The 72,089-nt window shown below is 39.3% G+C and overlaps 1 protein-coding gene and 1 long non-coding RNA gene across 4 annotated transcripts; one reads left to right on the plus strand and one right to left on the minus strand.

Moving 5' to 3' along the window:
* Positions 1-24,270: 24,270 nt before the first annotated feature.
* On the plus strand, positions 24,271-55,945 carry GYPC (glycophorin C (Gerbich blood group)). The gene is made up of 3 exons (XM_015868810.2): positions 24,271-24,506; positions 48,328-48,378; positions 50,719-55,945. The coding sequence occupies exons 1-3, from the start codon at positions 24,473-24,475 to the stop codon at positions 50,913-50,915; spliced, it is 282 nt and encodes a 93-aa protein (XP_015724296.1). The 5' UTR covers positions 24,271-24,472; the 3' UTR covers positions 50,916-55,945.
* On the minus strand, positions 29,104-38,443 carry LOC107316838. Of its 3 annotated transcripts, XR_004307924.1 has the most exons (6): positions 36,777-38,443; positions 36,574-36,687; positions 33,042-33,163; positions 32,423-32,490; positions 30,626-30,692; positions 29,104-29,625 (listed from the first exon to the last, which is right to left on the minus strand). It is a non-coding gene; the product is annotated as an uncharacterized LOC107316838 (long non-coding RNA). The 3 variants fall into 3 exon arrangements; XR_004307923.1 differs by having other exon boundaries at positions 36,574-38,443; XR_004307925.1 differs by lacking the exon at positions 32,423-32,490 and having other exon boundaries at positions 36,574-38,443.
* Positions 55,946-72,089: the final 16,144 nt, after the last annotated feature.

Genomic DNA, 72,089 nt, shown 5'->3' on the forward strand with positions numbered 1-72,089 from the left:
TAACTATTTGATCACAGAAGGGGTCTGGGTTTGAAGCAGTACATAGAAAACAAATTTGCTGCTACTGCTGCCCATGCTTTTTCATACAACAACAACATTCCTAAACACAGAGAGGAAACTGTCAGAAATACTGAATCTTCATACCCTGGGGATTTTGGCATATCGGTGCCAAAACCCAGGCAGGGCTTTACTATGAAAGCATTAAGGAAAGAGTTGTCATGGCAATATTTGGGGATGTATTTTGTAGGTATCACAAGGACCACAATATTGATTAATGAATGTTTTGTAAACAAGCTCACACATTGTCACCGTGGGTGGCATATTAATTATTAAGTAAACAAGAGAAAATAAATGTGTGTGAAGTATTGTTATTAAAAGCAGTAGGAACCATTTATCACAACGTCATATGAATTGAAACCGAACAGAAGTGACAATTCAATCCTTTGGTTAATACCATTCTTCTGGCAGAGGATCCACAGGAAGCATGATTGTTAATTGATTACCTTGCGCAATTAAAAATTTAGAAATAACACAGAAATAAACGACAGCAATATTTCATGTATTTCAGTTTAAGTGGCAATGAACTTCCATCAGTAATGGCTTTAGGTTCGAGGTAGTAAACAGGATACTGAGATTTGATTTTTTGGGGGTAGTATTTCCATAGAACAAAAAACTATTTAACTACAAATGTATCAATGCACAATGAAAGATGCTCTCACCATTGTCATCTCTCTTGATATTTATTATGGGATTTGGAGCACACACCTTATTGTTACCCTCAACTTTCATTAGAAATGAGAAAATTTGTTCTATTCATCATAACATCTATCTGTAAAATGTCAAACTGAAACATTTGGCAGCAAAGAAAAATAAGAAATATTTTAGGATTTAACTACAGTGAAATCGAGTCATGATTGCTGAACGTTTATGTCAGTATGCTTTTACATTCTGCTGTCATAATGCTATAAAAGTAGAAAAATCACAATGGAAATAGAGTAGTAATGTCCGTCTGCTTCCTCTAATAAAACAAGACTCAGAAAAATTAAGTGATTTATCAGACATCTCACAGACAGTTTGTGCAACGACTCACAAAACTGCCCTCCTTTTCAGATCAATATTAAACGGTTCTGATTCATGTAAATGAATAGAGCTTGTCAAAGAGGTTTGGGATCCAGAATCCAAAGGAATGTTCAGAACTGCTCAAACAGTGCTGCCAATAGCTGAAAACAAATACGTTGATGTCACTTTTGCTGTTCAATAATTTGATTTCATACAGTTCCACTATTACTGAAGTAACATTTCCTGATTATATCTACAAGTCTAAAAAAAAAAAAAAAAAAAAATCACTCAAAAGCAAACCATATAAAAACTTTAAGAACTGAATCTTGTTCTAATGTCTGCAAATACAAGTTACCTTAACATCTAAACAGCCTTCCATCAGCCTAAATGATTATTGATAAAGAAATCTTAATGAGCCAGCTAGCACACAATGACAAGCTGTCTACTTCATAATGTTTAAAATGGATCTATTTATTCTTGAGGCTCAGTGGGAGGATGGGATGTGTTTTGTGGAGGAAAAAAATGGATATGAAATCTTTGTATCTAATCTTATCTTAGATGCCCTGTAAAGCTGTAAGCAGTTTCGGGGTGCCTAGCTGCAGTCTATCATAGTCTTCCGAATAAATGTAAAATCTTCTCTTCAAAAGCATAGGAATGAACATTAGAGAAAATTTGATTCCATAAATCTCATTTAAGTCAGCAAATCAGGAAACAGGAACAATGCCGTGTGACTTTTCACAGCAATTCCCTATTGTGTGGTTCTTTTCACTGTTTTAAGATATAAACCGTACTATTCCTGACCTGTAGGGAAGTAAATCTCTTGCTCTCAGTCCCCGCTGGGAATTATTTCACAAGCTGTTATGCTCTTTTAAGATTCCCTTCTAATTCTTAAAGCATAGTAATTATGTTTTGCTCAATGTAATATTAATATATTTCTCCATTTCTAAGTAATTTTCTCTCATACCTTATTTGTTAACCTCACTAACAGAGTAACTAACCCTCTTGACCAGCAGACAAAACATCAGCAGGCAGATGAGAAGCTGTTACCTCCTATTAATGATTCCTCACACTGTATTACTTCTTTCTCCCTCACTTCAAATGCCTCTCATTCAAAATGCCAGCACAGTATAACTCGCTAAAGACTTCTCTTCTAGTATTTACTGGTTCCATTTACTGGCTTTTCTTCAGGATCTTTTCTTGCTTTTCCTCAGAGGAAAAAAAGTCCAAGTCATCCCTCTTCCTATTTGGGATTCTAGACTTTCCTCCTGTTCTAAATCCTTCCTTTATGAGTCACTCTTCCTGACAGTTTATCATAATTGCCTTGAATCAAAAAACCAGATGTATCAATTATTTGCTTGTCTCAGTTAACTTTTTCAGTTGAAGAAAGATTCAGTGTTATTTCTAACTGCAGAAAAGATAATGCATAGGATCATCAAAATAATTGATGTTTATTGTGTTTCTCCAAAATTCCTGAGGTGAATCCTTCAGAAGTATTTATGTGCAGAATTGTTTACCTGTGTTTTACTGGACTGCAGGCATAACACAGCAGATACAGTCTTGTGGCAAATTAGTCCTGCAGATGTACTTATAACCTTAGAAAAACAACAATATCCATGTTCTCAGTAGAGTTCTCCATGCAAATAAACAAGTGAAACTATATTAAGGCTCAGACAAGAGGGAGAAGATATTCTTTGAGTGAAAGGCAATTCTAAGCTATCACTGGTTTTTGTCTCAAAATAAATACATTTTGGACCTTCTGGCTGACTCTTCCTTTATCACTATCCAAGTCTGGCCAAATTCTTTGAAAACAAGCCCACTGCCAAGTAAGTTAAGTCTATCTAAGGGGCTCAAGGTGGTCATCGTTACACTTGTTACAAAAGGTCTGCCAAACTCGTACAGCCTCCTATGTCAATTTCATCCTGTAGCAAATTTAGCATCTTTTAAAATTAATCCAAAGAGAATGATTTATTAGCAGTTTGCCAAAATGAAGTGAAAAATACTCACTTCCTCCATCATTTTAATACTTGTACTTTATTGCTGGTGTAAATAGGTTTATAACCTTTCAGTATGAAGCAGAGACATCTGCTTTGCTCAACACTAAACATCTGGTTATTCCAACAAAGCATATAATTATATTTAATGGATGAGAAGTGTTTGATGGATTACATCCAAGTATCTGAATAAGACATTTATGCATAAGGACTATTTGCATGGATTATCTTGACAGGATAACAAGACACAGTAGAACATTATTTTGCTTGATAGTTATATTGATACTGACTGATGCTTTGCATTACAGAGGCTGCAGTTATTTATTTTGGTTGCGTCATGGTTTCAGCCAAGACAGTGTTAACAGCACACTGATGTTTGACAATTGCTGAGCGCCTGACCACAGCATATATACATCACATATGTGTATAATATATTCTATATATAATATAAATACGAACAAAAATGGTGTTACATATAACTTTTGATATATATAAATACCACAATTTTTCTCATTTCCTTTTCTGTGTTAGAATTTTTATCTCAACCCACGTGTCCTATTTTGCTTCCAGTTCTCTCCCTCATTCACTTGGGGGAGAGTGTGCAAACAGCTGTGTGGTGCTGAGCTGCCTGCCAGATTAAGCCACAGAAGGCTGCAATCACAAACTTTTTTTCCTTAGGCAGAATGTAAGATAAGATATAGAAATCTCCATAAGGTGTAAGAACTTTAATTTGCTGGACCAACAGTTCAGCCCACTAATACTAATATTGTTCCATATTGTACTTTGACAGTGGGTTATGTTTTCAAGCTAAGCATTAATGTTCAAAGAAAGAACTCCTCTACTTGTCCTCATAAACGACATTCATCAGCTAAAATACGGTTCTATCAGGGAGCTTCCCTTACATGGAAAAAATGGACATTTTTCACTCAATTGATGCAAGCAAGTAACTTTGCCAAAGATGATAAAACAACAGATAGTCTTAAATAGAGAACCACTGTTCTAGAAATAGTAATAATCAAATTCTTCCAAGATTATATTTTTCATTAAGAAGTAGGAATGCTCTAATTAAGTTGAAAGATGTTGTTAATAAAGGATGATCAGAATAGCAGAAAGGAAGAGTTGGATAACCTTGAGAGGGCTAGCAAAACTGGGATAAAACTTCACTGTCTAAACTACAAAGTACTATTTCTAGAGGCTGCTAAAAGGCCACAGGCTGTGATTCTGCCTGTTTTCTGTCATTCCCAGTTTCAGATCTCATGAGTGGTGGATGAGACTGAACTGCATCCAAACCTCAGACACAAACTGTTTTTATTGAGGACCAAAAAATATTGAAAGGCTTTCAACAGTGAGTGGATATGCACATGTTGCTGGAACTTTTGTGCATTTGCTTTTCTATACAGAACTAAAGCTTTCATATATATATATATATATATATAGTATATTATATATATATATATAGTGTGTGTGTGTGTGTGTGTATATAAATCTATATACACACACGAAAGCAAACACCAGCATGTCCATCTTCACCATCGTGAAACACTGGCCACCAACAACTATGAATATCAAAATACACTACGCATATTCCTATACATACACTTTAACACACATAAAGTAACCTTGACACTGGGAGAAAGCCCTATGGGCAAGTTCTTTTCCCTGGGATTTTATACTTCATAGAGTCTACAAGATCAGTCCTGAAAGCTTTATTTATGTCACTCAATGAGGAGTACAAATGTTCAGTGCTTGCCAGGAATGCTCTTTGCAAATAGCTCTTGATCCTTCACATTATGACTTTCTGAACTCTTTTGTGTTTCTCTTCATTTTCCTTTGAAGAGCAATTTACATCACAGGCAGCAGTGGGAAGCTGAGAATTCACAGATCCCACAGATTTGATGTTAGTTTGCTTGGGAGAAGGATGGAGCAAAAACTGCCTAAAAACTAAATAAGCACTTTCAGATGAATAAATATTAATAGCAAAACTTCGCACTTAACAGTGCAACTTCCATCTGGAGGTCTTGTCTGGCCTCATAAATATTAACAATTCAGTTCTGTCAAAAATCAGAACATTTCCACCAGGATTTCTTAAAAACGTGTCTTGGGGTTAGGACTGTTTCGTTGGTTTTTTTAATTGTTTTTAATTCCTTCTTCCATATCACAGCAAACATGTTCTCTTCTGGAACTCTCCCATGTCCCAAACAGGCTTCTATTTGAACTCCTCAATCATAGAATCATGAGTCAGAAAGGATCCTTAAAGGCCACCTGGTCCAACTCCCCCACAATGATCAGAGACACCCTGCAGCTTTATGAGGTTACTGAGAGCCTCATCCAGCCTGACCCTTAACATCGCCAAGAATGGGTCATGTACTACTTCTCTGGGCAACCTGTTCCAACCTGATTTTAGAGCTTCATTAGTCCTGCAGTGATCCTGTTTTCAATAAACTGTGATTCACTATACGTTCGCTTTTCCCCTATTGTACAAGCCTTACGGTAAAGCTGATCAGAAAGATTTCAAGGGAACAAGCATATTCACCGCACCAGAAATTTAATGGCATTCCCTAAATCAGGATTCAATATGTTTCACTTATTTAATAAGCGTTTCTCCTTGATAGCCATTTCCCTGCCTCCAACAATCCCATGTGTTACAAAAGAGCTCTGTACAGAAATAATGTTAATGTAAATATAAAGCAAACCCTTGTGGAAAGAGGACCAAGGAGGCAGCAGGTGAGATAACAAACGGCATCATAAGTATCAAGATTATATATTTTTTTTCCATAAGTTCCCCCATCAGGAGTGCTTCTGTTTAGAGTCTATACAGTGCAAGATGGTTGGATGGAGAGCCACAAACTCCCAGGTCCTTCCAAGAGCTCACTGCAGACAGAGCTGCTGCTCTGCTCAATGACAGAATGTGACATTTGGATTGTAAAGTTAGAAGTCTGGAGCTGCTAATTCACTAAGAAGCCAAACAAAATTTCTTTTCCCATCAGGACACTTCTTTGTTTGCTAATGAGGGTTGTTTGCTTATCTTACTCTCTCCTGCCATTTTTCTCCCTTCCTCAAGTGTTAATTCACCAAATAATCTCTCTCAGTATCCGCATGGCCAACAGAAAGAACAGCATAACTCTTTCAGTAGGAAATTATCTACAATCCAAATTGTTGTGGAAGAATTTCCATTCATGTAGCAATTGGACAGATCAATACAATGGGAAAAGCGTTACAACAGAGGTGTGATGACAGGACTGACACAATAGAAAGGTGCTGTAAGAAAAAGGAAGAAGATTGCTTACTTGTATCAGAACATTCCAGGCTTGCAGGGGAAAGTTTCACCAAGGAGAGACCTCCAGAATGAGATCCTTCCCTAGTGATAGTTAGCCCTTAAATGAGGCCCAAGAGAGGTGCAGCCAGGATTCACCCCTTTCAGTCACACAGCTGAATTGACTTCACCTGTGCTCCCAGGGCTGACTGGGTCCTTTCCCTAGATGCTCAACCAGGGTTCAAGGCCATGATTCAACAGTTCCCATAAAATCCATAAAACAAACTATGAGATGCAGCTGAATATGCTTATGCTTTCCACTGTGCAAAAGTTTAATAACAGTAAAGCATGGAAAAAATAGCTTATTTTACAGAAAAAAAAATTGAAGTTTCATGTACACAAGGAAAATTGTTTTCCCTTCTCCCACTATCCTTGTCTGTCAGTGATGAAACACATGTTCAGGTAAGGAGTTCATAAGATGTTTTGGCAGTTATCTTGGAAAAGCAAAGGGAAGTGAATAGTTTTTAAGAAAGTCAAACAAATCATTACTCATGCATTCAGACACAAATGCAAGATTCAACACCAATTTTTAAAAGCCACACGCAAAACAGCACTGAAGTGGTCTGATTCATCATGATTTTAGAACAGAGGGAAGAAATGTAATAGAAGTTCTTTTTAAAAATCCATCCTGCTTTACAAAAGAGAAAACACTAATGCTGTCTGCAAGGAATCCAAGCCTATTACACATCAGAAGCCAAAATCCTAGCTAATAGGGAGAAAGTGGGTGGACCCTTTCAGGTGCCTGGTTCTCAGTGTTTTGTGTTATGGTTTTGTCCAGAATAAATTGTTTCACAACTGAGCAGATGAAGTAAATTGCCTTTAAATTATATTATGAATGAATTGCAAATAACAAGACCTTCACAGCTTGAAGAAGGAATGTTATGTTCAGCTTTTTTATTCTGGTATTTAAAAACCCTGGAATAATGAGCATATAATGTAAATGTTGCAGCATATTTTCTTTACTCAGAAAAGTTTCAGATCACTGACTCCTAACAGAAAAGGAGCCAGCCCCTACCATAAGCATCAAGGATATAGGGTCATAGACAACAGGGCTCAACACTGCCTGAGACTGCCAACATTAATTCACACAAGAGAGTATTAAGAGCAAGGAAGTCACTGCCCACAGTCCAGCCATCAGCTGCTACACACTAACAACATTTGGTTCCTACCTGACCCATCTAACTACTTAGATGATATTGCACCCCGCTGACTATTCTGTGAGGTGGGCAGTCCTGCCTTGCAATTCTGCTTGGAAATATGAATTGCTTTAAAAACAAAAAAAAAAAAAGCCACACTTTCTTGATTGCTCAGAATTTGACCTCTGACAGTGATAACATGAGAAAAGCAGTAGTGCTACATGAAAGTAAGCATCCTACACCTTCTGAAAAAGGAATTCACTGCTTAAAATTTCACTGCTAAAATTACATCACAAAACCTACTGTATTTACTCCTTTCTGCTCCCAGGAAAACATACCCCTCGCTTTTCCCAGATGCCCTGCTGATTACGTAGGAATTCTCCACAAAATGTGAGTTGTTTTGTTGTTGTTGTTTTTTTTAACTTTGTCTTTTTGTAGAATAATAAAAACATAAAGCAACCGAACAATATTCATATACCACGACGTAGCTCTCAGCAGCCCCACTGGGATATTTAACTCGCATACCTCTCTGCACTTCCTTTTCCTCCACCCTGCAGGTTCCTCTAGCCATAACCATGAGCTTCTATTACAAAGAACTGATCTTCTGCCCTTTTGATGAGGAAGACTAACATAAATAAGCAGGGCTTATAATATCATAGTACAGCTTAGGTTGGAAGGGACCTTCAAGGCCACCCAGCTCCAACTCCCTGCTATGGGCTAGCTTTCCCCCCTCCCCCCCATCAGCTCAAGATGTCCAGCTCTCTGAACAACCCATTCCAGCTCCTCAACTCCCTTCTGAATAAAACAACACCAACATTTCATTTACATCTCTTCCTTTTAGTTTTAAGGCACTGCCATTTGTCCTACCACTATCAGACCACATAAAAAAAAACAAAAAAACAGCCCCCCTCCTGCTTGTGACCTCCACTCAAGAACTCATAGGCCACAACAGGATCTCCCTGCAGCCTTCTCTTATCCAAGCTAAACAAGCTCAGCTCCCTCACCTCTCTTTGCAGGAGGTGCTCCAGCTCTTTGATTACTGTAGCAGCCCTCCTCTGGCCCTGCTCCAACATCCCCACATCCTTCCTGCACTAGGGGCCACAGGCTTAGACACAGAATTCCAGATGGGACCTCATGAGGGCAGAGTAGACTTGGGAAACCCCTCCTTCTGGCTGGGGAGTATCAGCAGGTTTTCTGTTTACTTGTGAGAGAAAACACTCCCAAGGAAAGGAAAAAGTAAAAGAGAGGCATCCAAGATCAAGCCTTTGCTGGAATGCCTTTTCCTTCCTGTGTAAGGCAGTCCCCAGAGAGCAGGACTTGTGGGTTTGAGACATATGGCATCCTCTTCCTGTAGTGTGTTTACACAGAGCTTACTTAGTCACACAGGCATCTAAAATAATATACCTTCTCATAATCTTAATAAAGTGCAAACTCCCCCTTCCCTACCTAAGTGCTTAGACACATGCTGAAAGCTAACTGAAACTATCCCAGGTAAGACAGAAGTAAGTTCATCTTGCCCGGAGATGTGGATACTACAACCTTAGACACACTTAAGGTCAGGTTGGATGAGGCGCTAAGCACCTGATCGAGTTTTAAGTGTCCCTTTTTATTGTAGAGGAATTGGACCAGATGACCTTTAAGGGTCCATTCCAATTCAAACCATTCTATGATCTTCCTGCTTCTGGACTTTTTGTTCCTGGGAGATATCTTGTGCTGCAGTGCTGTATCAGGAGGATACACTCCTCCCAGGGCTCTTCTGATTGAAGAGAGGACAGCCTTTGTGAGAGCAGCTGAGAGCTTAAGCCATCTCTCTTTCCCTGCTGGTGACCAGAGCACTTGTTCTTAATGCTGCTTAAAGATATACATCTCTTGCACAAATCTGTCTTATCTTTTTCCCCATAAAGGAGACTGTCTGAGATGCACCTGGGAGCACTGGAGATGAATGCATGTTTATCTCAGCCTGCCACTGTCAGGATGCCTTAGTGTAGAGATAGGGAAAAGGATGCTAGACCTTTTGTTTCCACTTGTGAAGAAAAATCCAGGCCCTGGGAATTGCTGAGAGACTTTAAATGAGAAATAGGACATCTTGGGGTGGAGGGGAGTTAAAAAAAAAAAAAAAAAGTTCTTGCACAAAGGATAAGAACGCAAGAAAGAAATAGAGCTGGATGAAAAGAAAAGTGGCAAAACAGGTACAAAGGGCAATGGGGAGAGACAATGAAGCAGCTAAGTATGGAGAAAAGGGAAAGGAAGACAGCTGCTTTCGAGAGAGGAAGTACAGACCTGAATTATCTAGGCCATCATCTTATTTCTGAACAGAACAAAAAAAAAAATTACTCTTTCCAAACAGCAAACAAAACCATAACATCCCCTCAGGACATGTTCTTGTAGAAAACCATATGGGACTACAGGCTGCTGTTCCATAGGGGCAGAAATTGGGGTTACAAAGTGCTAAGAGTATTTCTGGCTGTCTGCCTAAGCTGGGTCCTTCCGCATGTGCTTCCTGGAAAACTGGAGTAAGTGGTGGCTGTTGAGCTTTCTGTCCAACCTCCAGCAACGCAAAGCTCCTCCCAGTGGGATTCAAGAGGATGAAGCCAATGCAAGTGTTAGCATCACCAGGACATCACCCTGACCTTGCGGTCCCCTCCTTCCCTTTCCCATCAAGATGATTCCAGCTGCTGTTACTATTGTTTTTGTTTTGTTTCCTCATATTTGAACTGTGATATAAATTAGGTCTGCCAGTTTAACTACAAAAGGGGAATTATAATATTACAGATTTTACATGCTACTTAATGAATCAAAAAGAACAGAAATAAAGAATATAAGAACATTTTCCTGCCTTAGAACCTAAGATAGTCAGGCCTCTTTCCCAGGGCCTTTTTTTGTTATCCTTCTACACTGAATGCATTGTGTTTTCCTTACAAATCTCTCACAACAAACACAGATGCCAGTGCTCCAACTGACAAATAAATTTGTGAAAATAAATCCTAATACAATCTATTTCACACTGCAGAAAGAGGCTTTCATTTTCAACAGTTTGGCAGAGTTGATGTTAGTTTCCATTTCTACCCTCCAAAGCCCTGAACAAACTAACACGAGTTACAGACTAGAAAGAAAAACACCCACTTCTAAATTAAAACTTCAAAATCCCCTACATAAGTAGTTAAAGAGAGTACAAGTTTCTTTCTTATCATTATTACTTAGTAGATGCATAAGGAATCTAATCTAATATGCCACCCAGCCTTGCAGTTTTGAAGTCCAAACTAAATTAATTAGCCAAGTAGATTAATTCCTTTGATACTTCCCAGTTTGAGAGGTTTTGTTTTAATTTTTGTTTTTAACTTTCAGACTGATATCTGGGAGAAATAATTCCTTTTAAGCAAATAAGTAAATGAAAAGTGCTGGAAAAAGTGCTTTTTCCTCTCTCGAGAAAAGATTTAAGCTTCCACATTGCCATTGTTCCTATTAGTGTCTTTTTCACTCTCTGTCAGTTCAGATGTTGAAGTAAAATATAAACTTTAGCTCAGTCCCAACTTTGGACAAGACAATAAAACAATTAGAACTGATGGAAAGGGCCTAACCCACTATTTCTTTCTTTCACAGATCATATTTACTATAACAACAACCATTCACTTGGTAGCCCCTGAGTTCACTCAGCAGCTTCATGATTTCTGCAGGAGTGTGTAAGAACCTATACACCATGGTTTATATAAAGCCTTGTTAATGATCAGACAACTTTCTACATTTTACTAGTGATATTCTTATTTTCCATGACATCACAAACATAAAACCACTTACTCAGCTGTTATAAACTTCCAGATATTCAGATGCTACCTACAGTCCTGCAGATTTGTATGCAAAATATTCTGTTTTAATACTGAACCACCAGTAACTACTTTCTCACAGAAGCTGATGAAATTGGACATCTATTCATCACATCAGCCTCCTTCCATCAGTTTGTCTCTGTCTCAGGGAATCCCTGTGTATCCCTTTCCTATCAGCATCAGAGATAGGAAAACAAGATCCAAAACATCCTCCAAGGTCTGAATGACCAGTGTTCCTCAGTGCTTGCCCACAAGTCTGCTAGACCAAGTTTCTCCTGCTTCTTTACTTTCCTGAAAAACTAACACACAGCATCACTCGCTTTTCATCGTTTATTCTTTTCCTGGGGCCTGGGAAAACACATCTTTCTATTAAAGAACACAGATAGCTTCCTAGTATTGTCCCATCAATGATGGATCCACTCCTTTCCTTCTTCCTGGATATATAAAAATGTTTGTCCAGCCGTGTCACACTGCCCATCTTGTTATTCATATGCTAAAGGTACATGCTGCCTGGGGGAAAACAAATCAAAACAAATCCCTGCCCAGATAAATTAATAAAACTTTGCAGAGTAAAGAACTGAAGTCCAGACTATTGAAAGACACTTAATCCAGTAAAATCCTTTTTTCATTGTAATGTGCCAATCTCTGTGGTTTTATTATGCCTGATATACTTGTGGGTCTATACTCAAGAATCCTATAACATTTCAAGACCACATTCAGACTCCCTGCTGCAGCATCTAATGTAGATTAAACCTCTTATTCTATCTATTGCCAAGAACCAATATGCAGCATAGGCACAAATGGCGAGGTCTACATCACAGATAATGAAATTCACAATACCCAATTTGTAAACTCTTTAGGGTTTGTATCCACATCTGAAGCAGATAGACTTCCTTTATGGAAGTGGTCAAAACTAGGAATTTCTTATTCACAGTTTCTCACTGCCTAACCATGTTAAAAAAGAATTAGATGAATTACAGCCTGGAAACATGTATTGCTTTCCCTTAGTCATAAAAGCGATCAGTGTATTCAGTATATCCATCAATTTAACACATTAAAATTTAGAAAAGTGGAACCTCAGCTCAAAGCTGACATCTCACACAATAAACATACAGAAGTCAAATCCATGCCCAGTTTATCGTCATGTTCTGTCCTATCTTTCTTTCCTGATTGGAATCAGTATAAAGCAGCTGTGAAAACACACGGGCCTTGGAAGCATCACCATTCCTCAGGAACTGGGGGGCTGTATTAAGGGCTCAAACTCCTTCCTTTTATGCTAAATATCAAAAGGTGTAAGACTGATGAACAGAGAGACTGTGGTTATTTGTATGTCTAGCTTTTCTTCTCAAAGCAACCTTTTGATTTCTTAAGTGGAAGTGATACATTACCAGGAAAGTGAAGGCATTTATTAGGCAAGCAGACATCTTTGAGAACGCATCACTTGAAAGAAGCCTGATTCACAGCTCTGAAGGCATTATTCAGGATCCTTTGAAGTGTGGAGCAATGGATGTGACTTACACAGATTTCAGCAGGATCTTTGATACTTCATCATGCATAAGCAAGTTATGAACAAGACCAGTAAAGGCAGGGAAAATGACCAGGGATTTAGTTTGCTGTATCTTTGGATTTCTGCATCTAAGCATATCAAGTATCCAGAAACCAATATTCATAAATACAGCAAGAGGATCTAGCAGAAGCAAGAAGCCTGTTGTCCATTTATCCATGTTTTTTTAGCCTCAATTCTAATTACAGTTAATATCAGCTGTTTGGAAAAGACAAGATTTGGTTGGGATACACAGGACCACACCCTCCATTTGGAGGAGTCAAATCTAAGCACATTAGTTGGAAAAATTAAAACACCACATAAATACAAATGGGACTCACTGACTAGGTTAAAAAAAAAAAAAAGCTGATGAAGAGAGATTCAGAAAGCATATAGCAACACACCAGGGGAAAGCAAGCAAAGCAGTCAAACCCCTAGTTAAGATAAACACCATTTATTTTAAGCTAAGTAGAGGTTTTACAAGAGCAGGAGAAGCAATGGATCTGGTGAGGCTCTGAACAAGCAATACCGTAATTATATCCTACTCAATATTTTGTTTCATGTAGATATGTCTAACTGTCATTATACAACACAAAGCCAAGTTTAAGCAACTAACAGACAGTGATAGACAAATGGATAGAAGAATAACCTGCTTATTATCTGAAAGTGAGGAAGCCTGCAAAAAACTCAAGAGAATAAACATTGAATTTAGGAATTTACATATTAATCTTGTGCTTGCATAAACAGTGTTAATTTGTGCAAGAGTTATGAAGAAGCTTACTATTGCATCAACAAACCTCACAGACAAGATGATGAATTTTTGCCATATTTAAAGACAGTGTTACACTGAACATTTTCAGTGATTGGGGGTGTTGTTACTTACTGCTTTTGTCTACAGATATGTCTGCACATACAAGAATTACATTATTTTCTCATTACTTGATATAGAACTAACACTCAAGAGTTTTAAAACCATGAGAAATATTTATCATAGGAAAAGGAGGAATCCATAACATTTAAGAAGGCAAATTATGATGCAAGAATTTGCCAAGACACTTTTTATTGGTACACTTAAATAAGCAAGGCCATAACTGTATATCAGGAACTATTACAGGACCGTCTACATGAAGGGAGAATAAAATATCTGTGCTGACCTTGACAAAGCAACATTTCTCTTGAGATGGTACCCACCACCAGCTGTCTTGTGAGGTAATGCAAAGATTCATCATCGATGAATCATTCATTAGTTTGGAAGTCACCTTTCTATCAAAACATTCACAATTAGAGTTCATCTGTATTGGTCTCCATCTTTTCATTGTTTAACAAGAAGTTATTTCCCTGCTGGTGAGATGCACAAAAACATCTGAGACCTTTGAAGACTAATGGCAAATCCACACCAGTGCAGCATTAGAAAGAAAAATTTTCCAAGAGGGCATCATTTAATTACTGCGCCTGAAGCCTCGTTCTATGGCACACAGTGCTACTATGACACAAACTCCTACCAGAATCTTCAGTAGGTTTGTACATCATATAATCCAAACTGCATGCATTTAGTAACAGGCTCCCTCAACTTTCAAAGCAGGTGTTTCATAAGTGTCACCCACACATTAGAAAACCTGAAGACTGATAAGAACTTCACACAAGATAAAAGGAGATAAAAATGTACCTATTGAGATAAACATTTCTGGCAATGTTGAAGCTTGAACTGACAATTACCAAGATAGACCAGAAAGTGTCAGCTACAAAAGGAAGGAAGGGAAATTTATATTTTACACTGCTTGTAGTATGACCAGAGAAGAGAGACTATAGTTCTCACTGTGAAAAGATATTCGAGACAAGACATTGGCTCAGCTCATGAGCATCTATAAGATTCAGCTCCCTGGAATCTGGAAAAGCTAGCTCTAGTACATTATTAAACATCACCTTTGTGATTTGGGTACTCAAACTTTGCTCAAAAGGAGTCACTAGTTTGAGACTCATCTGTGATCTCTTACACGTGGTTTAGAAAATGCCTACGCTGTGTGAGGACATGCAAAGATAGTTTACTTAGTAGAGATACATCCAGAAGCAATAGGGCTATGTAAGAACAGAACTTTACCTGGGATGCTTTCTGTTCTAGCAGAGCTCAGCACACCTGCCCTGCTTCCTGACATTGTGCACAGCACAGAGTACATTCAGAAGTAGCTTGGTTTATTTTGCTGCATTCCCACTGCGGACAGAATAGTCATCATCTTCACTTCTCCTTTTCTTGCTTATAAAACAGCGGAGAATACATCCCCCACTTCTTTTGCTCCTTACTTCACTGTGCAGTATTATCTAAGTTTCTATTGTTACTAGATCTACTACTACCAACACCTTTTATCTTTTACTTAACCAGGAGATTAACTCCTACTTCTGACTGTCCAATCCTACTTCTGACTTTGCACATCAAACCATCCTAGACTTCTTTGTTTACCATATATTTTGTCAGCATAACAGTCACTGTTAATGCCACAACCTTTCAAGAGCATTTGAGGAAAGTAACACCCAGGCAGTTAGTGTTGGTAAAATATATTTTGGCACATGGAGAAGATGCCACGTTCATCATCAGAAGGACACGCCGTGTTCTACAGAGGACACCAAACTCTTTAGAAACCATAAATGCAGGTGTGAGAGAGCTGGGGCATCACACAAACATCTGCAGCAGGTTATCAGAGAAAGCCTGTAGTGAATGACTCTACAGCAAGAAACTTTTATGACTTGGGCTCATTCTGAGAAAAGTAGTTGTGCTGAATTCATGGAATAAACTAGAAAACAATACACCTTCCCACTCAATCTCTCTGGGCAAAGAACCCTGGGTCAGGACCTCTTATTTCCAGCAGAGCTCTCTCATTTTACGTCAGCAGAGAATCTGGCCTTCTCTCTTAAGAGAGGGGAATGTGCATTGCATTATTACACTTAACAATAAATCTGGAGTTACCATGATCTTTCAAATTCACAGTACCAACCACAAATGCAACAGACTTATTCTGCTTTTAGGGTGGGAGAACAAAACTGGCTGCATCTCACTAACGTGGGCTCAGGAGTAACATAGTAAAAGGACTAATCTTCTAAACAAACAATGAGTATTGTACTAATACAGGAAATAAAAATCTCCATAGGGAAAGAGAAATGAGTTAACATCCTGCTCAATACTGTAATCTATCATTATCTCATGGTAGAAAGTGTACCAGACCTGATACACCATACTGTTGTCAGTGACATACATCCATTGCCTCCCTATGTGCTTCATGTATATGCTTGTGTATCACTCTGCAGTCAGCCAGCAGCTTTAAAATGGCACACTGATAGCACACCTGGTGACATTCCTCACCCCCTGTGCTCATGAAACACTTTCTAAGTATCAAGTCTACACACATACACATAATGGCAAAACCAAAGAGTCAGTTCACATTGACTACCAAACTAGCAACTATTTCTTGGGCAATTTTACAAGAGCAAACTCTGGAGTGAGCTAATATAGATGGTTTCATCAGCATGTAGCCTCTAGGAACAGAAGAGATACCACAATCATGTAAATCGGATACTGTGAGCTTTACAGGCTACAAATTTTCATCAGCTGATTCAGAGATTAATATCTCTGAGGCCACTCAGGCCACAGGATGATACCAGCTAATAACTTACTTTATTCAAATTCTTTTTCCCAGCAAGCTATATGGAATATTTAAATAGAAAAAGTACTTGTCCTCAGTACTTTGTTCCAAACCCTATTCTAAAATTGTGTCTTTTTCCCCCCCTCATTTACATAGTTATGAAGTAGATCTGCAATGTTAACTCTCAAAAAAACAAAAAAAAAAACAAAAAAAAACCAACAAAAAACAAACAAAAAAAAACCAAACAACTTTATTCCACCAGATTCAAAACCCACTATATTATCTCCCATGGAGATACTTGCAAGCAATAACCACACTGCCTCTTGACTTGCTTTTTGCTAAGCCAAGCAGATGCACTTCTGCAGCAAGGTCTTAGTCACATACGAATCATAAACCTACTACACTTCAATATATATCTATTCCTTGCTATCAAACCAGAAGGGAAAAGGTCTGCCACTAAACGTCTTGAATCTGCAGTTGGAGTTCACTCAGTTCACAAAACTCTTTGAGGCCATCCTTCAGGTCAGACAAGACTCAATTTAGCTACAAATAGGAGCTGTGGAGATTACTGGCCTTCACTCGTTGCATACAATAACATATGTAATGTACAGTTTGTTTCACACTGTGTGGAACATTGTTGCTACAGTCTACATTAGAGAGAGCCAAGACCACAAATGCCAGATTTTTGTTATAGTACTGTGAGGTACATTACAGCACATTGTTACCTTTTAAGTCATCATGTTACATCTGATGGTCCCATCTGGGGAAGCTTCCCCCATCAAGAACTGAACAGAGGATCAAATTTCTCATACTTTTCCCCCACAGCGATCAAAACACTTCAGTATTCCAACCTTTTCTGTAAGTGTATTATAAGTGTTCTTCTGTTCTTTTAAGAAATCTGAGTTAACTGTAAGCTCTCTGCCAGCAAACTATGAAATTTTGCCATATCAGCTCACTAACAGACTATGGAGAATTGCTACATTCAGTCTTCTGCAATTAGAGTAAGCAAACAGTATATACCACACACATGATATAAGCAGGAACTTGCTGCATTTGTATTTGCTAAGTACAAGAGGAACGGTCTCTGAGAGGAGCAAATAACAAATTATAAGCGTTCCTAGAAATACCACAACATTCTTTATATCTGAAACTCAGTAAAGAAGGCTGTTCTCACAGGATCAACCCATCCCCACCATGCCCATTAACCACAGCCCTCAGTGTCACATCTCCATGGTCACCTCATAAGATTTGTGCACGAGGCCCTTTACAGCTCATCGCCCTTCTTGTGACCTCAGGGCCTCAATGTCTTTCTTGTACGGAGGAGCACAACACTTCACACAATACTTAAAGCGTGGCCTATCCAAGGCCGAGCACAGAGACAATCAAAGCTTGGTAGGTTGCACAGAAAAACATCGGATGAGATGCAAGAAATTGCATTTAATCAATGTCCCTACTTACTCCTCAAAAAAAAAAAAGCACCTTAACTCTTCACAGCAGATCAGCACTGGGATCACGCGCATATGCACGTGAAAGGGAAAACAAAGCCCCATCGTTAACCAAGGAAACAGTGGAAACATTAAAGCATTCAGCAATAGCTGTTGTTGAAACACAGACCTTGCTCCACACCCCTGTGCAAAACAGTGCGAACGTTTACACTTAGTCTTCAAAAGCAATTTAAAAAGACGGTAACTAAGGCAGTATTTTAACCTCTTAAGGTTCGAACGATCCAAAGAAACCAGAGCAAAGATTCCTACATCTACTACGCATATTCACTCCAATATTAGCAGTAGGGAACCAAAGACCCAATTCAGAACGTCAATAAGCCATCTGCAGCTTTTTTCAAGCTCGAAGCACTTAGCAGGTACTAGAAAAAGACCCCAGGCTCTATCTAGTCCGACAGAACAGTACGCCAAGAACTTACCCGAACTCCGTGCAACTCCATCCATGCTGGCACTCAAATGAAAGAACATTCACTGCTCCTTACTCCACAGCTTGCACTTTGTAGTGGGAAACAAGTACCCTACATCAACAGCACCTGGGGCAAATAAGAGAAAGCGAGGCGCTCTCTCTTCTTATTGGACACAACTGATTGCCTCGCCGGGCCAGCTGTGACCGACCGTTATGTTACCTTAATCTCGTGCTAAGCAACACGTGCACACGATAAGCCTCAAAAACTGTGGTTTTTTGCAAGCTGGGTGCTTGTAAACTTCATGTTTGTGATCATGAGATATGCCCTGCCTGCAGACTATGGTAATCACTTGCAGCTTTGGGAATGATTTGTGAGAGCCTATGGATTTACAAACACTGCAACCAGTGATCAGTGGGGAACACTGCCTAATGGTGCTTGAGAGGAGCTAGATCTGCACTTTCTTCCTGAGCTACTGGTGTGATCCCACTAAAATCAATTGTAATTGCTGACTGCAGCTCCTAGTTATTTAATTAATCACTTAACAATGGAAGCAACTTGACTGAGTAAACATAAACATATTTGTATTTGCTTAAGCGAGTTGCAGAATGAAACACAAAGACGATATAAGCTTGAGGTTGTTTAAAAATAAATAAAAATGAAATCATGAGCCGTGAGAAAAATGAAGTTCCCCTGGGCTAGGAATTTTGTGGAGTTATTTTTAGCAAGGCGATAGGAGCAGTGCTAAGCGACAGGGTCTCAGGGTCTTCTCACACGTCCTCATGGTGCCGCAGTTTCACTCGGCATAACTATGTCTTTATCACATGCCAGCTTTGTGCCCAGATAGTCTATTGAAATGCTAAACTCTGTGCTGCAGTATCTCCGTTTTTATAATTAATCCAAGTCTATGGAAAGCAGTCTGATAATAAAACTAAGTCAGACTGTTACAACGCCAATATGATGTCGAAGATATCTAGTAGAGCTATTAAAAAAGTGTACTTGTAAAAATTCTAAGACAGCATTATTTTGTAGGATAAGTACCTCTGAATAAATTTAGCTGGCACAGAGACTCTGAGCTGCAGATTTACCAGTAGAGGGGAAGAGAAGAAAGAGCTTTTTGATCTTGCATTTATAGAAGAAAAAAAATCTTAATTTGGTGTCCTTTCCTCCAGAGAGGACAGAACAGGCAAACTAAAAATGAGAGCAAACACTTCACAGTTATTATACTCCAGGAAATGTCATCTTCCAATCTGACTATGCCTAACATGTTGCTGTAACACAGAAAGTGGACTTAAAGCCTGTACACTCATCCAACACCTTTGTTGCATGTAACCCATCAACAGTGTTGATCAAAGCAATTAGAAAAATCTCAGTGTTTGATGTGTCCTGCCCATGCCTAATCCATCCAGAATAGAAAGATTAAAGAAACTGAAACCCTTGCTAAAGTACAAGAGACTTTAGCCCATAGCTCATATTACACAAAGACAGCAAAGATGATGGACAACCAACTTCTGAGAGGATCTTGATGTGCACTTAACTAGCAGTGAGGGCATAACTGAGCACTTGGGTAATAAAACACATCGGCCTCCTGAGGTATCAAGACTCTTAACTTTCAATTTTCCAGACATTTTGGAGATCTGCAATTTTAGAGTCCCAGAAAGAAATACTTACTGAAATTATGCTACAGATAATATAGTTCCAATTATGTAAACAGGAAAGGCAGTTTGCAAACTGAAGGTTTAATTAAACTCCTAGCAGTGATGACTTCCACTGATTAATTCTGTGTAGTTTGAGAAAGCTTTCCATGTTGTTTGTTTTAAAATTGAGCATAATTAGCTTTATTATGTTTATCTTTAGTTCTTTTATTATGACAAATTCAAGCACCAAAGCCTTCTATCAGATTTCCTGAGCTCAGCAAGAGCTGATATTAGGAAGCACCTTCACCACATCCACCTAGGTTTGTGTTTCTGCTGTTTGGAACATACACTATCAAACAGCATGTCAGCATCCTATTGACTGGTCTGATTTCTGCTCCTTTTAAATCATATACAATATATGTTTCATTGATATCAGGTATTAGATTTAAAAGGAGCAGAGATCAGTTGCTTTAAGGCAATCTGTTTGATCTTTGGATATGACCATATTCTACATAGTGACAGTGTTTGTGATCCTTTGTCCATTGAGCTCCTGGCCTTACCCATTTTACCTCTATGATAAAATTAAGCTAACTACTGTTAAAGAAAAGCCAAGCATCGTGCAGCAGAGAAGGCAAAGAGTCTTCTTATATATCCACTTCACTGACTGTCCTACAAAGAACCATGGCTTGTTTTGAGGATTTGTATTGTATGGATATTGGAGGTTTTCCTGAGAAAATATTTATTTACATAAAAAAAAAAAAAAGTAAAAGACACCAGTATGCAGTGAGAAATAAGCAGAATATTTTTTCCTTCCAGAAAAGAGAGGAAGATAATTTGTAGAAAATGGTGCTTCAGAGGGTTCAGAGCCAAATGATTTCCTGGAGCAACTCTCGTATGAAGTTTCCTTTTGTCAGAACTCAGCCTAGCACCTGCCATGCTGTAGTTTTATTTCTCCTTAACCTGCAGAAAGTCTTCAGAGTTTGGGATCCATCCCAACCATACACAGTCAAGTATGTTTTATGACAGCCTGAAGTCTGTAGCTGGCAGAAGTGAAGAGAAAGCCAACACCATCATGGCATTGTAGACAGGTGGCCACAGCACACTGCCTGATGGTTTGCATTGCCATGTAATTTCAGCCATCAGTGCAAGCATGGGACACTTCCAGAACTCACAACTGGAGTAGAATCACTTCAGCTGCTGCTATGATCTCTCCTCAAAGATCCTGGTGGGGAATCCAAACACTTCCTCTGAGGCTGGAAAGCTGCGCTGAGTGGGCAGCATGGGATACAACTGAGAGCTCTGAAATCACCTTCTTTGAGTCTCACCATGTTTTGTCACAAAAATCCAGAAAATACAGGGATTTCTTATCTGATTTCTTAGTCAAGCTTCCTGGAAAGTTACATTTTTCCTTTGGCTTATTTATTCATTTTCCTTTCAGTGCAACCTAAACCTTTCCTTCCTGTTGGGAGCAACAGCTGCAGCCCATGACATGGACTTGCCAAGCCTGAACAACTGTATTTTACAACTCTATTTTACAACTGTAAAATATCATTTACCTTGGAGTAAGATAGTATCAAAGAGAACAACCACATGGGCCTGATTATGAATTCATTACATGGCTCTGCTTAAGAGGAGGAGAAGTTGCAGTTATCACCAGGTCTCTCTTCTGAGCTGCCACCTGAAAGAGCTGTCATATTTGAAAGTGTTACTGAGACAAAAAGGGATTTTTTGTTCCTTTGCTTAGAAAAACATTCTCAGCTTTCAAAGGTTGGAGATAGAAGAGTGTTCACCAGAGCAGGAAACAGATACTTCTGTAGGTTAATGGGGATATGATGGCCATAGAAGAACAGGTAATTGGCTGATGAAGGCCACACATCTGACACACTTCCCAGCATCCCTACATTGTCCTACAGATTTGGTAGACCCTGTGTAAGTGCCATAGCCTTTGAATTAAAAAATGCTTTCATCTGTCTCCATGCTACCTCCATGCTTTAGACTTTTAAGTGGGCTTTTTTGATGGAAGCAGCCTTTAAAGTTTAGGAGGGAGTTCAGATGATCTGGAAAACAATTATTTACCACATATTTTGTTCCAATCCAGTCTTTCTCTCTAGGTCCATTTGATTTCTTCTGTCCCCCAAGGGCAGATGATGGTAGGTCGGGGGAGGCAGAGACACTGGGTTGCTCCTTGTTTCCTGCCCTGCTCTCAGGCTCCTCCGGAAGTGTGCTGGGCTGTCGTGCTCACTTCCCTTTTCAGTCTCATGTATTTCCCATTAATGAGTGGGAAAGGTCAAGGAGGGTCTCTTTAACAGTTTTCTTGAGGGAAGAAACAGCTTTGGGAAATGGGTCCCAGGCTTCCTGATTTCCTGAGATTTCAAGTCTATCCAATAAGCAAAAAAAATAAATGACTCTTAAGAAAAGTGAAAAATTAAAGGTATTAAAGGAGATGTTACTGTGTGGGTTTGGTTCTACCAGAGTTTCAGTATGTAAGCTTCAGCAATTCTCTCCCAGTGATCTTGGTGGCAAAAGAGTAGCCTGAACAAGAACCAGGACAGATAAAGGAAACACTGCACAGATGTGTTGGGGTTAAGCAGCAGGAGATAATGAGGCTCAGTTTAAGGCAGCTCAGGTGTAGTGAAATTTTAAGTATCCCATCACAAAATGTCTAAGAAGTGCTTTGACCACTGTTAATAACATAATGAATGCAGGAGTGCTTTCCATCCTGCAGTTCAGCTACAATGGCTGAGAACTCCTTCCATCAAGAGTTTAGAAAATATTAAGGGATCTGGATAATTAAGGACTTAAATGTAGAAAATTTGCATAACAACATTTCTCACACTCCAGGACAGAAAGATGTAATTTTACCTGTGCAAATTGTGCTTCACATACAGAAGTAACAGGCCTTTCAATATTTCCATACTGAAGCTATCTGGTGTAAATCAGTTTTGTGAGTTGAAACCAGTGTCAGGAGTTTTTTGCCTCTTTGTTTTGTGCTTTGCTTTGTAGCATCCATCACTGAATGTTCCAGAGCTCTCTACAGTGAGCTTGGAAAGTGCTGACCCAAGTCGTTTATTGTATCTGTGCTCACAAACAAGCTGTTATTTGGCTTTGGCATGCAAATAAGTCACTGGTCTTTCCATCTTATAGCTGTAAAATAAATGCTATGAACCAAGTTCACAGCAATGATTTCTTGCAGGAGGTCACTGAGATGATTTCACAGAAATATCCTGCAACAATTTTACAAAACAGGATGAGTCTCAGCCTGAATTTCATGACTCTGTTTTTTTCCATTTCCATTCCAATGGGTACTGTGTTTTTGCTGTCACAGACAGGCAGTTAATTCATCCTGACTCACAGGGACTAGGAAAACAAAAACTTCACCCACTCTTCATACTGTCTAAGACAGATGTGTTATAAAGGACTTGTGTTTTGATAGGACCTAGAAGTCACAGCTCACGGTGTTCACTGTATATGGACACTTGCAGTAACTGGAGTATGCAGTAATGGTGAATGTGGATGCACCACAGCACAGAAATAGCTAATAGTAGCAATATAAACAAGGGAGCTGGTAGCCTAGTCCAGGCTGAAAAACTTGCTGCAAAGTAGGAGTAATGCAGACCAATGAACATATTCTATTTATAAAGAACACTTCCCTGTGGATTAAAATACAAATACCACGACTAGAAGGAAAAAAACATGTCATCTTTTTTCTGCAGATGACAAACTGAGGCAGAGATGAAGTGCTTTGCCCGAGATACCACAAGAATCTTGTGTTAGAGCCCAGGACTGGAGTTACCCATGTGTCAGCCTGTGTCTCAGCCACAGGTTATTTCTCACTCTGAATGCGCTTCAGATTCACGCTCTATGCAGATGCAATGTCTCTGACCCAGTAAATGCCATTCTCAGCTTTCACCCATTAAAAGGACAGGATCAGACTGTGAGTGTAAGGATGCTGCTGGGCAATAAAACTTGGAAGCTCTGATCTTGATCTCACCCAGCGATGACGGGCATTTTTGGAGGGGACTCACAGCGCAGTGAGTTTTGCACTTAAATAATGTCAGTAGGGGCTTGGGAGGTGAATCTAATAGGTGCGTCTGAATTTGGCTGAGAAAGTAAAGAGCATTTTCTTTCCACTGGTTGCTGGCTAGTAAAAGCAAAGGGATGGAATACATCCAACTTGCAAAACTTGAATACAGTTACTGCTATCTGCAAATGTGTGCCCCTCCCCGCTCATGTGAGCTACACAGGCAAAAGAGAATGACACATGTGCTGTTTCCTTTTCCAGTTGTAAAGGGGTCAGGAGCCAGGAAAGGAGAGCCTGAACAAGAGCTGCATTTTCCTGGGCTCTTCCAGCTGTTCTGCTCAATCCCGCCGTCGGTTCTGAGCAGGGAAGAGAGGCTGTCAACACAAATAAGGCATTTTTCAAAGGCGTAAATTATGAGTTACCAAAACAATACGACATCTCAACCACGTGAGTACCCTTATCCCCCCTCCTTGCAGTAAGAGTGGGTTTACCAGTCTGCCGCTTCAGGAAAGGATTGTCAAATGTGTTTCATGTGAAAGGGAAAACGAAAAGAAAAAGAATGTTTGAGACTCATCCTGAAGGAAAAAAGTTGCAATGAAACTGTTTTCCATTTTAATTCTTTGTGTGTGTGTGTACGTGCATGTGTGTGAAGAACTGAAACGGCTCTGCAGACTCCAACTCCTGAATAGGACCAAGCAAAGTCAGTAATGTTTCTGTCTAAACTGTGGTTTAAGAAAGTTTAAATGTTTTTCCCTCCCCACCCCACCTCCAGGAATGAAAATATAGAGCATTTCGAAAACTTCCTGATGCTTTTCTAAGCTATTAATGGTGCTGCCCAACTTCTGTTTAGAGTCCCAGGCTGTCTGCGTGTAACATGAGACGCAAAGCCACAAACGGACCATCTATATTTAAAGTCACAATGTATTTCTGCTCTGGAAATGTAGAAACGGGGGCTTAAGGACAAGCAAGTTCGCTTCTCAGAAAGGGAGGGTGCAAGAGGGCAAGTCCTCTGCTGGCATAACTCTGCATATTTTAGTGAACTTGGAAAGAGAATTTGGCCTGAACAGTCAAGTGAACACAGATGCTTAACGGCAGCATGCCTGCATTCCTTTTGGGTTAGCATAAAAAAAGAAAGCGGAAGAGAAGGGGATGGATTCTGGTCTGATAAACTGAGGAAAGTTTTCAGCGCTGCAACAGCAGGATGTGACCCTCTCCTTCATGATTTTGGTATAATCTTTCCTGTTTTAATTTGAGATAGTAATTTTGTAATATTTTTAATAAACAAATTGCCAATAGCAGAATTGTTTATCATTCTGTGGTATCAGTAATGAAGACAAAATGTACAGACAGGATTGCTGGGAGCTGCTGGAAATTTGGGCTGTGCTGTCAGAATATTTGGTCTATATGGAAGCTAATGGCAGCGGTGCTTCCTGAGCTTTCAATGGGACAGGCTGATCCAGCAGAAACAGCCCAGCGAGCAGTAGCTCTGGAATCCCAGGCAGCAATTTCTGTTTACCCTTTATTTCTTTTTTGCAAGTTCCAACAAACTCCAAAGATTAGATGATAGCTCTTATATGTTATTCTATATTACTCAGCAGTTTAGGCGATAATGACTTGTTTACTATTGTTTCTGTTAACGTTTGTTTTTCTGTAATAGACAGGAAAGAAACAGGCAGGCTAATTCAGGATCCTGAGTTTGGGTTTACAAAAGTGTGAATAAACTTCCACTGGTGCTCTTAATTACATGTGCAGGAGGGCAGCAGTGACTCAGTGAGGTTCATTTTGCTCCTTGTGCAGTATCACCAAGGGTCCAGACCAAAGTTTTCATGTCTAGTGACAGTCTTGGCCTGGTGACAAGCCAAGAACCAGTTCAAAACACCAAATAAGTGGTTTTCAATCCTGCTAGAATAAGAATTCAGCCTGATAAAAAAAGAAAAAAGAAAAAAGACTGTCTATTCTTTACTTGCCCTCATAATTTCTCATACTGATTCATACAGAATGTATCTTATTTCACATTGTGTCCCTCTGATTATTGTTTTTGGTGTTTTTTGTTTGTTTGTTTGTTTGTTTATCTGTTTATTTTTTAATTATATGGATCAAATGACAGAGAAAGAATAAAATTAAAGAGAAATCTGTAACATAATCTGGCACAGTAAAACCAGGGCGTTATTTGTATAGTGGATGAAGTTTTGGGGACCAGGGCTGGGGACAAAGGTCTTATTTGTTAGTAAAATTCCAGTAATATTTGTAAGTTATAAGACATCAAAAAGCTGATGTACTACCAGGGGCAGCACAGTATGGACAGCAGATGTGTTACAGAAAGGCAGCATATTTGGGAAAACGCATTTGCTTCAGAAGTATAATGAAAATCTTTTAAATGGGTGTAAAAACATATAAAGAATCACCAAAACCCTTTGACTAGACTCAATATATTAATTATTACTGACTATATTAATTATTCCTGGGTACTTGCAGGTGAGACCTTAGAGCAGCTGCCTACCGATTTAAATTAAGCAGGGTTAAGTTACCTAATTGCTTGTATTCTTTGCTTATCTCCTTGTGTTCACTTGCAGCTGATCAGGGATTTTTATTAATTCTATAAGAGCAGTACAATCCTATCAATCCATGTGGGAGCAGATTGCTGTTTCAGATTTAAACTGTTCACTTCTGCAAAGTCAGCAAATGTATTCTGCTTCTCAATGGGGGTACCATACCTTATAATGTCAGGGAGCCATGCTTAGCTCCAACATCCCATCACTCTCGGTGGGGTCTCTGTATACTCAATGGAGAGCTGAGTGAGCCAGTAGTTCAGTCTGCTGATACTAGGCAGTGTGTAAAATATTTACTCCATCATTCTTCTGTAACAGACATTTGCATGTGGCTAGAATCCAGGAATACCGAAGGAAAGAAGTCTTCTAACAAAGCCAAAAATGGAGCTGGGACCTCAAATTCATTGGCTTGGATTCAATATTGTGCTGTGAATGTATCTCCATTTTCTTTCTTCTTTTTCATGTCATTATTGTTGTTATTTTTATTAAGAAGACCTAACTTCACTAAAGAGATGCGAACTTCCCAACTTTCAAATACATAATTTCTAAGTATATCACCTTCTAGTGACATATTTGCTTCTTCCAAACACTGCTCAGATGCACAGGAAGTAAGTGCCTGACTTATTACAAAATTGGAAGAATTCCACAAGTTTGGCAATCTCTAACTGCAGCTTTTGCCCTCTTCCTGTTGGACTGCAGTGACTCCAGTTCTGAGGCAACGAGCAACTCACATGAAGTGCAGCACTCACGTAAACCAGCGTCACTGGGTCGAAAGTGCAGTCTGGAGAAGCAGTGAGCTATGCAAAGCCATTGCTGGGGTTCAAAGGTGTCCATCCCCACAGAGAAGGTGATCAGAGAAGGCAAGACTGAATATCAAAGGCTGTAAAGTGGTCCTTTGAATGTTCATGGAGCAACACCAGTACTTTCACCCGTGGCCTGTGGAATGGTCTCAAATGGTCTTTTAGTGTTTTATCCACACTATTCCTGCTCTGGAGGCAGATTTGATTTCATCAGCCTCAATCACTTGCCTGTGACAGTAACTAACAAACAAAAAATAGGGGCTACTGATGACAGAAACAAGTGGAAATCCGTGAGTATTTATAAGTGAGGAAACCTGTAGATTGTAGATCGTATTAACCTCCCATTTATAGCACAGAAGGCTCAAAATGTGTGCCATCAACAATTTATGTAAATTGAAAGCCTCTGCCTGTATATTTGTCTTCCACCACTGTGCATACGAATTGGAAAATTTGGCTTTATACTCCAGGGCTTCTCCTCAACAGCCTCAACACCAGAGATGGGGATGTGAAAGTCTGCTCAGAATGCACCTGAAATTTCAGTAATTAACAACAGAAATGCTGGTGAATTGTTAAACTGGGTGAGAGGACAGAATTTCTCTGGACAGTTTACATAATAGGTGTTAAAGATTCAGCTTTGGCTGTTTGTGTTTAAGCCCATTACTAACACAGAATTGTGCCATGTCTGCATCTCACTGCTGATACTGCTGCACCTTTCTTTCGAGGCTCTTGTGGAACATACACTGTACCCATCACTGTTCAAATGACTGAGTCCAATCAGCAAAGCCTTTTGTAAAACAGGCTTTGGGGACTGCATTCTCTAATGAAAGTCTGTTTGTGTGTCTGCTCTGCAGAGTGCCTGTCTCTATTGTTGAGGAGAGATTAGTATTCCTATAGCATAGAGAAATTCAAGCCAACAGAGAGATCTGATTGTGAGAGGTGCCGTGCAGACACCCTTTCCCTAAAAAGCTGGTAGCCTACATAGAGATTTTACAGGTAGTAGAAAAAATGACTGCTTTCCCTGGCTAGTCTTGGCTACGGAAAGTCACTTATAACATGTAGGAGACAGGAACAAGAACAGATTCCAACAGATCCCCTGAGCAACAACTCTTTGCTTCCTACTCTATAATTTTATAATACATGCTTGGGAAAAAGATGCAACATAGAAGTCATTTAGCAACTGGCACAATTATTTTGTGGCAACCTTATCCATGGCAGTGGGGGGTTGGAACCAGATGATCTTCAAGTTCCCTTCCAACCTAAGCTGTTCTATGAATCTATAGTTCTACAAAATACAGTGCTTGCCAGAAGGGGCATCTTCGTTGTTTTGTTGTGATGGGTTTTTCAGTTTGGTTCATTTTGTGGGGGAGGAACTTGGTCTTTTTCTTTTGCTTCACATCTGAGTTGTGATAGGAAATGCATGAAAAATTGGGGTCAACACAACACAGCAGCGACAAAGGTATCTGAACACCTTAGCTGAGCAGGTACTCAGCACACAGATCTTGCTTTAAACTTATTGATGAAAGACTTCAGTTCCTAAGACAAATGAATTTGACAGTTACCCCAGTAATGACTTCCTGAAAAATCCACCGGCTGCAGAGCATTCTGTAAAACTGCTCCGTGGAAGAATAAGTGTGGCATTTGGAGCAATCAGTCTGGGTTTGCCAGCAAGTTATGAGCACAAATAGAAGAAAGGACTGTTTTCTCTGCATAATTTATTTGTAACTCATAACTCAACTGTATCAAGCAACAACCGTGCAGCATGGTAACAGGCATGTAGCTCGTAATTTGTAGCTGAAATCAGATCCATGCTCCTCAGTTTCTCCAAGGGTCAGCATGATCTAATTCACACCAGACTCTTCTCTCTGTAATGTTAGCGAAGAAGTCAAATGCACTGTCTTTGCTCTGCAGATCTCTCATTGCAGACGTACCTTGCACATATAGTTTCACCAATGAGACATCTGGCTAAGTGATTTCCCTCTTAATTAATCTTCTCATCTACAGAGGAGACTGCTTTCTCATATCTGCTTCTCTTCTGACATATGTTTCACTGCAGGATTCTTCCTTATCAAGCAGAAAATTTTACTGAAAATCTCAATGGGTTAAACTTGCTCTGCTGCATTTGTTGTTCTGCTCCTTCCCTTTCCCTCTCTTTTTCCATCCTTGAAAAAAAATTCAGTTATTTCATGAGGGTCTACGTCTTCCTTCTTCAGATAAGCCCTGAAATGGAGTTAAGCTTTTTATCAGTAAGTTGCAGGGGGGCTTTTGAACACACCCTGTGACAGCTTCATGTTATCGTGAGTGATAAATTCCTATTTTCCTGGGGACTGCATGTTTAAAATGTCTACTTTGAGGAGGCAGTCCACATTACAAAGAGCATGTGTGAAAAGCTTATAGCTCAGCACAATCAAACATCAAGCCTTTACATATGTGCAGGTGTTTGGATTTGGAAAGAGACACTGTTTCAGCAACAGCAAACCTGCAAAGTGGATCTGAGTTCTTTGTACACCAACATATATATCATACACACAGCGTACGCATATACAGAGTATACATCTGTGTGCAGACTTAGACTTACTTATGTACAGACACCCCTTTTCAGTATTTATGCATCTTTTCACTAATCAGACTTACGGGTATAGAGAGGTTTATTTCCCTGACTGCATCTCTCCATTCACAGACCAACACCCACAAGCTTATCTTTTCCTTTTATAATGAAAGATACCTCCAAAAGCAGCAGAAAAATGACCAGATTTTTGAAGGCTTGGCAGAGGCATAAACTCAACAATGAGGAAGAAAACAAGATAGAGGTTTAGGCTATATAGAAAAAGTTGAAAAATATTTAAAAAAATCCTCTTTGTATGGTCCAGTAAAGCATCAGTAAAGCAGCCTTATTCAAGATAGACACCAGATTCAGTTGTCTCTCTGCTGACTGTTTATACAGACACAGCCTGTAAGCTCACAAAGGTGCTGACACTGAATCACTCCATAGATTGAATTTAGGCATCACAGCATTTGCTTAAATCTATCTTGGACACCATTGCAAGACTCATATCTCCATAAGCAAAAATCGAGAGGAAAGCAATGATAACTGCAATTAAAAAATAAGGAGGAAGTACATTTTCTATGAGAGTAAAACAGGAGAATCCAGATTAGGAAAGTCCAAATCTGAAAAGTTCTCAGATAACAAAACGTACAAATTTAAACCTCAAGCACTTACAGCTTCTCTTGAGGTGGCGTTCTTCTACCAGCTCCTTTGTGCTGAGAGAATTCAGCAGTTACAATTCCTGGAAAAAATTACAGAAAAAAAAACCCAATTCTTTTAGCATATTCATACTAAAATAGAAATAATTATTAACAGAAACATTAACTTCCTTTGGAAACAGAATATTTATTTAAAAATCAATTAAATTGCATTCTGTATTTCTGTGTCTACCTCAAACTGTTATTGGACAAATGAATTAATACTGGAATAGATAAAACAAGTTGTTACTTCAGATTAATTGATGCCTCTGTGTAGTAAACATTCATTCTCTCTATAAAACAACAACCAAAGAAAGCCTTGTTTGCTTTGAAAAAACATCCTGTTAACCTGAAAACAAGGTGCTTCTCATCTCTTAATTGGATGTTTCAATCACCTAATGAAGGATGGAAAAACAGATGCTGATGGCCAGCTTTAATTAAACCAGATAATTGATAGGTTAAGCAAATAGTTCAGAAATCACTTAACCACAGTTATTAAAGAACTTCATATATAAAAAGCAGAGAGAAAAGCTATTTCTAGTGGTTTCTGGAGAGTTAGTGTGAAAATGTCATCCAGCAAAATATCATTCAGGATATTTGGGCAGCTATTCAAAAATTCTCAACTTCAAAATGATACTATTTTTATATTTCATTTCTATGTTTTGAGATCTATGTGGATCTACATTGCTGAATTTAATTTTGAAGGTTTACTTAATGTAAACTAGACCCAGGAATTTACCAGTTTATTACAAAATCACATTTTCAGTTGAGACTATTATTTCCTGAAACTTTAAAAAAAATGACCTTTTATAAGCAGGATTTGTAGTCTAGCAGATTGTCTTTCTAATTATATGATAGTTCATTCCAGTGCCATGAGCACAGTCCTTCTGCTGAACAGTACAGGGAGCAGAAAATTAGATTCTTGATGCATCTTTATGCAAGGATGATCTCAGCGAGTGGACCAGTCTCTGATTGTTATCTTTCTCTCACAGTTGCCCCTTCATGTTGTCTAGTTCAAATATCCTCTACACCTCCTTCATGCTGGTCTCATGGCTACAGGTGAGGGCTCGTATCTCAGCAAAGGAGAGACACTCAGGTCCCAATTATTAAACATCATTTCCTTGATTCTTTCAAGGATGTTTCACAGGCCCAGCAACAGGAAGGAAAAAAGCACAGGCAAGGAAGACATAAATCTTCCTTTGTCAGACAGTGAGCTGAGGCTGTGTTTCCTTTGGGAGCAGCCCCCTCTTCCACTACCATCCCTTTTCTCCATTGGTTTCTCTTTGCTCTCCCATCTCCACAACTTGCTATGAAACAATATCTCCCCACCTCCAGATCTTTCCTGTCATCACATAGGAATTTTCATGTAGAGCCTGGAACATGTTTTTTACATCCTGGATCCCACAACTGGGAGAGTTTATTATTGTCTGTCTCCCTTCAACATCCATAATAACATCAGTGGACCTCAAATCTGGGAGTCCCTGTTCCAGAAAAACAGTTTTCCCTCACTGAACACACTGAGATATATTTCTACTTTAAGGAAGGCTGTACTATCAGTGACTAACAGCAATTAAGCCCTTGGTGAAAACTGGGATGTACACAGGAATAGTCTGCAGAAAAACCTGCATTGAGCAGAGTAGACCAGGAAACAAAACTGACATTCACAGCCACGTTCCTATACTTCCCCTTTGCTTTACAAACAGAGGAACTCACAATTTTCTTGTTCTTTCTCAAAATCTCGATTTTATTTCACAATGAGGGATGCTTTGCGTACCTGGCCACATTTCCTGTCATTCATACTGCTTCTGCACTAGTCATGGAGAAGAGTGGAGTGAATGTCTTCTGCTAACATCAGCACGGCAACACCAGCATGTCCAGAGAGAATACAAAAAGGTCAGGTCGAAAAAGGATGATCTGTAGGTTGTTCTTTTGCAAGCTTTGATCTCCTAACAGAAAGGGCCCAATTATAATGAAACCTTGTTGATTGTCTTTGATGTTTTCCCTGATCCCAGTGAGAGGTGACTTCTCCTCCATGGCTAGAGCTCAAGCAGTGGATAGCTTTAGGGCTATAGATTACTCCTTAAACTAATCCAATTCCAAATGGTAGCTTCATGTGGTGAGATGGGAAAGGTGAGCTTGCAAAGCCCTCAGAAAGTAGCTGGTTTGCTCATAGCTGGATCTAGCCAAATCTTTCCTCTGTTGCCAGCTCTCTAGCCAATGTCTCCTTCCTAATAATATTAATAGCATCTCTTACCATCTTTTCCCTCATATCCTTCCATTTTTTCTTGATGAAATACAACATTTTTATTTTGCATTGTTTAGTCTGTAAGTAATAATTCATCATCTCTTCTTCTATATACTTTGTAAACAAAAATCAACAAAGAATTGCTTACCATGTCAGTGCCCTCAGCAAGGGGAGCTGAACACATCCATCTTCCATGGGAAGATGGGATTAATCTTCATAGATGGGCCTACCTTCATTACATTGCTCATTCTGGATGGAGATGAAGGCCTCCTGAAACATGAAGATAAAATGCACAAAAAAAAAAAAACAACAAAACAACCTTAGGAATCACAACAACTGGCAAAGTATATCAAGTTGGAAGGATTTTAGGGTTTTCTCCTTGAAAATAATTTTCCCCAAAGTAACTTCATTTATATTTTATGAGATAGTCTCTAGACAGTGGAGATCAAAGCAAACTGGAAATCCAGCAGAGTTCTTAAGTGCATTACAGGTAGCGTGTTTCAAAGCCTTCTGACTAAACATTTAAGCACCATGGAAGAAGAGAAGTAGCAGGTGGTAATACATGTAAACATGATCGTTCTAATCTTTATACTTTTCAACTTGTCAAAGCTAACTTTCCAGCACAATATATGACAAAGTACAAAAATAAGGGATGCTGTATGCACATGCACATGGGAAAGCATAAAATCCAAGGTCACCATATAGCTTAGGATTTTCTTTCAGACACATTTCTGATCTTGTAAATCATTCGCAGAAATAAGGTCTTAGATTTATCAGACTTATGCAGAACCTGGCAAATCTGTGCATGGAGCGAGTGCTGCTTCTGAGACTGGAATACAGCACAGTCAGTCTCTGCAGCCTTACTTTTTGGCAAGTAAGTTTTACCCAGGTGAAAGATACAAAATTAGTGACATAGTGTCACGGGTTACTTAGATTTACCTATGCCCGTGACAGGGGAAGCCACCCCACGCCCCCCCCCTGGGGCCTGGAAAGGAGGGGGAAAAGGGGAGTGGGATAAAACAGCGACAATCTAAGGAGGAAAAACTTATTTTACTAAATATGATATCGAAATACAAGATAACACAATATAATATAATTAAGGCTAACAAAATCGAACGAAACAGAGAGAGAGAGTCTCCGAAAACCGAGAGGCCTACTGTGAACTCTAGGCGACACGGCTGGAACGCTTCCCACTCTCCGAGCAGTTCGAGAGAAGAAGGAGGGCACTCCAGCCTGGGAACGAGATTATATAGAGTCCTGGTCCCGTGACTTATTGTCACTCCTGTTGTTCTCTGGGATATGTAGTCTTCTTCTGTGGACTGCACATTCAACAGAAGTATCCATACTTGACATGATGTTATGATGTGGAATACTGATAGCAAAATTACAAAATTACAAAACCATGACACATAGCTAAGTAGCCAATATTGGTGATAGGTGGATGACTGGAATAGATGATCTTAGTAGTCTTTTCCAACCTTGATGATTCTGTGATCATATAAAAATGCCATCCATGACAGCTAGTGAACATGCTTCAAATGCAGCTCCATCTACTATCGTTACAAATTTCAGTGAAGGCAAAATGATTTGTCAGTGGTAAATCAGAGTTCCTGTGGGAAGCAGAAGTATAGGCATGTTGTAGTGGGGAGCAATAAAGATAGACAGATTCTGTAGTATCCCACCAAAAATATTTCCTGTTGATCTGAGTCCTTTGCACATGAAGAAAAGATGTTTATGGCTCCTGAGTTCATTCTTCCTCTGGGACCCTTTTGACCAAAGAGGAGCAAACCATTCCTCCCACTTTTGGCAGGCAGGAAAACAACCAGGGAGATAAATGTTTTTGCATTTCTCTGAACTTTGCTTTTGCTCCTCAGTAAAAGATTTCCCCTTCTGGAAGCCATTAAAATTTGTGAATCTCAAACAAAGACTTTTCTTCCTCCTCCCACATTCTGTGCAAGATGCTTAATGTCTGCATCCTGGGGACATAACTGTGAGATGGAAGCAGAGCACAAGCCAAGCCCTTCTCCTCTTGCATCCTCCACACTTTGCCTTCATTTGGGACGAATGAATTCTTTCATCTCATCTGCATTTGACTTGTGTCAGAGGGTTCATGGAGCAACAACGGGGCAGCAGAGATGGTGAAACAGTTTTAAAAGTGTCATTTCTAAATAAGTCAGACTCAGCTTTAAGCTCTGAGGGAGAAAGGAGGAGCAGGTACAACAGTTTGACACAATTTTAAGATGAAATGGAACATAAAACAGTGGACTTCACCCCCTTCACAACTTGCACTTCCTTTAAGGAAAAGGTCACATCTTTGCTCCCAGCTGTTCTGAGCCTTCCCCAGGCAGGAAGAATATCCTGTGTCCTGTGTTCTCTAGGGGCCAACAGCAGAGCAGAGGGAGCATGGCTTCCACCTCCCTGCTCCCACTGTTCAGTTCTTAAGTGATGTGATCCTGAAGCACTGGGGAGATCTCCCTCTCTTCCAATCGTGATGCAGCTCACATAAGACTCCAGCAGCTGGTGGAAGTGGCCAGAGGGGAAATACAAGCTAATCCCTTTGGAGGCCTTGGTGCCTATTTTTGTCAGGTATGAAATTGCAGTAACTGGGGGAGGGGAAGTAAATGTCCTGTGATTGAAGATTGCGTCTATCATTTCTTCCTCAGAGAGGGGCAGATTTTCCTCATTGGAGGAGAAACCGGAAAATTGAGTAAGTGTTGTTTTCTACCTAAATGATTTCCTTCAAGATAACAACTAAGAAGAAGCTCTCAGACCCTAAGGCATGTAACCTCCCGCTCGTGCATGCAGCAAGGTCCAGGGCTTGTGAGTGGTGGAAGGAAGTCTGCCATGGAGATATGGATAGGTGCTGATATCCAGCTTAGTAAATGCTTGCTGCTGTGTGGCATATTAAGGTAGCAGCTTGTTATCTGTGGGCAAAAGCTTTCCTTATCCCTGAAAAGATACATACATCTTCTCCCTCAGACTGGACATAATGCTGGATAGAGGGGAAATGTAGCAAAAAATGCAAAATACGGCACCACAACTGTGGCTGAAGGTCATATAAGCTCTCCAGACTCCCAGGGCACACCTCTCTGTCCTTCCTGTTCTGTATCCTTGTTCGGATATTATTTCTTATCTGTCTTCTAGATGATAGGACTTGGTAACAATTATTCACATCCCCTCATGGCCATTGCACAATGAAGCCACACTGTGGTCTTACCAGATCTGCCTGTGTTTCTCCCCAGGTGGCTGTCTTAAACACCAGCATTAAGAAAAGAAGAACTTCTTTCCCAAGGACACAATCACCTCTGCTAAAGTATCCAGGAAAAGTGGTTGCCAAGATCAGTTTAATCCTGATGGCACTGAGCATTCTCACCTAATCAAACCTTAAACACTTTTACAGCTCTGCCCATGAAGGTGCTGTAAAAAGCGCAGAGCTGATGGGCCACCATCCCTGTTAGACATGGAAAGGAAAAGCACAGGACAGCCATCTAGGAGGTCTGAAACACAGGAAATTCTTGAGCCTGAATTAGTATTTAAGTGTTTATAGGGGTGTCCTGGGTTACAAATGCCTTTGCACTTACCAGAGTTTCTGGTATGAAATACTTCAACCTCCTGCTCAAAGCTTGGCAGAACTGAGCCTCACCTCCCCCCCTTCCCTCTCCTTGAATGAGCTCTTTTACCTTGTAATTGAAGGAATTCAATCCTGGGGGCTCAGCACCGCTGAAGGCACGGCTTGTATCAGAGAGCAAGGCATCACCCCACCCTGCCCAAATACCAGCCACTAGGAAGGTAGCCTGCTGGAGGCAAAAACAGTCACTCAGGTCCTGCAGAGGAGAGAATCAAAACTGACAGGCATTGTGAAACATGGGACTGTTTTATTTACCTCTTTAAGAATTCTGTTCCATCTACACAGAGGAAACCAAAAAAATACAAAAGGGATGTGGACTCTTCTCTTTGACTTGTAAAGGATACACACTTCTGACCGAGCCTTGCTCTGAAGTACAGCACAGCTCCCCCCGACATAAACTGCAGCAAACACATATCTCAGGGCGGAACTTGGCTCTTAAACAGAGTTTAATGGCAGTCTGTTCTGGCTGAACTCTACTGATGACTTCATATTTTCCAGGGCTGCGCTAGAGCTGTTGGCTCCTTCCTTTTGTTGTTGTTGTTTTCTCTCTCTCTCTTTATAATAATAGGTGTTTCAGTGGGATAAATTGACCTTCTGATACTACTCCAAAAAACACTTCTTTGGAGATGATAATAAGTAGTTTGGGGATGTTATAAAAGGACATTGATAAATTTTCAAGCACTTTCATGATTGCTGAGAAGGCAAAGATTTTCAGCCTATAGCATCAACTGGTGAATAAATCCAGGAACTGGTAAAACAGAGAGGATGAGCAGATGCTGCATCTGGTGATCTTAATGCTGGAACACTGGTTCTTTCATGTTTCTAATATTCATAACATGGATGTTTTATAAGATTTCACCACTGGCCCAATTTTGCAGTTGAAACTTGTGGGAGATCCGTCACTGAATTCAAAGGGATCAGAAGCAGCGTTGCAGAGCATGCTTTTACAAATCGTACCCTGCATGTGTGTGACTCAGTATTTCACTTTGTGCATTGGAACGATGCCCTGCTTTGCTACAAGTGTAAATGGGACAGGAAGGACTGCTGCTGGTGTTAGCTGCTGATTCAGCTATGACAGAGCAACATCCCTCCAGGCAAGCAGGCAGGGGGGAGCAGAGCCACAGAGTCCCTATTTATACAGCTGAGAGAGGGCCCTTACTTCTATATGTTCATACACAGAAAATACCATGCCCTCAACTTTTGCCAAGCCACTGTATTTCAATGGAGTCACTTGTCTGTGAAAAACTAGAGTTTTCTGTTGAGAGCAATCTAATGAAGAATTACTCAGCTTCATCCAGCTCTTTTCCCCCTTGTGCTTCTCTTTTAGGGGAACCTGTTCATTTTGAGTACAGATTAATAATGTACTTCACTTGCTTGAAAGCACATTCCTGCCTTCCTCTCTGTCTACACAAAAGCCCTTCTTCTTTACAGACAGTCAGACCACACACTGACTTTGAATCCGTTTGCCAATAAGTATATACCCCCTGCCTCTTTCTTTTTGGTGGGCCAGTTTTCTGCTGAATCAGCACAAATGGAAAAGAGTTAGCAGCAAGAAGGACTTTTCAGCTGCAATATAGCAACCATCTCAAATCACAGCAATTCACCCTCAGCTTTCCTGAATGTACATTCCATATATTTAAGAAAGGATTAGTCCAAGGGCTTTGCAGTAAGCCAAAAATATGGTGATTAGAGAAGTGCCTTAGCAAGCATTTGTTGCTATTGAAAAGTACTAGACCATATTTCTTTGCTTAATGACACACATTAATCCTCCGTTGAAATTGCCAGGGCTGTCCAAGCTGAATTTGGCTTTAAAGATTTAAAATATAGTCCAAACTATAAAACTGTAACATTTTGACCAAAAGAGGAGCTGAAAAAAAATTCAGCACTGTCCCTTTGGCTCTTCCTTCGTTATTTAAACCATTAGAGATGTTGCCTATATTCTTTGAATCTGTTGCAAAAAAAAATGCTTTGAGGGAAAAAAAAAAATGGTGATACAGAGAAGAAATAAAAAAAAAAAAAAAAAAAAAAAAGGCAATTTTAATTGATGACCATTATATGAACATCATCCAAGTACTTCCACCCACTGCCACTTCTGTTTTCAGTCCAGTTTCCTAATGAAATGAGTCTTACGAGTTCCTGCTGTCTATCTGTCTGCTTAATCATCTGTTCACCCATCTGTCACTTCTCATCAAGAACTTTTGTATCCACTAACCAGTTTCAACCAGATTCGAAAGAGAAGCAGAAGCCTCAGAGATGATTATGGTCCTCCAAGTTGTATGAAAGTCAGCATTTGTCTACAGAGAGCCAATCAAGTGATAAGTAACACAAAAATGACTCCTTAGTAGAAGATGAACCTAAATAGGATTATCTTCTATTTTGGGGTGTACTAATATCCAATTTAAGCAGGATAAATTTGCTTCAGAAAATATGTATGCAAGATAGTCAGCCTAATGCAGACATATAATACTCTTCAAGCATCTATTGGAGAGACATCTAGCACTGAAGAGCAGCACATGTCAAAAGCTTCATGAAAAAGGTCTGATTACCTTTAAGAAAGGCCAACCCCTTAGTGCAGGTTTTGGAAAGGGATGGCTGAGCAATGCTAACAGTAATTGTTGAGATTTATTTTCCCTAATTATAGACTCCAGAAACCTAGGCCACTTACCTAAGCTAGTCTTCTTTGTTAGCTTCCTAGTTAATGGGAAGAGAAATTCCCACTCTTTCCCCCAGGGTTCATCACACTTCTCCAAGAGCTCAACTGATTTTCCTGCAAGAAGGGGTGTCCTCTGTGTAGCACCTGTGAAGACAGCACAGATCACATAGACTCCTTTCCAGGGGTCAAATATCTCACCAAGCTGTTTATTATCTCTCCACCTACATGCTACTGACAGTTCACTGTTTATTAAGAGAGAGGAACAATATTAATGAGTTTCAAATGAATCTCACAACAGTGTAAGTCCCTCAATGAAAAATATTCTGTATATGGCTTCAGTTCAGGCTTTTTCTGCTCAGCTGTTAACGTCTTCAATATGCTATTTGTCAAATAATGCTAGACAACTGTCCAAAAACAATAGCCAAGCAAGATTTTTTTCTATCTTTTTTTTTTTTCTCTCCCAACAATTATTGCACAATCTGTCCAGAACTGCTCAAATAACTGATAGATACTAAAGAAGTTTTGCTAAAATTGCTCAACTCAATTCAGACAGCTTGGACTGAAATATAAATGCTTTTCAGATAATGAAACAGGCCTTTTCTTTTTAAATGCAGCAGATATGCAAAAGAAATCTACATATTCATTGCAGAATCCTTGGAAAATGGAAGTGTTTTTGCCTTGAGCTATTATTTGCCTTGCAAGTTTCTTAGGTGTTTCAATATGTCTTATTTTCTTTGTTTAACGTGTTCAATATTTAAAGCATTTGAAAACTTGTTTCCACTGCAGATATCTCCATTAATAATACTACCCTCATCAGTGTTCCAAGAAAGATCTCTGTGTCCCTAAAGAGCATATGCTAAATATCCTGACATTTCTACTTGCAGTGCTTTGCAAACAGCGCCTTAGGCTAGGACTGGTGTAGGAACTGGATGTAGCTGAATTCAATTCATACCAAATAAGCAAGGGGATGCAGTGCAGACAGCTCTTGTTTCCAAGAATTATCACCTGTAGAAACACTTTGCAACAAACTATTGGTGGTGAGAATGAGACATAAAGGAAAAAAGCTGCCCATGTTGGGAAAATTACTATACTTTTCTAAGGAAGGTAGCTAGACACTAGATTCTTTAAATTGTCAGGATAATATCTTTGTACATAACCACAGGCTTTCACCAGGTTCCAGTTGATTTCTAGGTCATATGACCTGTTATTTAAGCACAAGGTCAAGCCTTTTCATCTCAAAACTAGAAACAGACATTTAGCAGCCTTAATAAACTAATGGCCACATTTCTTTCAAGTCTATGTTTCTTAGAACAAGCTTTCTGCTAGCAGCAGAGACAGAGAAACACTCTTACTTTTGGATGTATGTCTCTATCCCGTAAATCCCACCACTGTATACAGTGACTCACTTCCACAGCATCTCAGATTGGGAATGGAAAGTACATTGCCGCAGCTCCTGTTTACCTACATGCATGACCACTGGAAGGCATGTGGTGGCTGGTCAGTCAGTTGCTGCTAAACAGAACTTAGAATTGCTGAGTCCTTGCTGCCTTTCCTTCACTGCTAGTCTAACCTGGTCTTCTTTTTCTCTCCAGCCTATAGCTTTCATGGAAATTGAGGTAAAGTGTTTGACTTTGCCCACCCTTCCTTAAAAAACTGAATAATTGAGCCAAGATTTCCAAAGGTTGTAAGGACAGACAGACAGGAACAAAGCAAAAATGGCTACATCCCTAGAGAAAGTCAAGGCAAAAATGATGCCAAATGTATTTGAAGGAAATATTACCAAAAAAAACCAAACAAAAAACAGTTCTGCTTGTCTTAGTTGAGGGGATGCATGTTAATGTTTGTCTTCAATCATACCACACCCAGAAAAAGTGTGTGTTTCAGATGTAATCTAAATCTTAAGGAGTTGTTAAGGTTATAAAATCAAGCTCAGCAATGTGAAGAAATATGGAGATTACTTTATACTCTGCCGACACCATCAAATGTCTGAAGAATCAAAATTGAGGCTGATAGGCCTGTTAGGTACACATTAAAGAACATACTGGTAAATAATTACACACAGTTTAGCTGTCAAACACTCTTAATACATCATGTAACCATCTACACAAGTGAAGGAATTATCAACACATCTTCTCCTAAAAGACCTCTTAGCCTCTGGCTTTCCACTGAAAGGCTCAAATTTTTTGTGCTTATCTTTCTAACATGTAAAGTTTAGGTCAGTACAATGTGCTTTTTCACGGACTGTTTCTCAACTGTTACAAGTAAAGTATCTGTTACTGGTTGTACAAGGGATTTTCACTATATCCATCCTCAGCTACTTTGATTACCTGTGAACATTTGCAACATTTGTGATGGTTAATCAATCAAGCCAGTGATTCCTTTCTAGTCAGTGCATTACTTGGATCCCAGTGAGTGAGCAAATGGCTGTTTTGTTTCCATTTTGATCCAGCAAGGATGACTAGAGCTTGAAGTTGTTGACTTTGGAGGAACGTCAGGCATAAATTATTTGCCAAATTCTCTGGCTATTTAGTTTTTATTTCAAAAAACAAAATGCTCTGTCCTAATGAGGAATGGGGAGATGGAAGGACACATACTGGAAGAATGTCTGATCATGGGCCATAGCTTCTGGATTGATTCTTACCCCATCTCACACTCCTTCTTTAATGAAGCAATAACAGATTAATTTATCTTCCCCAGCAAGATGTGCATTTCGAGTGTGAGCCAACTTCCTTGTTGAGGAAAAAACTGCCCTCTTCTAAAGGAGAAAAAGCCATTGAAATGCTCATACTGGATGTACTGTGCTTAACTGACATATGAATATGTAGTTGATATTCAGCCACTTTAAGAGAAGGAGCTAAATTACTTCTGCATAAGTCTCTAGTAGGTGCAAGCAAAACTATGTCTATGTACACATATATGTGGCTCAAACTTAAAGGGGTTTTTATTAGCTCTTTCTGGAGATAAACAGATATGCTTGAACTGGCTTTAAAAAAATCTGTGCTGTTTAGATAATGCAGCCCTTTAAACAAATTCCTTAATTTTAAGCCAAAATTTTTATTTCAAAATGTAGACTATCTATTCAGTTTTAAGAAAATCCTTAATTTCCCATATTTTATTATCACTTTTGCCTTTTTCCTTCTTATCATTAAGGGTATCATAACACTACTTTTCTGACAAAATCTCCATCTCTGATTTTCCCCAAACACAAAGTGAAATTCAGTTTAACAAAAGAAGAAGAAACCATGTCAATGATGCCACTGCCAAAATCAAATCTGAACTGCTAAAATTATGTGGCAACACTAATCTAATTAAACTAATTTAATAATGCCCTTTATTCCTCACTGAATTATACAGGTTGGAAACTTTTGAACAAGCCTTGATTTTAATTGAATAAGACTGGACTTTTCCTTCTCAGAATTAATGACAAAGTACTTAGTTAGCTAGGATAGCAAAGGGACTGGGCACAGTGCATTTTTATATTGTAGATATTTTTATCTGCATTATTTAACTCAAATGTGGCACACAGACCACTTACTTACCCAAAAGATCATGCGGCTGTTGTACCTCACCATTATTATCATTATAATAATTTAATATATAAATGGCAGCCAAATCATTCTGTCTCTCGTCCAGATTGACAGATGAGAATCTGTTCCTTAATTCTGAAAGAACAGCCTTGATGTGTTTCATTATCTAATGGGAGATGGTGATGGCCTTTTCAGCAGAATGTGTTAAATTGATGGGTTCAGACTGATGACCCTTTGGGATCAGAGATGCCAGCTCTGGCTGGGCACTACGCACTTACTGCAAATATTAAAATAGGTAATTACTTTTTTTTTTTTTTTTTTGATCTAGGAAAAACTCAGTGTGATACATCTGATATCATAACATAGACAAGGGAGCCACTTAAGCAATTAAGTTTTCAGAAGTTTGTTGTTTTACACATGCAGCCATAGAAAACTAGTTCTAACTAAAGTTTGTAAATTAAATCAGCAAGCTAAGGTTAATAGATTAATGATTTTCTCATGAATGCAATGTGTTGGCAAAACACAAATGTAAGCCAAAGGGCAAGGAGGACATACAATGCTTTCATAAACAAGGGAGACATGAAGACTCCATTAGATTTTCAGTATTAAATGTGTGGTAAGTAAAATCTTGCATCAGTAATGGCAACAGACATACTAAGACCTGCCTTTGCAGTCAGAAGTGGTCACCACAGAAGAGCACACAAAGAACAAAAAGAGTCCTTGAGGGAATAGAAGTTAAAATATTTTTTAGTATATGTAATACTAAAAGAGAAAAAACTGGAAAAATGATTAAGGATTGAACAGCTGCATTAGCTTCCCAGTGGTATCGATAGATTCAGAAGCTTAAAATACATTACTTAATCCAGTCAAGCAGCATACCATCATCTTCAGCAGAAGCAGTGACGAAGGGTTTGAAACCCCACTCAAACTCCCTAGAATAAAATGTGGTCACCCTTTTAAATTAAGACCTTTTTAAGTAAGGCAAGATTTGTATGATATCTTGTATTATGTCATTTGACACACACAAAAAAACCAAAAATCCCCGAAGTATAGTAGACTCTTTGTAGGTATTGCTGAGTAAATTAGTTTCGAGTTACAGTTAAAATTCTTTCAAATCTATGTACGAAAGATCAATCAATAATAATCAATGAAGAGGAAAATCTTTCAACTCCATTTATATGTGGGCTGAATCGTGAACTGGATCTCATTCACTTTGAACATATCTCCTGTTTATCAAAAATCCACAGATAGCTTGTATGAATATTTAAGACAAAACCATGGAAAATTAAGTAGCTGAATTCTCAAGGTACATTTCAGCCTACAGACTGCTTACTCATTGCTTGCTCCATAGTCAGTATCTGGAGTGGCTCTGTGAAGAATATCCCATGGACACTAAACTCAAGCTGGGTTCTTCCTCATCTGTAAGGTGAGCAGCAGTGTTTTTCATACTGAGGTAATGTGAGCCTATTAAAGAGGAAGAGTGTGTTTCCTACTCTGCATGCCTAAGAAAGTCCCAAGAAGAGAAGGGCTGCACGAACATGCTCAGCTCATCGTTCCAGTAGATTGAATGAATTTCAAGTGTTTCTTATGCTACAAACATGAAAATCAAGAAAGAAAGAGGGTTGACCAAGGAAGCAGAGACCAACTTAAGTGTAACTTAGCAGCCAAGACTTCTGAGATTGTAACCACAAGCAGGCAGCAACGGAGCATCATGATAAGGGTTGGCACAGGTATCTATGAATCAGAAGTATAAGCTTGTGGGCAGGAAAATCCTGAAAGGCAGGAGCAGCAGCAGTGCCACTTCAATAGTTTCAAGTGGCTTTGTAAATTATATTGCAAAAGCAGCTTATCACATGTAGATATCTGTATACTTATTCAGCTTGACTCATCCACTACAAAACAGCAATGTAACTGAACCACAGCTGTAAGGGATTCATTACAATGTAAGTTGTAAGGCTGTAAGCTCAGGCTTTTCTTTATATATTCAATACTGCAGAGCAGTAAACACTCATCCAACTTTGAAGCTTTATCATAGGAAGTAACAGACACCGAGAAGTCTGAGTTAAGGCATATGTTATCCCATCAGGTTGTCCTTGTGGATTACACAGCAGAATCAGAATAATAGAATATCCTGTGTTGGAAAGGGCCCACAAGGATCATCAAGTCCAACTGATGTAAAGAAACTGTCACAACTGCCAGAAGCATATAACAAAATAAGGCGAGTGCTGAACTTCAAACTTTTCACTTCTTCAAACCAGTGCTCCTCAATAAAAATCAAATGAGAGCAGTAAAGAAAAGAAGTAAAAGAAAAACCACAATTAATAGAAGTTTTATTTCAAAATCATGCCTAGAGGAGAAGGTTTTACAAATTCACTGAAATTCACTGGAAAAATCATCACTGGTTACATTAAAATGAAAGCTAGTTGTACTGGCTTTTTTACCTTTGAAGTCCTAAGCCGAAGATCTACTTGCAGTATTTCAGACTCAGACAATTTCCTGGGGCTTTCAGAGCCTGCTGCCTTCTCGGCATGATTTGATTGATGAGAATGAGACAGGTAGCAATTGTTGTTCTACTGCAAAATCTTATCTGTAAGCTTAGGGACAGAACTGGAATTTGATGAATTTCAGGTCATGGCACAAAAGCATTTTTCCCCTTCGCTCTGGCTTTTAGAAACTTGCCTTTCTAACAACAGGCAATTTGGTTTCTCTGTTCTATTCTTGATTTAGGCAACCAATTCTGATGGCCAGGGTTTTTATGAAAAACAAGTTTTCCCTTGCTCGTTTGAATTCTGTGTGTCATGGTAACCAATGGCACTAAATAACAACACTGTCTAAACACATTTGAGACCAGATTGCAGCTATGGACAAGGGCCAGTATAACAGTGAGAGGAAGTTTTGCAAGGACAGTTTAGCAGTAGATAACAAAACATGTCCTTGAAACAAAGGAAAATAACCAAAACAGGTGCAATTGCAGTTATTGAAGTACCGACCTTTGAGTGCTCTGAGGGCTAAGAGCAGAATAAAGAAGGAATAAGGTGAACTAGATGGTTTCACCTCAACTCTGGGAAAATGACCTTATTTTCTTCAGTCATTTTTTGTAAAAGGTGATACCATTAGAACCTTTAATGGCACTGATACCTTCCCCCCACCTAGAAATATTATTATATTGCCACAGATTCATAGAATTGCTTAAGACCTTTAAGATCGTGTCCAACCTCAATTAACCATACCACCCTAACAACCCACCACTAAATCGTCTCTGCTGTGTATTACATTCCTATTTCTCATAGAATCATTAAGGTTGGAAAGACCAATAAGATCATGTCACCCAGTGCAGCATCTACTCTTTTCTTGAACACCTCCAGGGATGGTGCCTCCACCACCTTCCTGGGCAGCCTGATCCTGGTTTTGGACAAAGCGAAATCTTAAAGGCTGTGAGACAGGTACTAAGGATACCTGTCATCCCTCCCTCATCCTTGCTTCATAACTGATTTCGGGAGTGGACCTTGGAAAAGTGTGATCATTGATGACTGCAGTGTCCTGGTACACCAGAGGTTGAAGCAAAACCAGGTCAAGGACAACTGAGATGACAGCAAACCCATCCTGTGGTAAAAAGTGGATGCACCAAAGAAAAGTAGGACTCACACATACTTGAGAGCTATGCTGAATGAAGCTTCATCATACTGCTAGAGATTTGCTGAGTGGCAGAACATCGTCTGATTAACTGCTAACTACACAATAGGTCAAGCTGGGACCAGCATCCAGCTGAAAACTTAGAAAGTACAGTATTGAAATGAAAACTTTTCTGCAAAGTGATAATACTGTAATTCATTATCAAGAAGCACTTCTGTGCAAAGTACCAGAGATAAGGCACCTGCTTGTTATCTAAACCTGAGAGACACAAGGGAAGCACAGAAAAGAGCTGACAGTTACTCACATACCTTGTTATAATTAAAGGGATAATGATTTTATCCAGAATTAATGTTTGGAAGCAAGCTGTGTGGCTAGGAAAGTACTTCAGAATTCACACCTTTAAGTATTTGATTGTTGTAGAGGAGCTTGCTTCTTTGGCACGTAGTATATATTTGTTGTACTAAGAACTACTGCAGTTTGACCTTGAAGTAATTAATCCCTTCTGAGGCACACAGATTTTGAATGGATGTAGACTTTTAAATTACACAAGGCGTGCCCAGTCCTTCCATCAGCATACAGCCAGAAGAAAACTGGGGAAGGACTTCTGTGGGAGAGAAAAGGTGGTCTTCTCCTTTCCAGAAAAAGCACTGTGATGAATTTACTGAATCTCATCAGTTTGATATGAAACTGGGCACAAGTAAGAAGAAAGCTCCTGAGAGATTTTTCCTTGCAGGGTCTGTCACAGATCTAGCAAAAGAGCCAGTCAGCCATGGTGCCCTTACTGAATTTATTAGATGATTTGGTATTAGCATTTTTATGTTTTCAAGAGAACTTTCCTACCTGTTGTATGCACTAATGAGGAAAAACTGAAAAAACAAACCAGCTCACCTAAAGCTACTTGCATTGGTAGGAAACCAACAGCACTTAGAATCTCATAAACAGTACAATACACAAAGAGTGTCCTGCCATAAAACCAGCATGGACAAACCCCATGAGTTTTTTACCTCTCCAGACACACATGTAATACAGGAGTAAATGGGCTGATACCAGTGATGGAAGATAAGGACAACAAGATTGTATGTTGATCAGCTACAGAGGTGCTGGTTAGAAAATACTTATCTATATGAATTTACTTTCAGTGAAGGTTTGTATCAGATAAGGAGAGACAAAATGTCACTGCTTTTTAGAATTTACTTTTCCACTCCTCTCTAAAACACTTTGCTGATTCATTAGCTGTTCAGATTGTTTCTAATAAGCGTTAGATTAAAATCTTTCATCACCTTAAAGCTTCTCCATCAAATCTCCTACTCCTTAAAACAATGTGGTCAAATACTTCTCTCTAGGTTTTAATTTGCAAAAATACATTGTTTTGTTCTGTTTTTTAAGAATTTATAATCCAGTAATTTGATTTATCAGAACCAAACTCAGACTTACTCCAAACGAGGACTGTGGTTAAAGCCATACACATAACATGATGTATTGTAAGATTAAAAGTAAATGCTAAAATTAAAAGCAGAATATTGCAGGCAAATAAGCAGTAATTGAAATCAGGAGAGCTAATTTGATTTACAAGATCTAGACCACAGTCTAGACCACTATGGGTCATAAAGAGAAATGTAAATAGGTGCTAACATTTTTTCCCCTGAAAAAAACAGCCTTTCTGAGAGTAATCACAGTATCTGAATGCCCTTAATTTAATCATTCACTGGAGGATGTTACAGGTAAGTGCTCATAATACACAGTAGGTGTTTCCCTGAGGACCACAATAGTTTGCATAGTGCGCTATTTATTTCTTATCCAGTGTTATGGTGACAGAAAACAGACAATTCTAATGAGGTGTTTTATAAACGCATTTTGCTAACAAGGGATCTTGTTTAAGTTCTGAGTTTCAGAGGTTAAAATAACACAGCACTGCTAGAACAGTCACTGCTGCTGTGTGTGATCCAAGTCCTTTTTCTTTAATTAACTTTTGTATCTTATCGTCTATTTATAGATGGAGACGTTGAGAATTCCTCAGCTGGAGCAGATGTGGCTGTTATTGGAGGTAGGAAGCAGGCTGTACTTAGCAGAACCATTAGAATTAAAACAGCAGGTTGGTTGCTTTCCTGCATTTTGCAAAACTCCTACATTGCTGACAAGACAACAGGAGTGGCACAATTAGAGTTAATTAGGCCAGTGGGAAATCTACTCCCAGAGGGGCTATTGGCAAAGATAACGAGATAAGATAATGAGCACAAACCACTGAGCTGTACCACCTCCATCTATTCCAAAATATCCAAGTGCCCAGTAGCAAAGTCAACCTCTGATATTTCTCATCATTCCCTGGTCCAAGACTTTCACACAGTACAAAACTGGAGTGCTGTCTTTGATTTGAGCAGGCTAACTCACGCCAGCTGACCCTTTCTTCTTACAGAATATTCCACAGAGCCTATCCTGGTGTTCCATTACTAAACCCTCATGCATTTAAACTAAATACAGTTGTCAGAAGAAACGAGCAAAGCTATGTTCACAGAGAGAATCCTGTCTTTTTACTTTTATTGTGTTTGTTCATTTCCATGCTAACGCGCTAATTTAAGTTATTCACAAGGGGGTATACCAATCATTAGTGCAAATTGGTGAGGCTCTGCTATATTTCCCTCAGGTCCCATCTCACGTAACTTTAATTTCAGCTTTCTATGAACAAGTAGCAGGTAAATTGATTTGTACTTAGTCCCTCAGGCTTATTAATATTGTGCTATATCTAAAGCCTATTAAAACCTCTTGTGTCAAGGGATACCAGCCCAAAAAACTGATGAAACCCCCACCACAACTGAGACATCACTATAAACCTAAAGTTCCCAGTATGAGCAATTTAATTTCTGCCAGCAATAACTTTTCTTTCCAGAATCAGGCACCATAAAATCTTTGGGATAATGCTGCAGGCATGTTTTGTAAGATAGAGTTATTATTCCTATTCACCTTGCTAATGTTCTGCCCAAACCCCCATCTTCACGTCAGTACAGTACCCAAACTTAGTTTACTGATGCTCTTAAATCTAGAGCTTTGGAGACAACCTCTTGGCTCATATCTTGAATACAGGGAACAAAAGAGAGACACTCTCTACACAGCCATCACTGTCACTGTGGAATAGTACTTATTTCCAGAGAACGATTCATCTGATCAAACACGGGCTTCTATTTCTCTAAGAACAGGAATCATTACCCTCCATTCCACTGACTGCAGAAGCAGCCCAATGGGACTGACTCAAACGGAGCCTTCTGTACCATAGATGACTACAATTATTCAGATGAGTTCCTACCCACTGCTTCCTCACAGCAGCTTCACAATCCACATATGGGATTTTCCTAGGAATACTCTATTCTGGTGCTTTTCATTGTGTGTTTCCTTAATGCATGGTTTACTCCTTTAATCCCCTGGTCCTGGAGCCACATTAATATAGAATCAGCTCAGTATCATGCACTTGTACAGAATCGCAGCTAAAGAGCTTAGAACACCTAAGTTATACACAACAAGTGCAAGAAAAAAAACAAATCAAAGTTGAATAAATCAGCTTCATAATATCTTGTTTACTTTTAGGATTCTTAAATGATTAATTTGATCTGAGAGAAGGGTGTTCAATTTGTAATTTTTTAGCATGAACTTGTCAGTGGCTCTGGACTTTCACCTTTCACTGTAGAAAAGGGAAAAAAATGGAAAAGATACTGCAAAGTAAGGACACAAGGCAAACCCAGGACATAAGGTGTTCACTCCACAGCCATTCCTGGAGCTTGGAATTAATTTCCTTTGCAAGGAGTGCTTTCATTCATAGTTCAGCCCCGCATGAGTTTGGGTTACCCATGGATAATAATTAGTCTTAGCCTAAGAGATGGAGAAGTTCTACTTATAATCCCTCCTAGGTGTCACTTTCACATTCATTACCATAAGATTTTCTTAATTTGAGCACAACGTGATGAGACTACAGATAGAATAGAAATAGAAATCAGTACTGCAGGCACATGGCTCCTGCTACTTGCTGAGTATCCCCCCATTCAGTGGGGCAGGATCAGGCTGCCCACATACTCCCCTGGATATGCCCTGTCACTGGGGATGTCAGGATTGCTCATTTGTGAATGAATTTGTAGTTCCAATGAATTCAGCTAAATCAAGCTATCGATTTGAAAGAAAGCTTGCAAGACTTTGACCTGCATTTCTGCAGTACGTATATCCCATCTGAGTTCTTCAATTTGTCCCTTTCTGAAACTTTTCTAACCTCAGCCATTACCATTAGTGAATATCTTATGTTATGCAGATATATATTTTTTTCCTTTCAAGTAAATCAAGCTATGATACTTGCCTGTAATATGCTGCTTGTATTATATTACTGACAGTAGTACTTTTCCTCTAGGTGTGATCGCTGCCGTGGTATTTGTCCTCATTTGCCTGCTGGTTGTGATGGTCCGGTACATGTACAGGCATAAGGGCACCTACCACACCAATGAGGCCAAAGGAACTGAGTTTGCTGAAAGTGCTGATGCTGCTTTGAAAAATGACCCTGCTCTCCAAGAAGCTGTGGATGAGAGTAAAAAGGAATATTTCATCTGAGAGGCAAGAACGTCCATGGAGACTTCCCCACGGGAATCAATCAGAAATACTACAACAAAAGTGCCAAGAGATGGATAATATTAGGATGCAGGCAAGCACCCTAATTGAAAAGTATCTCTCTATTTTGTTGCTGGGTTGTTTCTTTTTCTCTACCCACGAAGAGCTAAATGCCAGATACTTGCCCGTTGATTTTATTAGCAACACAGCTGGTCACAGTTGAAATCAATATCAGATAAGAAGAAACAAAATCTCAGTGTGAGTGATACACCAAAACCAGACAAACGATAGCAAATGTCAAGTCTTGACATTTGGTGAAAATAGCAGATGCCAATGGAAAACATCCTCTCAGAGTTAATGATGCCTTCTATGCTGATATTATACAGAACTACCTGAAATTGAATTTCAAATGGTCACAGAACAAACATTAAACTAGATAAAGCTGAAGTAGCTGGAACAAAAATAGCTTTGTAGCCCAGACATCTCCCCCGACCCCTTAAATGTGCAATGTTATTGCCACAGGGGAGTTTGCTTTCTTTGTTTGGGGAGTTTGATTGAGACTTTTTTCTTTTTTTCTTTTTTCTTTTTTTTTAATTTTTAGGATTTTATAAATATAAAAGTCCAAAACACTTTGAAGAAACAAAACTGTTGGAAAACATGGAAAATGAAAGAGTGAAGGATTTGTTTCTAACTTGCTCTGCATGGCAGCTTGAGAACTGCTAAATGTCGGAATTCACAGTGTAGAATATAATAGTCAGTAAACTTACAGATATGATTTCAATTAGTCAGTAGGTTCCCTGCATGCATGCATAAGTAGATACGTATTAAAAGGTAAAGTATCTTGGTTTGAACAGGCCGTTTAAGACAACAGAGCTCAGCCAGATTTCTTTTGAGTAAGATATTTTTGCCTGGGTATTTATTTATTTATTTTGCATTGGAATGTTTATTGAATGCTTGCCAGCAACATCCTGCATTTTTGCAGGAAGAGGAACTCGGTTCCGATGCAGGAAGAGGAACTCGGTTCCGATGCATGTACTCGTAAGTCTTTTACAAATGCAACCAAAAGACTGACAGTAGAAAGAAGCTCGTTCAGCTGCATGCCATTGGCTAGTACCGATGCCTCCCTCTGCATGGCCTCTGTACATCCTTTGCATTGTCCTTGATAAGAGCATTACGCTGACCATCAATGCTTTAATATAAATAAATAAATAGAATGGTTGTGGTGGATCATATGAGAAGACCTTATGCCTCACCTAAGAATCAGTGACAATGAGTTTCTTTAACTCAGTAAGCTGGCTTCCTAATTAAAGCCCACAATTAGCTCCGGAAATTGAGTAATTGTTCTCTGTACCTGCTCATTCCCAGCTGCACTGGTGCCCTGAACTACTGAAAACAGAGAGGGATAAATATGTGATAACAGATAAGACACTGATGAACTCCCCTTAACTCAACATTTTAATCTCTCATGTTTATATATATACACATATTTAGAGCAATGTATACATAAAGGCACGTACAACTGTTTTCAAGACACTGTTCCTGATCACTTCTGCTCACTTCTTGGCACCAAAGCATGAAATTCTCCAGGACTCCATCATATACGTTACCAACATCGACCACAAAAGCGTAAACAGATCTGACAAGAAAAGACTGCGAGGACTCAAGTGGAGAACTGGGATACTTTTGTCTTTTCAATCACCATCTCATACTTTTCTCAGAAGCTGAAGGAGATGGACTTTGAACTGCTCTTCAAATCCTAATACCTTAGATCTCAAGTCCCTGCGTGTTTGCATTTTAACCAAAGAACATCAAAATCCTGCCACATTTACTAAACACATAAGGTATTTTTTCATAACATACTGCTGCAAAGCCAAATTGTATTCTGTGGCTAAAGTATATAAATTGCATGTAATCCAGAACAAGCAAATATTTTGATATTATGCACCTGCCTATTTTTTTTTTTTCCCTAAGATACTTCACTATTTTCATCTTTTCACTGCTTTTGAAATAGGAGACATTTATTTTTTCCTGGGACAAGCATTGTATAAATTAACTAATCTTAGCTGTAAAACTGAGTTTGTAAAACTGAGGACCCTCCAGTTCCATGTAAATATTGCCTCCAAGGGGAGGCTAAATGGGATGACTTGAGCTCTGCTGCATTTATCACACAAGGCATGAAAACACCAAAATCCTCTCAAGCATTAGCAGGACCTATAAAAGACTGCCAACCTTTCATCACTTTCTGTCCTCTGTCAGCTACCAAGAACCACCTGATGTAGGTTTGGCTGTTGAAGAAAATTCACTATCGAGCAAAGTACGGGGATCATAGGGAATAAATTCCTTCTTCCTTCCCCAGTCATGAAATTGTGCTTTTGCAACTCGGACCTGCTGATTTTCGACAATGGTGACATACCTGATAGAAGATGGGGAAACATGAATTAGTGTCTCCTTTTGGGAGAAATTAAGTTTTTAAATTACAAAGTGGATTAAGTCAGACTGAGCGTCCACATTTGAACCACAGGGTCAGATTCTCTGGTGACATGATGTGAATTCAGTAGATCTCAGCCAATTCTTATGAGTTCAGTCAACACCAGGCATTTTGTCATTTCATCCCCTACTAAATACAACTACTGGTCTTTGACTATATCCCTTTTTTGTAGCTTAATTAAATCTCTTTATCCCATTTTCTCTATTCATCTGGGCTAACAAACACTACAGCAACAGCTTCCCTAGCAGTAATGAGCCACGTTGAATGTTTGCAGAGCAGTGAATTTGGCAAGAGCTACAGCTTCAGTTAGTTTATTTTTTTTAAACAGTATCCTTTTGGGCTCCAGGACTTTGTGTATTTAGAAATGACTCAAGCATGCTGAACACAGAGATGGTTTTTGGAAATTTTCTGCTTATTTCTTTTTTCAGGACAAATTTTGCTTTGTAATGAAGAAACCCATGACTTCTGAATGACTGGCACAACTCTAGTGGCCTCATCCTGCTATTTATTTTTTCCTCTCAAACAATAACTCTACTGTCTCGAGTCACTCAATTTAGTTGTAAAAAGACAGCATTACAAACTTCCTACTGCTTTAAGGACTAATAATTAGGAAAAAAATCCTCCTGCAAGCAACATGCTGTGCTAAAGCAAACACTATGTGCAACATTGAAATGTCTTGGTTGACAGCCATAGCTTTTCATCAGCAATGATCAATCAGTTTTAACAATTTGCTTCCTGAACAGGAAAAAGAAGGAAACACTTCATTTTCCCCTCATGTGCTTTTATCCCGTGCTTCTCTACTGCCGCAGGCCCCGCTGTCCTGTGACTCTCTGGCACTCCATCTCACCAGCCATGCCTGCCCTTCCCATCTGCAATCCCTCAGGCTCCCAGTCAGATCTCCCTTGCCTTCCCCATGGCACCTCTATAGCAAAGGATAGGCCATTTACTCATTTCATTATTTTTATCTGTCCCTCTCTGCCAGCTAAGAACTAATTTTCACTACTGCAGACTCGCTAGTTAGTTAAACATATTGCTGATAAACATCTGATATTCACTAAACAAGAAATCTGGACGAGGATTGCTCAAGCAGCCTGGTTTTGTCCTGATGCCTTAATTCCTCATGAAAGGTTGGGGAATACCACTGTGTATTGGCCTCTGCCATTCCAGGTTTTCCTGGAGGCCAAAGTGCCACTGCACATTAATGCAGTCCTGCAAGGGATTTAAACTGACAGCAGTCACAGTAATTGTATATATTTCTTTCTTTTTAGAACAAAAGGACCAAATCATCTTGGGAGACTCTTAATACCATAGGATCCCCCTAGTACTCTCAACGTGGATTTTTCTTTTACATCAAATCTTGACATCATTGAGAGAATGTCACAAAGGGAATATTAAAAGGACTGTTTCCTTTCAGTGGGGAAAGCAAACAAAATGCTGTAACACTTATAGGAGAAGGATATGTAGGATAGCACTGTTAGCCAAAAACATGTGAGGATGTCTCACACAGAGTACAGAAAAAGCTGATGCAACATGTAAATTAGTAAAAAAGATACAGAGTGGGAAAAGGTAATTAGATGACAATAGAGATGGAGAGTACTTTTTCATCAAGCAAAATAGATGGTGCCATTTGGAGAAATCAAAGTGTATTTACAGAAGGCAACTGATGACAATCAATTTCTTAGAATTATATGAGGTGTTTGAATTCTTTGCATGTGCAAGTCCAATCAAAAAATGCTGGTAAATACAAACCAAAAGAGCACCCTTACTAAGTCTATTAAGAGCTGTTTATTCCCTTTTCTAAAACCTTTCAGTAATTCACCTATGAAAGCTTTTGTGTTTGGAAAAAGTAAAAGCTTCACAGCAGCAGTTCATAAAGGAGAGAACACTAAAGAATCTCTGAACAAGCAATGAAAACACATCCAAGGTCTGAAAACACAACTAGCTGCAAAGGAAGCTAGTGATAGCAAAGAAAAACATACATCCAACTGTATAACAAAGGAATGAAATGTTTATAGAAGTAGAGGTCTTTGCCTGGTTCAAGATAGAGAAATTATCAGTGACTGAAAATAAGGAATCCTTATTCTATGTGACAGTTCTCTGTGTGACTGGGATAAACTCCTCCAAATGCAGTGGGACAAGAATTTCACTCACTGTACCTATTTTTTTCTTGCAAGAAAATTGTCTTGCTACCCATGTCAAGAAAGAAACACTCTAAATTTCAGTAGAAATCCATATAAGAATAAATCTTTCAGCATAATTTCATTTCTTTTCCCCACATCCTTTTTCTGTTATTTTAATCTGTATGTATGGTTGAAAGTGTCTGGTATGTTATATTAAAGCATCTGAATTGCAGCATTGCTATGACAAGAGAGAACACAGCATTCAAAACTCGCTGCTGATTGTCTGTTAAAACTGACTATAACGTTTGTATTTTTCAAAGCTATTAATACAGTGCTGGTGTAAATTACTTTGAATTGGAAAAAAAGAAGCTAAATACGAAGGAACAAATAACTTTATAATTAAAGTTGTAATTTTCAGCATTTAAGAGACTGTTCTATTTTTGTTACCTTTTAGAACATCCTGAACTTTGAGAATCACCAATTATGTTGTTTTCTTTGGGATGCAGGTCAAAAAGGATAAGTAGGCTAGAATTGTTCTCAGTAGAGCATGAAAACAATAAAAGGTATACCAGTAGGGCTTGCTTGTGAAAAAGCAAGAGCATCTTTTAGTGGATAGACAAAGGAGTCCAAACTTCAAGTATGAAATCAAACAATAACTCTCTCTGAAAGAGCATTACTCTATGGATGTCAGCATACAGCTGAACACTGATCTATTATCTAAGACAGCATTTGTAAAAACTCCAGGCAGGCTCACAAACACCTCAGAGAAGCTGAGGTAAGAACAAATCTTCCTTGGGCATTTCACATGCCTCAGGACTTAAATGTGCAGGTATGTTCGGGGGTCAGCAGTAGCCAAATGGTTCATTAGTAATGTTCTTGCTGGGAAGATAAGTAGAGGGATAGAATTACTGAATAACAACCACTGTGTGCACCCCATGACTATCCGGCAGATTATGGAATTTTGACCTTGACTTCAAAACACATCTAACTGTGGGATTTGGTGCCATTGGAGGTGCTTCAGCGATCTAAATCTGTGAATTGGTGATGTTGACAGTGGCACTGAATGGTATGTAATTCCATGAGATTGGCCATTGTCTGTTTGTCAAGAAAGTGTGTTGGGACAAAAGTCACCCTTTAAGGCTATTCAAGAGTTGACAGGCTTAAAGCAGAAACAAAGTGCAAAGTAAAGGAAAAAAAAATCCAAAAAAAGAAAAGGGAAAATAAGAGTGTTCAGTAGTATGTGACACCACACAGCAGCATCTTACACGCATGATTTCCTTAACATCATCTGTGCTGAACCTAGATTCTTAGTCCTGGATGTTCTAATTACAGTAAGAAAAAAAGGGTCACTGCAATAATGAACCTGTTTCACAGAAAGGACTTTGATTAACATTTCAATTTCAGCTTAAAAAATAAATTATATGTATATATATAAATTATATATATATTACATATAATAAATTATATGTGTGTTTATATATATGTATATATATAGAGACATATATATACACATTCAAACTTTCTACAGTCAGTCTTTTTGAGGCTTGGCTAATGACCAGGAAGAGCTGAGTGGTCACCCAGCTTCTAGCATCTTTGAAAGGAAGTATCTAAGCTCCCAGGAGGATCAACTAGCAGATTCAATTGAAAGCTCCTCTTACTGTGACATATGGATATGCTGATAAAATGCAACTCCACACCACATTCTCAGAGACTGAGAACAATCATCTTTATCCATTCTAACACCTAATGGAGCAATCAATAGCATTTTAATAAAGCCTGCTATAAGTCATATTTAACTCAAATAAGATTTAGTATTGTATTTCGATTAAATTACACTTTCCTCCATTCCTTATTGTCAAATTCTGCTTTCCTTTCCATTTATAAAATTTTGTTTCACAAAAGCATGCGTGACCCTGGGAACTCTCTATACCTGTTCCAATATTCCTGTAATATTATGCATAAATAGAGCCTCATGTTCAAAAATCTGCTGTAACACTGAAATATCTCCATTCCCTTTGGTTCAACAGCAGCACAGCTTAGCTGCCAGAACAGAAGTGGAGAGATTATTACATCTCTCAGTTTTCTGGTAAGGGGATAAAGACCATTGTTCCATGAAGGGAGCCCAGGACACTCTAAGTCTTTCTTCTTGCATGACATGAGTGATGCTTCTGGCACCGGGATGTAAGAAAGCAGAATGAAAAATGAAAGGCACAGCAAAGAATCAGGAACAAGATGATTCCCCTGAACAGCAAGGTGCTGAACACATGCCAGAAGTTAAGCCGCAAGAATCAGTCATAGAGACTCCTGCCCAGCCCCCAAAGAATTATTTTTCTTAGTCTTCTCATTCAATATCTCACCTACCTCCTTTCCCCTGAAAAACATCTGGCAGCTGTTTTTAACTTTAACCAGATCTCTCATCTCTGCCGTTCCACTGACTGCAATGAAAAATGAATTACAGGCCCAACCAGCAGAGCAAATAGTTCAGGTTCAGATTACTTTAAACCTTATCTGACCTACCAAGTCAGCACAATCACTGTCCCACACAGAGGTACACACAAGAAAACCTGCCCAGATTTCTCATTTTGTCCCAGCCCACCCAAGTCCTGTTTTTGTCCTCCCATCCTTTAAGATGGGGAACATTCATATTACATTCTGGCTGACCTTTACAGAGATCGGCTTTTGATGAGCATGCAGGGATTGTTGTATTTTTGGCATCCAATACCAAAAACAGTACTGCCAAGCTCCAAAAACAGCAATGTTTCAGTAAGTAAGATAATGGCACAGTTCTGAAGTGAAGGTCATGTTCTCAAAGAAAGTCAGCCCACCCTCCTACCCAAAGTAGGGAGACAATGAAGATGTAGAGGAAATCTTTACTAGAATATTGTTAGGATGTGGACTAAACAATATGTTCTATATAAGAGAAATTTTTGGCCAGAGTCAAATTGGTTTTTGGAAAAAATAAAATAAAATCTTGGAACTCCTTGTATTTGTCTCCTCCCTGTAACCAAGGGTATATAAATTCTCAGCCTGAGGAAAACTTATTTCTAATTAAGCAGGTGAATAAGAGGTCATTATTCACTAGAACTATTTATCTTCCAACAATTCTGTGCTGTATATAGTCAATTTTTCACAAAGTACTATTTTTGTTCCATCTTCCCTTTGCAGTAGCATTTGTGGAATGTGTTTGTGTCATTTTATCTAATAATCATTTTTCTTGTGCGGTGTCTTCCCAGGTCTTGCCCTCTCTTTTTACATGCAGTGGGTTAAGGCGGAGCTGGGAAAATACATATAATCATTCATTTCCTTCCTCTGCCTTGCTTTGAGTCCAGGCAGGAGTTCACACCTTCCAAGGGCTCTGTTTCATTTTATTGGTATTATTATGGAAAATTAAACCTCTGAGTAAATGCCATACAGTTTCCTAAATTATGTATTTAATATATATTTATAGATATCTGTAGTCACTATTGACAAGTATGTGCAAGAGCATATCTTTGTTTTTTATTTGCTACCTGTCTGGAGACATTTTCCAGCATTGGCTTCCCTACACTGTTTCTGTGAAGGTCATTTTAAGGCAGTATTTCTAAGCTCCTTCTAAGCTCTCTAACAGTGTTCTTCCAGAAAGTATCTTCTACCAGGGCAAGGCTACATAAGGATGCATTAAAGTCAAGGCATATTCTGCATCTACTAAAGATTTCAAGGATTTTCATTTCACTTCAGTTGGTAATCAAAGCTGACACACTAAGGTCACACAATCATAGAATCAGAGAATCACAAGGTTGGAAAGGATATACAAGATCATCTAGTCCAACCGTCCTCCCATTACTGTTGCTACCACAAACTACTAAACCATATCTTGTAGCTTCTCATCCAGATGGTTCTTGAACACTGCCAGGGGTGGCAACTCCACCACCTCCCTGGGCAGCTATTCCAGTGCCTGACCACTCACTGAGAGATGAGAGGTTGGTTCTTCAAGAACACCAGAAAACCCTTTGGATTCTACAAGTAAGCCAAAATCCTCATATATCTCAGAGAAAGCTCGATTACCCTTAACATAAACACTTCTAAATCTATCATCTTCCTCAGATGTTAAGATTCTACAGTTATACATGCTGGTACCTTAGAGCTGTTGGTCACAAGAAAACTAGAAGTTTGATAACTAGAACTGAAAGCAGAAGTTTCTTCACATTTAGTTAAGCCAGTGAAAGTTTCCAGCTGTGAAGGGTGCCTCTATCAGATGGTGCATGGCAGGAACATAGTCAATGTATAGTCATAAGCATGGAGTGGAATAGCATATAAAAAATAAAAGCGTCTTCCAGCAAACCTCTATGCAACACAGCGCAGTATTTATTCAGTGAGTATCCATTTTCAATAACCTGCAGCAAACATAAATTTTGGTCCTCTCGGCCCTGACAAGAAGCTGACATGAATATTTTCTTCACACTACAGCATTTCAGAAGAGGTTCTCTTCAACAGCGTGTCTTACAGACAGTGCAGGAGCACCATGAACCCTCTATGAGTTAGGGAACAGAAAAACAACCAGTTCCAATAAGAACAGAAACGTTTGCCTATTCCAATCCATTTGCTTAGCAAAGCCCCTCAAACTAGAAATTATGAATTTCCTGAGAAATATAAAGAATATTTAAAATAACCATTTGAAATGTATTAACAGTTTAAATAGTTAAGTCTTGGCTTATTTTTTCTAAGGTTTAACAGGTCAGAAAGGGGCCAGTGCGGCCAATAAAAGTATTTCTCATGTGAAAAATCCACTCAGTTAAAAACAGGTGACGTGCATTGTCAGTGCTGAAAGGCTTGGGAGATGAAACTCCTTGCCAAGAGGAAAAAACATATTAAAGGTATCATCTGGTAAACACTTGAAGCCTCAAGATCTACTGACTTAAAGAAAATTGGGGTTGTTGAGATTTCTCATGTTCTACCAATTAAAGACAGGTGTTCGGGGCACAAGAGCTGCTAGCCAAAGTATTTGATATGAGTTTTCCAGGATGATTTGGCCAGACTCGCATTCCCGGACAAAAAAAGCCATCAAGGTTTACAAGGAGCTGGGAAAGCAGGAGGGAGGAACTCCGTTTGTCATTATGAGCAAGGCCACTGAATGCCCACATTTGAAGTGATACTCTATTAAAATGCATGCTTTTCTTTTTCCTTCTTCTTTCTTTTTTCTCTTTTTCTTTCTAAACAGCAACATAGCTTAGCTGATGAAATTCCTGACAGAGTGAAATAAAGCGATCCTTCCGAAGTTATATAGCCTTCTGTTCCAGAGCTGTTGGTGTGCAGAACATTACACTCACTTGTCTCATCAGTCTAACACTACGTAGAAGGAAAGCACCAGCAGTTTTGAGGGCACCTGGTCAATGACCTTTTCCAAAGCAACAATGGATAATAAGAAAGGGAGTAAAGAGACAAGGACCCAGTCTAATCAGCTGTACTAATTGATATGGAAACAGATGGAACATGGGATTGTTGATTCAAGTAAGGTTGTCTAAATTAGGATTTCTATATTGGTATGATAAGAAGTAAAGAAGAGGGAACAATAAGTAAAATGCTGAGACACAGCTGTGTCCCTCAGCCTGAGCAGAGACCCTGCATCCCTTGGAAAGGGGCTGGGCCCCAGTGGTCAGATGAGGAGCAGCCCAGGGATGGAGCTGGAGGAGGCAGCCATGCTTGTCATGCCCCTTAGCAGTCAACGGGTGCTGTGGCAGAACTCTGAGCAACATAACCCATCTGCACAATACCTCATTAAAACAACCTTGCAAACCACATTATTTCATGTAGCAGCTAGCAGGACAAGATACCAGTACAAATCATATATATCAATATTTTTTCTTAAAGTATTTTGCTATGCCCATATGTAGAATATTAAGCTTTGCACTGGTATGCTCTTAACCCCAAGGGGAACAAGATCAAGGAATGATTTGTATACTTAGGTATGTCCTAATTTTGGATGTATCCTTTTTATAGGGATACCAGCAAACGTCTCACTTTGCTTACAGAATAGGAGAGGTATCCAAAATTTCTCTGACCACCCGTATTTGCTCTGTTTGTTGTGGCTGTGTTTCAGAGCAGCTGCTCCCTCCCACCATTACCACCAGCAGCTCCGCTGCCTCACATCTCTCAGATCTGCATGCAATCTCAGTAATCTCTGCATCAACATCTGCCTGAAGCTTGCAAGGGCCATTCACTATAGACAAAATAATTCCATGAGGGTCTTATCACCTCTGACTGAACCAGGGAAAATGGACTTTGAAATTACTTTAGCAATGGCTGAAAGGCTACAGATGCTGAGCATAACTTGCAAAAGCAGCTGGATCACACGCTGTGAGACCAGGACACCCTGTGGGCTAGAAATGCTGTGTTGGTGGGCAAACACAAACACATGGACTGGGGAAGGCAGATGAGGTCTCTATTCCTATCTCAGGAGCTGTGGAAAATGAGTCCATCTATCCTAGCACCTGTGCCATGTAAATACAACAAAATTTATAGAATCCTTTGAGTTAGAAAGGACCCTTAAACGTCACCTTTTCCTATCCCCTACAGTGAACAGACACCTACAGCTCAATCAGATTCTCAGAGCCCTTTCCAGCCTAACCTTGAGTGTCTCCAGGGATGGGGTATCCACCAGCTCTCTGGGCAACCTTTGCCAGTGCTTCACTAACCTTACTGTAAAAAACTTCTTCCTTATATCCACTCTAAATCTCTTGTTTTATATTTGAAAGCATTTCTCCATGTCTCATCACAACAGACCTTGCTAAAGGTCTTTATTATAGCTTCCCATTCTTGAGATTCAAAAGCTGCCAGGCCTCGAAGACTGGTTGAATTAACCTGTTACCAATTTCTTGTTGTTCAAACCCATTTACTACATAGCGTGAGAAAAATCTCTTCTGACAAATGAGTTATTTAGACAGAAATCCCCTCCTTGGAATTCTCTGTATTTGTGTACTGACAGCAAAACCTGAGCAGAATCACCCTGCAACTGTTTTGTTGGTGCTGGATCCAGGGCTTCAGTTCAGCCCAAAGGCAGCTGGTACTAATTAATACAGACCTCCTGACAGCAGCATCACCACTTTGACTTAAAAGAGAACTGACTAATGTAGATTGGTCAAGGATCTGATACAAAAATGTGCGAAATTGGAGATCTGAACAAATAGTTCAGAGTCCAAGACTTAAGACTGGGCATATTTTTCATTAAGTTCCTAGCAAAAATTCACGCAGCAATAGGTAAAATGGAAAATCAAAATGACCCGAAAAGCAAAAAACAAACAGAGGGATCTGATCCTTTCTAAATGATGTTGGCAGAGCCTTAATTTTGCAGAACTGATGGCTTTTGTTTTATCACCCCAGCACAGTTAATCTGACAATGTGCTACTGTAATTATGAGCCAAGACAAACTTGCATGCATTCAAGACAGAGTATTTCTTTTTTAAAAGAAAGAGATCCATTATTGTGTATTAATGACTTCATTAAACAAATTTCTCAGTATTTTAGGAAGGGGGGTGAAACGATGGGCAAGAATTATCTTCTTCAAACATCTGGGAGCAGAGCACAGATGACTCACTATTGGAGCTTGGCACTCAGTTTGCTATGAGACATACTTGAGTACATAAGAGAGGCTCTTATAAAGCTGAATCATTTGGGCAATTAACACTCAAAGCAATTTTCACACAAGCCCTTGATATATGAAATTTGAGTTTTATATAAGTGACAGGCAAGATTCTGTATACAGACAGCTCCAGCATTGCTGTAGCACTTCAAGGTTTATGAAGGGGAAAATGCTTTCAGTGATGGAAGGTACTTTAAATAAGTTTTCCTGCTCATTTGAAAAGGAAGACTTACTGACAATGTTTTGCTGTTAAGGGCCCCTCCACAGTGAGTTAACTCACAGGAATATTCAGGCTGAGGGGGGAAAAAAAAAAATAAAATAAAATCAAGTTCTACATTTTAATGTCTCAAAGGACTAAAGAAATAACTTAACTGATTTTCACACCTTTTGCACAAGATCTAGGCATAACCTAGAGAGTCTGTCTTAAGAAAATAGAATATTAAGATATTAGGACAAATTTCTTCTCAGAAGTGGTGAGGCACAGGCTGCCCAGGGAGGTGGTGAGGTCACTGTTCCTGGAGGTGTTCAAGAACTGTGGAGATGTGGCACTGAGGAACACGGTCACTGGGCATGGTGGGTACGGGCTGATGGTTTGACTTGATGATCTTAGTCTTTCCTACCTTAATGATTCCTTGAAAATGCAGTTTTCTCTCATTTTCTGCAGTCAGCAGCACCATAAGTAATGGTAATAAATCAGAACAGAAAAGAAAGAATATGGATTTCGTACATGTAATTACTTTCAGTGACTACTGAAAAGTCATCGATTTAAAAAAAAAAAACAATTAAGGAGCCAACAACATTAAAATCGCTTATTAATGTTAAAAGGCTACATACCATATAGTTCAGTGACTCAGAATTCCAAGAAATTTGGGAATTGGCTGCTGGATCTATAGTGATTAGAATGGCTAATCCTGTTCATTTGGCAGCCATAAATTATGTCAGGCAAGTAAAGATGTTAAGACATACTGAACAGACAAGAAGGCTAGGAATGGAAAATAGTTTGTTCTACCATCATCCATAATGCAAGCACTTTTCAGAGTAACTACATCACTCTTAAATCTAAAGCGTAACAGGAAAAACAAGTTTCTTCTCCCACCTGTCTGTGAGTTGAGAGTGAAAGCCCAATGTTCACTAAAGTAGTTTTATTGATTTTTGAATATTAGGTTTATTTTTCCCACTTTTAATTAAGTGCAGGGCTGAGTGAAATAGAAAACAAGAATACACCAAGTTTTGCTACTCCTTTGGTTCTGCAAGGAAGTGATTTCAGATACTCTTTGAAAGGGACTGCTGTGATTTAAAGCAATACAAGGAAGGTTATTTAGAAGACCAAGTTACATAGAGCATACACTGTCTACCACTCTGCTGTTAGACAATCAACTGCTTTAGATAAGGCTACTCAATTTCCACAGAGATAACTGAGAACAAAATCAGCCTGAAGACCCCTCAGTTGATTAAAGTTTCTGAAGTCAGAGTTGAACTGATCCACAGAAGCAGCCTTCCTATCAGTAACTGTTCTACAGTAAGAAATAAACGGGCAGATCCTTCAGACCTAACAGAAAATTGAACAGAGATGCCATTAAGAGGTAGACCTATGCATTTGAGGTATCTCAGAGAACCTGTATTTACTTCCCACCAAGGTCAATAACAAAGACTTTATTTATGTATTGCTACTAAGCCTGACAATAGCACACTTCACCATTACATGCCTCAAACTCATTTCAGCCTGAACCCGCATTCTGCCAAAGCTATTTTAGATTTCAGTGACCAGGAGCATTCTATCAATGACTTCAGCTTCCCAGCATACACTGCTTCTTGACACTGACTCAGTCTCTGCATCCCGGGCTTCATTCTCAAAAATGTTGCTGTTATCCAGGAAGCATGAATCCTACCAGTTACCAATGGCTTGCAATCTCATACAGCAACTCAGGGTAGTTAACTTTCTGTTCTGCCTTCCACTACCAAAGGTAACCCTCTCCTATTCGGTAAATAGCTGGGGAGATACTTTTATATTTCACTTTTTCAGTCGGTCCAATTTGGCTAGAGGGGCGCAAAATAGCGTTTTTCACTTGAGTTTCAGAATAGGTTTGTACCTGAGATGAAACATGGAGAAAAGTTTGAAGGAGGAAAAACTGCAATGGAAAATGCAATGATTTTCAGTGAAGGAAAGCTAAAAATAACTTCCCAGAGAACAATATACTCTGAATTAGGATAATGGATCTATATTTCTGTATGGTGCTACATGGCTCTTCTGTGTAAGGCTGATTTTCCTGGTAGAAGTGGTAGAAGTGCCGCTCTGCTACACAGGAGGCTCGAATCCCTGGGGTTGGACTCAATGATCTCTAAGGTCCCTTCCAACCCACACAAGACTGTGATACTGTGTGTTTAGAGGAGGTATAACTTCTACCTCCCTGCTCCTGCCTCATCGCATACCTCATGTGGTGCAATGGCTACTTCTCAGGGAGATCTCATAGAATAGAATCATGCAGTAATTAAGGTTGGAAAAGACCTCTAAGATCATCTAGTCCAACTCTGCCTCATCCATCTCCTCAATGTGCTGTGCCAGCTGTGCTCATTAAGACATGAATTACACCCGGCGCAGCTCATACACTCTGGCCTTCATAGAAACAAGCACAGCACCTCCCTACCATGCTTTCTTGTTGCCATACCATCTTATCTGTAGCCAGATCCTATTTGTTTAATTATTTATTGCTATTAGAACAGCTGCTTATCACCGGTCAATACTGATTCTTTATGTAATGAGATTCTCCTCCAGCTTACTTTGTCTCCAGTTGGTTGAGGGTAATAAATCTCTTTCATCTTCCTCATACTAACATCCCACTAAACTCTAGAAGAAATTAGCTGACTCCACCATTGCAGGGAATGTAACTTTCTAAGAAGGTAAACATTACCTAAAAACAGGTCTACTGGGTTAGAGCTCCAGTAAGAGCTTCAGCATACATCTGAGTTGTTTGAGAGCACTCCAGTGATGTGCCCTGTCCTGTAGGAGGAAAGCCACAGTAGCATTTTCAAATAATATGAGAGTAAGTTAGCTGGTTAGCAACACTCTTTAGATATCTTTCTTATTGTTCTCAGTTTCTGTTAACTCTTTTAAAAGCTTGATGCTTGTGCTCTGCATAATCATCAGCAAGACACTGTCTCTGTGGCAGCAACTTCGTTCAATAAGATATTACTTTGCAATCTTGGACTTCAACACAAGACACAGCATTTAAATCTTGTTATTATAGACCACTAGAGGGTTTTTAGAACTGGATTCATGTGTAACCTTGATATTAAAAAAAATAAATAAATAGATATTTGGCTTCCACTTTGTGAAAAAGCCATTCTCCTCTTCAGATAATGAATTGTTGTGTCAGAGCTCATTGGACAGAACTAGGATAATTTGCCAGGCAAAGACCTGATGGATACCTAACTGACTTGAGCCCAAAGTTTTTCATAGCTTAGGTGAACTTGTTTATGGAATCCAGACAAACTGGTGGCAGAAACCTCTGCTAACACAAAGCATCTGCAAGCTGGAGAAAGGATAAATTCTAGTCATGGAGGTAGCATAATTCACACTAGGTGACAGCACTGGAACATTGACAGAATGTTTCACCTACATGTCACTCTCCAGCTTCTTTTCAAAATCATAATGCTATTCTCTACCAAGGTTAAACAGGACTTTCCTCATCTTTCTGTGAAACAAAACTACATTAGCATTTAGGGTACTACAAGCCTGGGTAGTGGAGTCCTATTCAACCTTCCTATGGCATATGTACAGGTAAGCTAAAGGTAAATACAGAATTATTCCTCAGAGAGACATATGATGAATAATGGTCAATAAGGGCAATCACAGGTTTTTCTTCGAAAGTTTTGTCCATCCAAAGAGCATCTTAGCCAAAGGAAACATGGCACTACTGATCTAAATTAGATATCAAGCGAGGAACAGAATCTTAGTGCACAGTGAATAATATTTATAGTTACTCACTAGTTATAGTCCATAACAAAGGAACAACTCAATGTACTTTGAAAGGGTGATAAAATAGGTGAACAAACTCATGCCTTGGATGAGGCAAGCACTGAAGAGGAGAGCAATGACTTCAGTTTCCTGCCTGGCAATATTTACCTGATGCTGGCACACTTCCTTCATAATGGAATGACATGGCCAGTTCTGATGTTGACATTTTAAAAAGGATGTTGAAAAACTACAGGGTGTGCAGGGAGGAGACGCAAACACAGCTCAAGGGATGGAGAAAAATATTTACAGAGAGACAGTTTGATGTTATCTCAAAGAAGACTTGATACAGCCATGATCAGCGTATTAGTAACCTTCCTGAGGGGAAAATAACATACACAAAATGGTCCTTTAATCTTGTAGAGAAAACTTAACAGCCAATTTATGGAAACTGAAATTGAGCAAATTCATATTAAACATTTTTAAATGAGTGTGATTAACCACTGACATACACTGAAACAGAGCCTAACAGGTTTTTGTTCCTTGTGTCTGCACTAATATTAAAAGAAGCCAAGGCTTTCATCAGCAAAACTAGAATCTTTCTTATTTACCTTAATACAAGCTTAAAGAATCATGCTTACACTTCTATGGCTTCAAGTCAAGACCAGCTATGTTTCCTGCAGTGATATGTAAACCAAAGGACAGCACAAGCTCTTGAACTCCACCCAGGAGTAACACTGTGAAACTGAATGATGAACAGAGCAGACTTTTTTATCTGAGGGTCACGTTTTAACTATCAGTTCTACAAATCTACACAACTTAAGTTGTTTGCAAAATATATCTTGAATACTCACGCTTGCCTAAAGCAAACTCTCTTGCAAAAATCATTTGCCTACATAGAGGGCAAGTACTGCAAGAGGTAATAAAACCAGCATTACAGCTGTGCCTCATGCATGAATGAAGCTGGTAGATACTGCCTCCTGGAAATAACAGTGCAGGAGTCGTATCAGCTACTCAGGTACTGTTTAACCTGCAGGCACTGTTGTTTGTGCTGCTTTACATGAAAATGCGTTAGTGTTATCGTTGACTCCAGCAGATACAGCACTGCTAATTATCCCATCATGTAGTCACTTTGCAGTGATATAAATAGCCCAGTTAGTGTCATTTTACATTATCCAGGAGGGAAACTCCAAAGCCTGGATATGTTGTAGAAGTTGACTAAAAAGAAAAGCAGGTCACTTTAAAGACAGATCCTGCACATTTTCTCCCACACACTTCTCGTGCTGCTGTTTGCTTGAATCAAGTCACAGAGCAGGAAAATGGGAATGCTTAATAAAATGATAAAGGGATGAATTAATGAAATCCTGCTGCTGAGAACTCACCCAAACTAGAGATGTCAAAGTTGATGTGGATGGTATTTCCTATAGTGTCTCCTGGATTCTATACTTCACACCTCCCTTCTCCAACTTAACTCTGGTACTTGCATCTCTTTTACTCTCTGCAATGGTTCATGTTTCCTTTTTGCCAACAAAGTGGCTTATTCTAGACACCTGGCTTGCTTAATGATTGATGATGCTCATCCTTGAGATCCACCTCACATCTGTGAAACACTGATGTACTTCAGCTGAGCTATTTCAAGCAACAACTACAGAAGAATATGTTTTGAACACTGAAGAAATGATGATGTTCAAGCAAAGGACTGTGCATCCTCTGTGGACCAAAGAATAACGTGAAGCTACTAGAAGGGGACAGACTCTATAGCAGGACCTGCTGTAATAGGACAAGGGGAAATGTTTTCAAAATAAAAGAGAAGAGATTTAGCTTGGATATAAGGAAGAAGTTTTCTTACAATAAGGGTAGTGAGGCACTGGTACAGGCTGCCCAGAGAACTGGTGGTTTCCAGTCCCTGGAGATACTCAAAGTCAGGCTGGACGGGCTCTGAGCACCTGATGGAGCTGTAAGTGTCCCTGTTCATTGCAGGGGAGTTGGACCACATGGCCTTCAAGGTCTCCTTCCAACTGAAATGATTCTGATTTGGTGAATACAATTTCTACAGCCTTGGACATCAAGTGCTTCTCTGCCAGATTTGCATTGCAGCCACAAAAATTTTGTGTCATAAATTCTTTAAGGTGAGGGATTGATTTGCAAGTTCCAAAGCAATCGTAGGATATTATCTTCTGAGCAAACATCTCTAAAATGAATGTTGTAAATTTCATGCGTTCCTTGAGATGACGCTCAGCCACCTGCATGTCTCACAGCAGAACCAAAGTTTTAAACAACCTGCATACAGTTGTCCAGGGAATTTTTCACGCACATCTCAGGCTCTATTTGCTATGCAAATTGAATAGCAGCATGCCCAAAATAAGTTACTTGTCTCTGTCTGTCTATTTGCAAATCAAACAATGCAAGTTAACATACAGTATAAGACAGGGCTCCCACAGCAAAGTACATAGATTTACAATTTACACGTCAGGAACACCTCTCTATTACTGCTTCATAACTCTCCTGCCCAATGAAGTTACCTAACTCACATACCTCTAGCAAAAGTTGTTTTTCTTCTGCCAGTCCTTCTAACACCACCATTACTATGTATTCCACACCTCTATGGGCCAGTTACAGAGCCCATCGAAATCAGTAGGAAACCTCCCATTAGTTTCAGCTGGTTATGGAGTAGCCAGGAAAGAAATAGCATATTATATCCATTGCTCTTCAGAGACTTTTCTTCAAGCCATGTTAATCAAGGTATAATTGCGAAGAATTCAGAAGTGAACGTGAGTCCTGCAATGTCTGGACAGCTGGAGCTGAAGCCCAGGATGCTGCCTGAAGTGCACATATCAACATTTTCCTAAAGATAAATTCACAGAACTTGTCAGCAAAACTAGGTGTGATAGACCAGACAGAGTATTTAATGCCCTTCACCTCCACTCTTTTCACCCCTAGCATTTCACCCCTAGCAATAACGCAGTGACTATCATCTCCATAGGCTTTCTGATTTTTTTTAAAGACAGCTGGAAATCCTATCCACTGAATATTTCTTCTTTCAAAACAAATTCTGCTTTCTTTGGAAATGAATTGGAACCAATCCATTTTGAAGAGGAAAGGAAGAAGTTGAAATGGTCTACTTTGATGTGCTGTGACAACACATATTTTCCATTCCATCAACATTTTATTTGCAGGCCATTTTTTAGAAAAATAAATAAAATTGAAGTCATTGCTAATGCTTTGAAATGATAATTGTTACTTTTTTTTTTGCTCACCAATTCATTATCATAATTGTTGCTATTAATGCATTGCCAGATTTTGCTCCTATCGCTTGGTCTGTGCACTGAAAATATGACAAGATTATGCTTTTCTCCCCACCCCCTGCCCATTTTCACAGGGTTAGGAGAACTGTATTTTCACCCTTCATGTTAGCAGCTCATCACTGACACCTTCTGTTATTCTCTTTGTGTTCACACAGGCTGATGTATTTTAAAATTCTTTAGCCAAGCAGCTTTCCTACACACCCCAGATCAATCTTGCTTAGAGGAATAGTGCAATCGATGCTTTTCTTGAATGAAGTGCTCACTGCTGCACGTTTACTGTGCTAAATTTGCACCATGCCTCAAACATAAAGCACTCTAAGCATTTTGCAACCCCAAATGAAGTGTTTGCTGGGCTAGGAATGCAGCCTGATGGGCAACACATGGTAAATGCTCAGGCACATTTCCTTTGTGAGGTGCAACACTTTTAGGAACCTACATATTGGGACTTCTCTATATGTAAGTGCAGAAGAAAGGATTTCTGGGCTTCACTTGGGTGGGTCTTCAGGGGGTTTCTGTTCTGTGTGAATACAAACAGAAGAACATAAGCTGGGGTGATTTTTGCAGCTGCCACTCTACACATAGCACAACATCATTCTTATTCACCTCTGTGGGTCTTTAAATGTATGAGTGAATTATTACTCTTAGCACTCTGTATACTGAGTTTAAACAACCAAAGGATGATAGAAAAAGATATGATGCATGTATCAACACAACCTGATTTCAGGTTTGTAGACCTTGGGAACAGCTGCATTTGAAACCATACCTAGCTGAAAATGAGTTCAGCACCACTCCCTGATATCTTAACCACATGGCTTGGTCAAGGACAACAATGTTCCTGCCATTTCTTATGCAAAAAAAGCACTGGTGATCTACAGGATACTTGATACAATCAATACACATGAGCTAGTCTGTAGTACACACCTGCAAAGAGCTGGATTTTGGAAGACCCAGGAGGTCCTCTTACTCCTTCTTTATAACAGGATTTGGAAAGAAGAATAAAAGGAGCGAGCTTTCAACCACCTCCAGCCTAAATCAGCGTTTTTCCTATTGCTGCTGGGAGCTCATGTTGTGACAGGTCATTGAAAGATCTGTAAATGCAAAGATGAAAGCAATCGAACCTCTTGAGGGAAAGGAAGAGAGGATAAAGCTGGAGGTAGCAGCAGGATGCCACATGGTGGGAGGGGAAATCTGGAAAGAAACCCTGAGATTTGCTCTTCCTTGCCTGGCAGGGCTGGAGCTATACTTGCCTCCCTTAAGAAGGCTTGCTGTTTCTGTAATGGGGTTGTTATCAGTTGAAGGCTAATTATCTTTCACAGAAACACAGAAAAACAGAGATGCTGGGAGAGGGTGAAGTTTTAACAAAGTGAAACCTAGCAGAGACATATGACAGGGTGTCTCCTGTCCTGCCCAGAAACATGTGCTGGAAGAGACCCTTATGTTCTACCAGAGAAGAGAGCTGCTACCAACCTATCCTAAGAATAACTATGCGCAAACTCTTCTTGCTAAGTAAGTAGCTCTCTTTGCTCACAGCATCTGCATACTGAGCAGGTGAATGCAGAATGAGCAGGCGTACAGCTGGTCCTATTATTTTGCTTTTAGACACCAAGCTCTAGTAAAAGCCAAAGTATTGCTTGCTTAGGAAACAGGAGACTTGGGCAATTTTAATTCTCTCATATGTGATGGTTCATAGCTAATAC

Source organism: Coturnix japonica, chromosome 7 (genome assembly GCF_001577835.2).
Source record: "Coturnix japonica isolate 7356 chromosome 7, Coturnix japonica 2.1, whole genome shotgun sequence".
Classification (NCBI taxonomy): Eukaryota; Metazoa; Chordata; class Aves; order Galliformes; family Phasianidae; genus Coturnix; species Coturnix japonica.

Coding starts and splice junctions, on each gene's coding strand:
- GYPC (XM_015868810.2), top strand. CDS start 24,473: ATGAGTTACCAAAACAATACGACATCTCAACCAC. Junction 24,507..48,327: donor CAATACGACATCTCAACCAC/GTGAGTACCCTT, acceptor GTCTATTTATAG/ATGGAGACGTTGAGAATTCC. Junction 48,379..50,718: donor AGATGTGGCTGTTATTGGAG/GTAGGAAGCAGG, acceptor CTTTTCCTCTAG/GTGTGATCGCTGCCGTGGTA.